This window comes from Pyrus communis, chromosome 9 (assembly GCF_041283825.1).
Source record: "Pyrus communis isolate YQ-2024b chromosome 9, ASM4128382v1, whole genome shotgun sequence".
Classification (NCBI taxonomy): domain Eukaryota; kingdom Viridiplantae; phylum Streptophyta; class Magnoliopsida; order Rosales; family Rosaceae; genus Pyrus; species Pyrus communis.
Window position 1 is genome coordinate 21,657,301 of NC_142573.1, and position 72,089 is coordinate 21,729,389.

A 72,089-nucleotide genomic window follows, 5' to 3' on the forward strand; every position below is an offset into this window, starting at 1 on the left:
CGGTCGTATTATCTCTCATGGTAATATGATAGAGGGACTTTTTCACCTAGAGACGAATAGTGGGATGCACTGTATTGAAAGCGGGAATACCTCAAAACCCAAAAGGGCTAGAGAAGAAGTTAACCAAGAAAGGATGTGGCATCTTAAACTTGGACATGTGAACCTTGAAAAGATTCGCAAGATGTCGAAAGACGGATATGTCCGCCCATTAGGTAATGACCAGATGGGTACTTGTGAATGCTGTTTGAAAGGGAAGATGACCAAATCTCCATTCACTGGGAAAGGAGAGCGTGCCACTGAAATTCTAGGGTTAATCCACACTGACGTATGTGGACCTATGTCTACTACGTCGAGAGGAGGTTTCTCCTACTATATCACATTCACCGACGATCACTCTCGGTTTGGCTATGTGTATCTTATGAAGTACAAGTCAGAATCCTTTGAAAGGTTCAAAGAATTCAAGAATGAAGTTGAGAAGCAAACTGGGAAACAGATAAAAATCCTAAGATCAGATCGAGGGGGTGAATATCTGAGTAATGAATTCCTAGATTATCTCAAAGAGTGTGGAATAAAATCACAGTGGACTCCACCAGGAACTCCACAACTTAATGGAGTTTCTGAAAGGAGAAATCGAACCTTGATGAACATGGTTCGTTCTATGATGAGTTCCGCTGATCTGCCAGTAACATTCTGGGGATACGCTCTATATACAGCAGCTTACTTGCTTAATAGAGTACCTTCCAAATCAGTTTCACAAACGCCCTATGAGATATGGCATGGTAGAAAGCCAAGTCTTAATCACATTAAGATTTGGGGTTGTGAAGCATATGTCAAGAAGCTTGAAGCTACTAAGCTTGAAGCGAGATCAGAAAGGTGCTATTTTGTGGGATATCCTAGAGAAACTATGGGATATGAGTTCTACCATCCTGACGACCAGAAAGTCTTTGTCGCCAGAACTGCTAAGTTTCTAGAGGACGAATTTGTTCTCAAAGAAACTATAAGTAAAACGATGGAAATTAATGAGATTAATGATGAACCACAAACAAGCACACGACATGTTGACAACCCTGTTCCTGAACCCCTAGCTCCACGTAGATCTGAACGGGTTAATAAGCCACCTAGGAGGTATGGCTTAGACGAAGACTTTGGGGAATTGTACCTTCTAGGTGACAATGACACAAAGGAAGACCCTAGAGACTACATTAAGGCAATGTCCGACATTGACTCAAAGAGATGGCAAGAGGCCATGAAATCCGAGATGGATTCCATGTATCAAAATCAAGTCTGGACTCTTGTAGACCCTCCAGAAGGTATAGTACCTGTTGGAAACAAATGGATCTTCAAGAGGAAAATAGGCGTTGATGGGAACGTGGAGACTTATAAGGCTAGACTAGTAGCCAAAGGTTACAGGCAACGAGAAGGGATTGACTATGAAGAAACTTTCTCTCCTGTAGCCATGATTAAGTCCATTCGGATTTTGCTTGCTATAGCTGCGTACCATGATTATGAAATCTGGCAAATGGACGTGAAGACAGCCTTTCTGAACGGCTACCTAGAGGAAGAGCTTTATATGGCTCAACCCGAAGGTTTCGTGTCCAAGTCTGAAAAGACTAAGGTATGCAAACTTCAGAGGTCCATTTATGGACTTAAGCAAGCCTCCAGGAGCTGGAACATTCGTTTTGATACTGAAATCAAATCGTTTGGTTTTACTCAAAACGAAGACGACAATTGTGTTTATCAAAAGGTCGTTGGGGAAGCAGTTGTATTCCTAGTGTTATATGTAGATGACATATTACTATTCGGGAATGACACTGCAGTACTTTCTTCTGTAAAAGTGTGGTTGTCCAAAACCTTCCACATGAAAGATTTAGGAGATGCATCTTATGTACTTGGGATAAAGCTCTATCGTGATAGATCCAGAAAATTAATTGGATTATCCCAATCTATGTACATTGATAAGGTGCTAAGTAGGTTCCAGATGGAGCAATCTAAGAAAGGTATTCTTCCTGTAGGACATGGAATTCATCTTTCTAAGTCCATGGGACCTAAGACTCCTGAAGAGATACGGCATATGAATATGATTCCTTATGCTTCCGCCATAGGAAGTCTTATGTATGCCATGATATGCACAAGGCCTGATATCGCATATGCTGTGAGCATTACTAGTCGATATCAATCTAACCCAGGATCAGAACACTGGGCAGCTGTCAAGACGGTCCTTAAGTACTTAAGAAGAACTAAGGACATGTTCCTCGTTTATGGAGGAGCGACAGAGTTGCGAGTGGAAGGCTATACAGATGCAGATTTCCAATCTGACGTCGATGATAGAAGTTCCAACTCCGGATATGTATTCACTCTGAATGGTGGGGCTGTCAGCTGGAAAAGCAAGAAACAAAGTGTAATTGCTGATTCCACGACAGAGGCTGAATATGTCGCTGCAGCTGAAGCCGGCAAAGAAGCGTTCTGGATGAAGAAGTTCATCAATGAACTTGGAGTGGTTCCAACCATTACATCACCAGTAACTTTGTACTGTGATAATAGTGGGGCGATAGCTCAAGCCAAGGAACCCAGGGCACATCAAAAGAACAAGCATTTTGATAGGCGCTTTAATATCATTAGAAGATATGCTGCCGAGGGGAAAGTTAACATCCTCAAAGTTGCTTCAGCCGATAACGTAGCAGATCCACTAACGAAGCCAATGTCTCAAATCCAACTTGACCGTCATATGGAAAAGATGGGTATTAGATACATGGGAAGATGGCTTTGAGTGCAAGTGGGAGATTGTTGGAAGTATGCCCACAAAGCCACTCATTTGATGTAATAGCTTTTTGGAATACTTATTGTGTTAAACTTTTATATGTTTAATAGAGGGCAAAGCTTATTGTTAATCACTATTTATAGTATCTTGTGTTTAAGCAATAAGGGAATCCAAGGAATGTAATTGATCTAAGAGACAAGTGATTTAAGTTAGTTAAATTAACGAGACCTTTCTCTTATGTTCATTCCTAAAACGTTCCTAGCCATAGGATTGCCAATTGGGCATTGACAATCCGCTAAGGTTAGTATGTGTTATGTCGACTCAAGCGTGAGTATGAACTAGTCTCAAGTCATTTGGTGTTGGACACTAAGGCAAACACATAGGTGCTCGAAAGAGTAATCGAGTACACTGAACAACGATCAAACGAGAGTTCGAACATACATGTCATGTGAGAACTCAATAGTTGCAATATGCAAAGTAGTCCTTTGACCTGAGGCATCATTGATGTCTAATGGTTAGATCCTTGATCTTTGATTATGTCAACGGCATTCCATTGGAGTGTCCACGGCATTGTTGGGGTCAAGCTATCTAGTCATGTAGGCATATAAATGCACAACAAGGGATCTCTAACCTTCCATAGTGGAAGGAGAATACTCTAAGATATGATTCGAGAGTCTTTGGCCAAAGCATATGAATATGACTAAGGAAGGTTGTTCCAAATCTTATTCAATTGAATCATATAGAGAAATATCACATTGGATAGTAGACATGAAACAAACTATCACTTAAACAATGTAATTAAGAGTATTGTATTAGAGAAGGACCGTATTGCATTGTAGTTGTAACTGGATAGGTTCTCCAACCACTTCTACTTAGCTTGGGTAACCATGACATGCTGCTAGGCGTCACCCATGGTTTGTGGAAGCCCTAAAGATTAGCAAACACTAATTTTAAGGGAGAATTGAAATGTGGTTTCAATTCACAATCGATCGTTAAGAGTAACATCGCCCACTACCTCGCTAATTGGAACCTAATGGATCGTACACCGAGTAAGGATATAAGTGAAGAAATTATATGAAATGGATAAGCAATTAAATGGTTTAATTGAAGAATGGTCAAGATTAATTAAATAGTTAATTAATTATACGAAACGTTCGTATTGGGCGTTTAAGTTAGTTTTGGGCTTCGGGACACAAAAACGTTTTGGTCCACAAGGCCCATTATGTTTAAGTTGTATGACAACTAAAACAAAATGGGAAATTAAGCCCAATAACAACATATGGCCATAAGGGTGAGGGGTAGCAAACTTGTATTAATTACAAGTTTGCCACTCACATGAAATGAAGTGTAAAATCAACATTATAGCTTGGTTTCACATTAAGGGGTTTTCTAATTGAATTTGGGTGAAACCTATTCTCTCATTTTCTACATAGAGGCCGGCCACCTTAGGGGAAGAAGATCTAGCAATCTTTCTTCCCTAAGTCATCCATTTCATCTTCACACAACATCTTTGGTGTGGAGACTTAGAGACACCAAACTTTTGGTGTTTTGGAGAACAAATCCTCAAATCCTCAAAGAAGAAAAAGGAGCACTAAAAGGGAGGAAATCACAAGGAAGATCCAAGGAGCAAGGAGGTGACTTGAAGGCCCTCCACTTGGGTGAATCCCTTGTGCAATCAAGGATGAGCTTCAAGGGTAAAGAATCTCTAAATTCTTATTCTCTTTAATATTGTTAAAGAGTCTTATGGTTCACCATATACTAGGCTTTGAAAATCATGGGTTTTATGAATTGTTTTTGAATGCATGCCTACTTTAAAGTGTTATTAGTATGCCTATGTATTCAAATGTTCATGCATGTTCTTAGCTAGGACAAAATTTTTCCTTCAAATTCAAGAAGAAAAAAGGACTAGGGTTTGGCAGAAACCAAGGGGGAAAAGGATTTAGAACCTGCAACAGGGAATGGGCCTTCTAGAAAGGTTATTGTGGTAGGTTTCTAGAAGGAAAGGGATGAAAGGGTGCGGCACCAATGTAGGAGAAGGATAGGGCTTCTAGAAACCTGATATTTAGGTGTTTTAATGTGAAGAGGAGTCCCCTTTGCAGCTGGAATTAAGGTGGAAGGAGATTAGGTTAGGATAAGATAAGATAAGGTTGGATAAGGTTTGGATAAGATAAGGTAATTTGGATAATGTTTCCTTCTTTATAGCTGATTCCTTATCTTCCAAGTCTTGAATTGATTCCTCCAAATGTTAAGCACATTCCTAGCCCTTCTTGAACTTCAAATTCATCCATCCACCTTACTCCATATGCAAGCTATCCATTCCAGCCCAAAATTGCTCTAAAATGCACCAAAATGCACCAAAATGCACTTTCTTACCTCTTTTGCCATTTAAACCTGCAAACACACGAAAATAGCTTAAATCACTATAATAAATAAAAACTAACTTACCAAATGCAAAGAAACAAGCTAACAAAGTCATATAAATATGATCCTATCATTCATTCTCTTTATCATCATTTAAAGTTATAATCTTTGTAAAATACTGTTTAACTGGAGATCGTTTAACTATCCATATGTACACAAAAAATAAATGATTCATTATAAAGATACTACTTATTACAAAGATCGTCAATTTGTTTGACATGAATACATAGCTAAATATTCTTCAATTGATTTTTTTTTCTTCAGATATCATTATTAAATATAATATAGAAAAGAAACAATTACGATTACGATGTTTAAATACTAGTATGATGACTAAGCACAAGTCTCATTCTTACATTTCCTTTTCCTTATTTTCGATTTCAATAATGGTTGCTATTCATCGACTCCAAAAAAATGTCATCATCAACTTTTCTTTGTCTATTTTTCTTTTCAAGCACAGATGGATATTTTATTATGAATCGGCAGGTGCGACTCGTTAAATATCGTTTCTAATTAAGAGATTCTTCAATTTGTTTTTAAATGGGTAGATGAGGATGTGACTATAATTCTAACGCACATGGTAAAGTCTATTCAACTTCATTATTTGTGCTCCAGTTATGATTTTTTGTGACATTTAAAATTAGTTTAAATTTTATCAAGATGACCCGATAGGCCGAACATGTCAACAACTTAATCATGACTTTGTAACCGAAAAAACAAGAGCTAGACTTCGGCAAAGGTCCCAATATCTATATAATATGAATTTCTTAAAATTAATTCTTACCAACAATTGATTTATTGACCTTTTTTGCATTTTATCCGACATCTTATTGACTAATTCAACTTTTTTTATCTATTAGTAATGGACGACCTTTAGTTTTATAATTCAGATGATTGAAATGCTTTTTATTTCTTTGATTTATGTTTATAAGTAACAAGACTTTTAAGACCATCTCTAACCCTTGACTTAAAACCTAAAATTTTTAGCCCATAAAATTTAGGTTTTAACCAAGAAACAACTTTTCTGTTCCAACCTTTCTGGCCTAAAATTTTAGCCCCAGATTATTAATGAATGAATTTAAGCTTATTTTTTTAAATTAACTTTAAAAAAAAATTATGTAGACTATCCTAAATTAATTTTATGAACATTTTAACCTAAAAATATTTAAATTCCGATAAACATTGAAAAATCACTAAATTGATACATGAAACACTAGAAGAATATGAAAACACATGACATAGATGTATAAACACAAGACACATGAGCAAACACATGGTTTTGGAAGATGGCAGAAAGGAAAATTGGAAGAATTGTACGAGAAAAGAGAGTTTTATGTGGATGTTTCAACAAATATATATGTATTTATAGAGTTTTTTGGTGAATTTTGAGTTAAATAATTTTTTATAATTATTTTAAATGTTGAATTTAAATTTGGGCCATTAGATCTCTGTTTTTACCGTTAGATTTGATCATATTCAATCTGAGTCGTTGGATTCAATAAATTTATAAACATAAAACAAAAATATTAACTAAATTAAATGTGGACCATTGGATAACCAACATCCCATTTGAATGTGAGCCGTTGATCAACCAAAAGAGCCGTTGGGCTTAATTTTATTGGCAAACAAGTGGGAGACACACCCATGTGGGTGAGGCTCCACCACTAATCTTGGCCTAAATCTGGCCTTTTTTTAGGTTTTAGGTCCAAATTAGAACTTGGATTTGAATGGATTTTTGCAGGGGCACGGGGGTGGGGGAATAGAAGGGGAATTATAGGTTAGGTTTTAGGCCAGGAGTTGGAGTTGGCCTAAGGAAAGGAATTTTCATTTTTTTTTGTAAAAATGGAAATTAATTTGTGGGATCTACTTTACATCAAACTTTAACAATCCGAACAATTTATTTTGTAAGTCTCGATTTATAGATCATCATCGCAAAATTTCAATATAATCCGAAATCATTTGCTTATTTAATTATCACAATGAAATTTCTTTGTTTCTTATAGAACATAATATTCGTTAATTTCTTTAAACTCAATTAGTTTAACATATTTTTAATTTGGCTAATATTTTGCAAGTATGATCTAAGAAGTGCAACTTGAAAAATAAACGGTTCAGATTGTTGAAGTTTGATGTAGTGTAAATCCCACAACTAATCTAATTTTACAAAATAATAGAAATCTCTTCCTTTAAAGAACTCTACAGAGAATATATGTCAAGACTGAAGCCTTGTATGATTCTTCATTCTATTTCTTTCGATTATAATAATGTGTCCATCTCTAATCTTTCAGAGTCAGTGTCATCATCAACCTTTCTTATTTTTACTATTTTCACCAACTTTATTTGTTTTTTGAGATTGCAAACGCCATTCTATTACTATATATAATTGAATGACAACAATTTTGACATTAAAAAGAATCCTTTTTGTTTTTTTATAAAAAGAGAGACAACTGGTGGCAAGTCACGGTTATTCATCTTTTCTGAAGGCCGGGAATCCTTGTTTGGTGTTATGAGTTGAGTAGACCAAAATATTATTACATCAACATACCAATGTTTATTTGTATCTTTTAATTCTTCTTTATTTTATTATTCAAATGTCTAAATAAAACTAGAATTTGTAAAGTTCACTTTTTTTTTTTTCAAATTGTATTGTGGCTGGAGGCTTTTTGTGGTCGGAAATTATATGACTGAAACTCCTAAATAGTTACAAAAATGTTATTTTTATTATTTATTTGTATTATTTTTTTAATATAAATATAACTCACGTGTGTTGATGGATTCAACTTCTATTTGAGAAAAAGTACAAATAATGATATAAATAGATGATAGGGTAACACTTCTTAAATAGTTATTTAGAAAGTTACGAATAAAATTCAATGAGAAATCAATATTTATAATTGAGGCATGACTTATGAAAGTATTATTTGAGAATTTGACAATTTATTTATAGACAATAATGTAAAAGGAAATCACAATTATTGTGGGGAGCGAATAATGTTGAGAAAGAGGACCCGTGGGGAGGGAAAATGATCCTCTTCGGATCCATTTTGTATGAATCATATGAATCTTTACATTTTAACCGTTTATCGTACATCTTGCGGTCAATTTTCGTCAAATACTATTTGTGTTTAATTTTAAATAAAAAAAGTCAAATAATTTCTAACTATACGATACATGATAAATAGTTAAAATGTGGAAATCTCTATAATCCTCACAAAATGAATCCGAATGAAATTCAATTCCCGTGGAGAGCAAACAAAGAGGGCATAAAATTAAATTACCGTGGCATCGGGACACGTGGCAACATATGTGTGGCGATAATGAATGCGGTGCTGAATTGAGCTCATGGTTTATAAATTGGTTAAAAAATTAATATATTATCATGAGTCAGTTTTCCACATGCAAGATGTTTCAATATTTAATTATAATATAATAGCTTCAACGCGGTTCATAAATAACAAACATATGTGCGCTTCTGAGTTAAGACTTAAATTATTGTGCAAAGAGATATTGTATATATTGTCAAACGAAGCTTGAAAGGTGCCCACGCATAGCTGAGTGCCTAAGAAAAGTTGCAGTCCTTGACCGAGTTGATTCATCGGTTGTAGTTCTATCAATTTTTTTTGTTCAGGTGGAGAACTAACAATTTATTAACCGCAAAGCTTTTCACGAGAAGTCTCAAAATGTCACAAAAATTTCAGAATTAGGGGTATACGAAATAGTGTTTTACATGGCTAAGAAATGTGTAATCAATTTTATGGGAGACCCAACAATTTTTTAGATGAAATGATAGTAATTTTATGATTATATTAAAAGTAATACAAGCATCAGTTTATGTTACAAGGGTTCGAATGGTTGAGAGGCAAACGATTTATTTAAGAAGAAAATTTAAGGAATTGTGAGTGTCAAGTGATTTAATGCACCATTAGATGGAGAAATTTGAAATGAACGAATATGATCTATTAATGGGGTGTTTACAAACTCGTAATCAGAATTGAAATGCGGAATTGGATTCTGATTACGGGAAAATATCTTCGTTTAGTAAACTTAAGGGAATAAGAAGAAAAGTGGGACCCACACGAAATAAGAAATTTAATTCCATGTTTTGAATGAATTGGACTCCTTGATCGGAGATGGTAATCCAATTCTGGAAGCATGGAGGAATCATAATGAATTTTTCTTACCCATTATGCTTACAAAATAAGGAATCCAATTCCTTATTTTGAAGGAATTTCACTCCTTGATTGGAGGTGGTAATTCAATTCCGGAAGTATAGAGGAATCATAATCAATTTTTCTTACCCATTATCCAATTCCGGGAGTATGGAGGAATCAAAATCAATTTTTCTTACCCATTATGCTCTTAGATATTTATTCCGGGAGTATGGACTAAAATGATTGATAGTAGACAAACTCAGGGACCACTTGTATCGATTTCAAATGATGACCAAAGTGAGGAGTTATGTCAATTTCAAAGATCATGACTAAAAAGTTAATAAGAGGTATGTGATAAGAAAAAATCAAAGTAATATCAGGAAACACGTGTCCAGTCAACCTTAGAGTAAGATAATACATCTTATAAGCCTGGACATGCAACCAAATGAACCTTGAATTAATGACAATCTTCTTCAAAGGCCATAGAATGTCAGGTGACTGGCTCTAAATGATCGAAATCTGACTGGTTAATGTCTGCACGAAGCAAAGAGTGCCACATCGATCCTCGACATTCATACAAGGTAAGGAATATCATCCCCAATTAACGTCCCATTTTAATGTAGAAGTTGTTGCGAGTTATATATTTGTTAAAGTGCAAATAGTAGTCTGTTGTCCTACATTGACGAAGTACATATGTAATACCAATTGTTGTCCTACATTGACGAAGTACATATGTAATACCAATTGTAACTCCTATATATACTCCACTTTAGGATTAATGAATATACAAGAAATTCCCAAATATTGTCATATATATATTTTTGGTATTTACCATGTTTAATTTAACTTAGCATCCGAGCAGTTTGCTCTTGGTGACTTGTGTGCTTTAATTGTGTGCCCACTTTTGACGTGATTTCCTTTGTTCAAAAAAAAAAAAAAGTTGAACATTGACATGCTACAAAGCCTTGAATAATGTTGTGCTATAGTGCCGTGAACAATGATCTGCTAAAGGCCCGTTGATGCAGGGCGCAGTGGACATAAACGAATTAAAATGATAGATAGAAAGAACAAAGCAGCATACTCTATAAACTTTGGTTCTAGTACCAACTTACAATGTAGAAACTAGAAATAACAAAGCAGCAGACTCTTACAAAGAGAAAGGCACATAAAAACGAGTTTACAACTCAAATATCAATATGATAATTCAAACAACTTCTCCCCTTCTTGTTTACAAATACAAGTATTTATAGGCTTACAACTTAAAGTGAAAAATATGAAAAGACAAAAAAAATAAAGGTTACAATATAACTCCTAAAAAACTAAATGATTTCATAAAATGTAATTAACCTAGGAATTCCATAAGCCACAAATTTAAAGCTAGATACATGCATTATAACTCAAAAAATGCATGTATTATATTATAAAACTTAAATGCCAACTGCCAGTAATTTTATGTAATAGCACCTTTAGTCCTTGGCCTACATCATTCTCGTGGGGTTGGAGAGAATTTGTCCTCGAATTCTGATCATCATTTGATTTGGAGCGATAAAATTGAACTCTACCGGTCCAAACAAATAGATATTGGACATTTAATATTGATTGTTGAAGTGTGAAAAGCTCCCTTAATAGCATACCTCGCAACCTTGACATTCTCTTTCATTTGATTTATAATGTCAACCAAAACTTTGGAAATTATAAAGTATAAGACATCAACCCCAATTAAATCAACATATCCAAAAGTTCCATTGAACTCATTAAATCATGAAACTCCAACTTCAAAAATTCTTTGTAATCAACATTTTTAGTAATTAGACAAGATTTCACATCAACATTTCGTTGAACCACACAAGAACTTTGATAGCAAATGTGATAAGCACCATATGGAGAGCGATCACACTCGGGAGGAAGATCAAGATTTACGAGTAAATCACCTGAATAATTTTCACACCATATTGGATATGAACTATCCAAGCAACGATCAAATATTGGAGGAAGGTCCAGATTAAAAAAATCTTCATCTAATGGCATCTGCGACATGCTGAATATAGCATCAACCTTAGATTAAGCTGATGCTCTGATACCAGCTGCTGCAGGGCGCAGCGGACATAAGCGAAATAAAACGAAAAGGCGTTATTACATAAAATTACTGGCAGCTAGGATTTAATTTTTATAATATAATACATGCAGTTTTAGAGTTATAATGCATGTATCTAGCTTTAAATTTGTGGCTTATGGAATTCCTAGGTTAATGACATTTTATGAAATCATTTAGTTTTGTTTTTCGTTTTATTTCATTTTTTGTCCCGCTGTGCCCATCAGTTGTTATCAGAGATTGAGATGTTCTTTGGATTGGCACATCGTCTTTATTGATCATCGAATCTGGTTTAGTTTCCTTTACTTTTATTTTGCGAGTTATACATCTTCAGAAGGGTCAGGGAGTCTAAATTCTAACGCAACAAACTGTGCATCAAGCAGAGTTTTGTGTGAACATATACTTGCAAAACACCACAGAGTGTTGCTGCTGCGCGAAATCAGTAGATCATCTTTGTCGCGGGCTAAGTTTCAAGTTCATTAAGAATTACTCGATCATCAAACTATATATCATTGAAAATCCCTTCCAATCTAGCTTCAAATCATCAAGTGGTTCTCCAATCCATTATTTGAGCAAAACGATATTTGCGCTAAAGGATGTCACTGCTGCCAGTAACCGAGACTGGACATGTTTTACAAATGGAAGTCAAAGAAATGGTTGCTTCGGAATTTTCAGATGACAACTTTATAAATCTTGATCTTCCTCCAAAGTTCTGTAGTTGTCCAAATGTTTCTTGTGACATTTGTGGTGATTTATGTTTTGAGGTTGAAAAACTTCTCGCCACTAGATTTGAAACAGAAGTTGAACATATGGAATTTATCGACGAAGTTGATTATAATTTTGTCTGTGATGAAGATTTAGAAGTCTATGAGAAGTTTGTTGATTGGTACTCTCCACCAATTTATGATGAGTACCATAGCAATGGATGAAGACTTCCATGTCCAGTTTCATCAAGAGGTAAAAGTTTCACATTTGTATCAAGATTATGTTTGGGAAGATTTCATTGCTCGTGACATCATGAGAAAACCTTTGGAAAAAAAAGTTACTGAGTTTGATTATGGGCTTGGATTACTCTTTGAAACCTATTCATCACTAGAAACTATTTGGAAAACGTACTTGTATGCTTTGAAGTCAAGTTACATTATGATTAGATTAAACAATACATGGTTTAGAAGGCTGCAGTGGAACTTGTATGAGTTTGTAGGAAAGAACACTTGGAAATTTCTGAAGTTTATTTTCTAATATGGATGAAGTGGAAAATGTTGATGGGCCATCCTAAAGATCGAGGAAGACTAAACAAAACTTAGGGACGAGTTTTCTTCGAGAATGGGAGAATGATGTAGGATGTGAAATAAAAATATTATAACTTAAAATAGCAGATGCATTTCGAGTGGAGCACATAAATTATTGGAAGATAAATTTATGTGCTGGAATAAAGAGGGTGGTTTAATACATATTGGCTGATAAGTTTACTTCCAGGACATTTTATAGCTGATATCATCACTTTAGTTATGTAATTTTCAGATTTATGTGACTTTAATTTAGTTTTATGTCAATTTAATCATATTGTCTTTCAATTTCTGAATGTAAGTTACAAAATGGTTATAAAAACCATCTCTTTTTGTAAGATGAAGGAGTGGAACGTTTTAGTTGGTGAATGAAATATTAAGAGAGATTTGTTTCTCAATTTGTGCCTTTCTCTTTATGGGATTGTTCTGCTTTATTCTTCTAGTTGTTTACGTTGTAGGCTAGTACTAGAGACGGGGTTTTGGGGTTTTCAGGTCTCTCCTTGCACTAGGAGATAGTGGACCCTATATATCAGTTTTCATTTCCGTTTTATTTCGTTTCTATCTGCTACGCCCTGTTGGTATCAGAGCATCAGCTCGATCCAAGGGTGACGCTATATTCAGCATGTCGCATATGCCATTAGATGAAGATCTTAATCTGGACCTTCCTCCAATATTTGATCGTTGTTTGGATAGTTCATGTCCAATATGTTGCGAAAATTATTCAGGTGATTGTCTTGTAAATCTTGATCTTCCTCTAGAGTTTGATTGCTCTCCATATGGTACTTATCACATTTGCTGTCAAAGTTCTTGTGTGGTACAATGAAATGTTGATATGGAATCTTGTCTAATTATTAAAAATGCTGATTACAAAGAATTTTTGAAGTTGGAGTTTTCATGAGTTCATTGGAAACTTTTGGATTTAGTGCCGCGCTACAGTGTCGTGAACATTGATATGCTAAAAGCCCGTGAACAATGATCTGCTAGTGTTCTGATGAATTGTCTTAATTCCGTTGCGTATCTTTTGTGCCTTTATTGTTTGTGGTTTAGCTAAATAGCTCAATATTATCATAGTGTTGTTATACATCTTGGTGGAACAAATACATTGATAATTGATACTGAGGCCACTAATTATGTGACCAGTGACCCTAGAGTGTTTGATGAGTTATGTGACTATGTTCGTGATTCATATATTACTAGCGCAAATAGAGCACCTTCCACTGTGAAGGGTGAAGACACTATCTCTCTTACTCCGACCTTATCACTGGTCCATGCTTTACTTGTTCCTGATGTTAAGTGCAATCTTTTGTCGGTAGGAAGACTACTTGATACCTTATATTGTTCTGTTCACTTCTACCCCACATATTGTTATTTTCAAGACATTCAAACTTGGAAGATAATTGGCCGTGGTAAAAGAATTGGGGATTTGTACATCTTGACTATGGAAGATACTATTGTTTTAGGTTCAAATAATCATCAAGTTCTAAGTGCTAAAGTGGATGATAGACATCAAATTTGGTTATGGCATCGACGTTTGGGACATCCATAATTCAGTTATATGAAGCATCTATTTCCTTCTTTGTTTTGCACTTGTAGTGATTCAGAGTTCAAGTGTGAAACATGTGTCATGGCTAAGAGTCATCATGCTTCCTTTCCCATAAGTGATTCTAAAGTTATTTTGCCATTTGATTTGATACATTCTGATGTGTGGGGTCCGACAAAAGTTACTTCTAATGGATTTTGTTGGTTTGTTACTTTTATCGATGATTGTACTCGATTAACTTGGGTGTTCTTGATGAAGAAATAAGAGTGATGTCTATTTGCTTCTTCAAGAATTTTGTGCAATGGTGTCTACTCAATTGTAAACCGAAGTTAAGGTCGTCAGGTTTGATAACGAAGGAGAATATGTGAATCACACTTTGACATGCTTTTTCGTGATCAGGGTATTATTCACTAGACGACTACTTTGTTTACACCCCAACAAAATGGTGTGTTCGAACGAAAGAATCATCAAATAATGGAGGTTGCTTGCTCTTTGATGTTGGATAAATATGTTCCTAATCATTTCTGGGGACATGCAATTTTGGCTGCTGTGTATTTGATAAATCATGTTCCAAGTAGGGTTCTTGGTTTTCAGACACTGCTTGATGTGCTACAAAAACATGTTTCTCCTGTTTCTGTATCCAAACTTCCTCCGAAGGTGTTTGGGCGTATATCGTATGTGCATGTCTACTTTCATCAGTGGAGTAAACTTGATACATGTGTTATCCTATGTGTATTTTTTGGGTATGCTAACAATCAGAAAGGATATAAGTGTTATCATCCTCCAACCTAGAAAACTTATATTACTATGGATATCACCTTCCACGAGGAAGTTCCGTATTTTGTAAAGCCCTCTTCCGACCCTTCACTTTAGGGGGAGAGGGGGAGTGAAGTACAGATTCAAAGGGATGACATGGATGATGTGTTACGACAGAGCTGGGGACATGACTTGTTATACTGTGTGATACTGATTAGTTGGCTATAGATAGTGATCAGTCAACTGTCATTCGTGAGACTATTTCTATTGACGACCGGTTGGATGTGCCCAACGAGTTGCCGGTTGTTGGTATGTCTAACGAGTTGCCTGATGATGGTTCATCTAGTGATGATTCTTCTAACGGTTTGGTACAAGATGGTTACATACATGAAGTAAATTTTGATGATTCTTCTACTTATCAGTTGCCTCCACGAGCTAATCCTGGAAAACCTAAAGTACAATATGAGCTTGATATGCATGCCAAAGCCAAGTATCCTATCAACAATTATGTGTCTATTCATCGTTTGTCTAAACCATATGCATCTTACATATGTTAGCTATCTAGTGTATCAGTTCCAACAAAATTGCAGGATGCTTTGTCTGACCCTAAGTGGGTTAGTGCCATGAATGTTGAGATGGAAGCTTTTGAAAAGAATTCCACTTGGGATTTGGTTCCTTTGCTGATAGGGAAGAAAGCTGTTGGATGTTGATGGGTGTTCACTATTAAGCATAAAGTAGATGGTTGTATTGACCAGTACAAAGCCATATTAGTTGCTAAGGGTTATACTCAAACCTATGGGGTGGACTATTAGGAGATTTTTGCTTCTGTTGCCAAACTTAATACTGTGCCTGTACTTTTGTCCTTAGTAGCAAATCATGATTGGCTCCTATTGCAGTTTGATGTTAAGAGTGCTTTCCTTCATGGTAATCTCAAGGAGGAAGTTTATATGGATCTCCCACCTGGTATCAGAATATCTCCTGGAAAAGGTGTTGTGTGTAGATTGCGAAAGGCTTTGTATGGTTTGGAACAATCTCCTAGAGCGTGGTTTAGGAGGTTTACAAGTTCAATAAAGAAGTTTGGGTATTTCGAGAGTCATTCAGATCATACTTTGTTTCTAAAGTGACAAAATGGTTAGCTAACTGCATTGATTATTTATGTTGATAACATGATAGTGACCGGTGATGATCAGAAGGAGATACAACACCTTCAGAAGTATCTAGCTACTAAATTTGAGATGAAAGAATTGGATGAATTGAAGTATTTTCTTGGAATTGAGGTTGCACAATCTAAGCATGGTATTTTTCTGTCTCAACGGAAGTATGTTCTTGATGCGAAACGAATGTGACACACAAATTAAACCCTATGGATGACAATTGTAATATATGAGCAAATAGGGATCGTTCTAGACCGGGGATTAACTAGGGATGCTAATCAATGTGAAATTGACTCAAAAACGTAAAATAAAGTTTAAAACACTAAGCTAGACTCAAAGAATGCGAAACTAAATGCTTAAAACACTAAAACAAACCAAAAGACTCAAACATCACCCAAAACACTCAAAACTGCCTTAAAAACACTTTCTGGGCAGTTTTGAGCACTTTGGTGAATTTGGACGAAATTAAGTAATAATTTGAATCAAAACACTTAGAAACATAAACTAAGACACTTTCTAACTAAATTGGACAATAAAGTAAAGGGGGATTTAAATTTTGACGAAACTTGAATTAACAAAACAAGTTAATAAACTAGGCAGGTTGTATAAACGGATTTGAGAAACAAGATGATGGATGGATTAGTTAGAGGTCCATTCTCCACACATGATACATTTATATATGAATCGATTCTCCAATTGTTTTTCATTAACTATGATGCTCAACACCCCAAGTTAACCGTGATGCACTAATTAACTCTCAAATTTTCCTTAAGTTATTGAATTGGATGATGCATGCGACAATTCAAATCATTCTCCAATGGTTCTCAACATGAATGCATAGAAGAGATACAATGAGAGATCATTATGCTCTATGAAAATTATAAGTGTTGACGAGGCAATTGTAACTATGAATGCATGATACTTTTGCCAAGAATTCAATTAACGCGGTTGTGACTAGCAACCTTCACTACTCATGTTTATAAACTTGTGACGATTAGGTGAAACTCGTTTATAAACTAGCATCGAGTTTATGCATGAAGACTAAGTATGCATCCCTAATCAACATACAAAAACAAGTCTTTAATAAACATGATAATTGAATTGCAATCACAAATTAACAAATCACAATTGGAAGAAATCAATTCATATTTCAAACATGTTCATGGCTTCAAACTTTCCCCTAACTAATTAGGGGTTTAGCCACTCATGATTACAACAAACTTAGAGAGTAATAACAAAGTAAACATTGAAAACAAGAATCGAAGTACACCTAAAAATTCCAACAACTCAATCTTGAATTGTATGAACGTTTAGGCCTCTTCTCCTCTAGTTGCTGCGGCACAAGGGGTTTTGGTGAGTTTTGGGGGTTATGGATGATGTAGAATGATGTGTTTAGGGTAGGGATGGATGTAGGGGAAGGCAAGGAGTGTTTTTGGGCAGAAAATATGAAGAATGGTGAAGTATGGTAGTGCTAGAGAGAGGGGAGGAATTTCTGGCGTGAATGAATGTGTATGAGAGATGGTTTTCTGAAATGGAAGAGTGTGTGGTTTGTGGCTACAATGCATGCTTATTTATAGGTGAAATGGGGGGAACATGATGACTAGGAATTAGGTGGAAAGCTGAAATGGTGATGGGAGATGCATGTGGCTGAAATGCATGTGCTTAAAGGGTGGGAATGCATGTGCTTTGACAGAAAATAAAAGGGAATGCTGGAAATCTGGAATGGGAACTCACGGCATGGTTGTTTTCTGGTGGTGAATGGGTGATGTGTGAATGTGGTTGAATGATTAAAGTGTAAATGATTAATGAATGGTTCTTTGTTGATGGTGGAAATCTGAAATGATGAAGTGGAATGTGCATGTGGCTGCAATGATGGTGTTTTGCACGGCAATGATGGAGAAAGAATGTGTGGATGCATGGTTGTGTTGGTGATGAATGTGAACTCTTTGTTCTTCATTTTCATTCCTTTGGTCTTCAATTTCGTCTATCTACTTGGCTTTAAGCATATGCAATCCATTCCAATCTCTAATTTGCTCCAAAAGGCTCCGAAAGGCATCCTTTTGCATCCTTAGCCATATGAACCTATAAACACACGAAAATGACTTTAAACACTAAATTAAGTAAGAAAACACAACATAAATGCATAAGAACTAGCTAACTAAGGCGCATAAATATGCTTCTATCAAATTCCCCCACACTTAGCTTTTGCTAGTCCTCGAGCAAAACAAAGAAACAAAACATAACCTAAACCTTCCAACGTTCACCTCAGGGATTTCCAATGGTACATGACATGTTAAAAATCATCATCCCCACAGATTTGAGTCATCTTTACAATTGAGAACATACTTAATCATAGTCACCACTTACTAGTTCACAATTAATCGATTAAAAGAATGTTTTGAATGTAGTAACATGCCTTAGAGAATTTGCTCAATCCTTACAAGATATGCACTCAATCTTCACTCAGATTTTCTAACTACACACCCTATACTAGTTATATGTGAGAAGATTGATGTAAATATGAAAACGAATGCTCACATATACGTATAACAAAGAACGCAATTTATGGAGTTAATAAGCATGTTTAGAAATGATCTCATGAATGGAATGCTACTACTTAGATGCGAGAACCAATGACCATATGCTCATACCAAATTCAAACTCCACAAATTGAAACACATAACACTCAAGAATGAAGTCAAGGGTTGTAACGGGGCTTGGGGTAGTGGTTAACAAAGAAAAGATAAGGAGAACAAGCGTTCTTCAAGTAATAGTAAGCAAAGTAGTGTACTTAAGACTTAGAATTCATTTAGATTGCAGAAATTAACTTTAAAACACAAGGGGAAGACTTAGACAACTCCTTAGGGCCGAATTCATTGTTTTGGACCCTTACTTCAACAAACAATACTTTGGAACTTTTTTTCACAACTTTTCACGCTTTTTTTTTTTTTCTTTTTCTTTTCTTTCATGCCGTGCCTATGGCACACAAATTCTCACACAAGAACACTTCCCCCACACTTGTTTTCTGCCAACATAAATCAAAAGAAATTCAATTTGAATCATGCTTTACTAAGCTTTAAGAACAAGGGTGTGGATGGTCCTAATCTAGGCTAGGTGAGGATAATGTGGGTTAACTTAAACATAAAATGACATGGGATACACGGCAATATGGCTAAGGTGGTGGTCACTACACAACTTCATCTTGAATCTGTGTTATGCAAATCAATAACATGCTTTGAATGAAATGGGCATGAGTTCTAGCATTTGGAACTAAATGATGAAACGCCTCTAAGTAGTAACCAAGCAAAGAATAATGAGATCATGCAACGACTTAGAAAACAAAAATGCACAGATTCTAACTCTCCAAATAAACGTTTAGGCTCAAGTCTCACAAGGTTGTAGCGTTAATTTGAGTTCCTTCCTTCAAACATGTTACAAAAACTGATTTTTTTCTTTATGATTGCATGTGAAGTCATAAGTTATAATCACAACCAAGCATACACAAAGAGTAAATCAAACTTTCATCCATGTTAATCACTCTCTTTAACAGCCATCTAATTACAAACCGAATCCTCATCATTGTGTTGGAAGGTACCCTAAAACAAAAACAAACACACAAAAACACTTTGAAAACAACTCTTTTTGGGTTTTTAAAACAAATTTTTCAAATTTTTATGTGATTTTCGGATTTTTACTTCAAAACACACTAAAACACACCAAAACTGCTTAAAAACACTTAAAAACAGCAAGGAACAAGTCTATAAGTAAAGGGTGATAAAATCCCATGAATTTGCATCAAAAACACTTAGTTACCCCCCCACACTTAAATCAAACATTGTCCTCAATGTTTCAAGCATAAAATCACACAAAACACAAAGAAACACACAAACAGCAAGTAAAACAACTAAATAGGCAGATTCGAAATAAACAACAAAGTGAAGGGTTTAGGAACGCAAATCTGGAATTGGAGTGATTCCTTGAGCTTCCTTTGTTGAATTGCATGGGTTGCCTCCCAAGTAGCGCTTTCTTTAACGTCTTGCAGCCGGACGAAGACACGTTCATGCTCCATTGGAGCCCACGGCATGGAGTGGGATCTCCTCCACGACATGCTCCACAAAGTTCTCATAGTATGGCTTCAATCTATGTCCGTTCACCTTGAACTCGTGGCCACTTTTTAAGCTTTGGACTTGGACTGCACCATGAGGAAAAACATTAGTAACAACAAGAGGTCCAATCCATTTAGAACGTAACTTACCAGGGAATAATCGAAGTCTTGAATCAAAAAGCAACACTTTCTGCCCCTTGGAGAACGTTTTGGTACGAAGCATCTTATCATGATAAGCCTTCGTCTTGTCCTTGTAGATGCGAGCATTCTCGTAAGCCTCGTTCCTAATCTCCTCAAGTTCATCTAATTGGAGCTTCCTATGAACTCCAGCATCGTCTATGTCCAAATTGAAGGTTTTCACAGCCCAATGTGCCTTGTGCTCTAACTCAACGGGCAAATGACATGGCTTACCATATATAAGCCGAAAAGGTGATGCCAAGGGGAGTTTTGTAAGCCGTACGATAGGCCCACAATGCATCGTCCAAGCGCAAACTCCAATCTCTTCTTGAGGGTCCCACGGTTTTCTCTAGGACTTGTTTGATCTCCCTATTTGAAACCTCCGCTTGCCCATTAGTTTGAGGGTGATAAGGTGTGGAAACCTTATGAGTAACGTTGTACTTCTTGAGCAAAGCTTCAATGGTGCGGTTACGAAAGTGAGAACCCCCATCACTAATTAAAACTCGTGGCATCCCAAACCTAGCAAAAATATTAGATTTCACAAAATCTGCAACAACCTTAGAATCGTTAGTACGGGTGGCTTTGGCTTCCACCCATTTGGAAACATAATCGACAGCTAGCAAGATATAAGTGAAACCAAAAGATGGAGGGAAGGGGCCCATGAAATCAATACCCCACACATCAAAAATTTCCACAAATGAGAGAGATTGTTGTGGCATTTGGTCCTTAGGCCCTATGTTACCTGTTCTTTGACACTTATCGCATGTTAAACAAAACATTTTAGCATCTTTAAAGAGATTAGGCCAATAAAATCCAGATTGTAACACCTTTAGGGCTGTCCTTTGGGTGCCAAAATGTCCCCCACATGCATAAGTATGGCAGAATGTAAGAATGGAATTAAATTCAGATTCGGGCACACATCTACGCACAATCTGATCTGGGCAGAATTTCCATAAATATGGATCATCCCAAACATAAAAACGTGCATCATGAACAAGTTTATCACGTTGGAACTTGTTTAGGGTACTAGGAACTTGCTTAGACACCAAGAAATTGACCAAATCGGCATACCAAGGGGTTCTTACCTCAATGGACAGAAGTTGCTCATCCGGAAACGTTTCTAAAATGGGGGTGGACTCTTCCTCACGCACCATTCTACTTAGGTGGTCAGCCACCACGTTTTCACACCATTTCTTGTCTCGGATTTCAAGATCGAACTCTTGAAGTAGGAGCATCCAACGAATGAGTCTTGGCTTAGCCTCCTTTTTGGTGAGAAGATACTTCAAGGCTGCATGGTCAGTGAAAACAATTACTTTAGTACCAAGAAGATATGATCTAAACTTATCTAAAGCAAATACAACCGCCAAGAGTTCTTTTTCGGTTGTAGAATAATTCAATTGAGCATCATTTAAAGTGCGGGAAGCATAATAAATAACATGTGACTGTTTATTTTTCCTTTGACCCAAAACAGCCCCAAGTGCATAATCCGAGGCATCACACATCAATTCAAATGGAATGGACCAATCCGGGGGAGTTATGATGGGTGCCGTGGTTAGGAGCTCTTTGAGATGCTTGAATGACTTCTCGCATGCCTCGTTGAACTCAAAAGACACATCTTTTTGGAGGAGGCGGCATAGGGGTTGTGCAATCTTGGAAAAGTCCTTGATAAATCGTCTATAGAATCCTGCATGACCAAGAAAAGAACGAACCTCTCTAACCGAAGTAGGAGAGGGTAAGTAGCGTACAAGATCTACTTTAGACTTATCAACTTCAATTCCTTTTTCAGAGATTATATGACCCAAAACAATACCTTGTTTAACCATAAAGTGACATTTTTCCCAATTTAAAACAAGATTTGTTTCAACACAACGTTTCAAGATTAAAGTGAGATTATCCAAACAATGATCAAATGAATCACCAAAAACACTAAAGTCATCCATGAATATCTCAATAATCTTCTCAACATAATCAGAAAATATGCTTACCATACACCTTTGAAACGTGGCAGGAGCATTACACAAGCCAAATGGCATGCGTCGATATGCAAACGTTCCAAAGGGACAAGTAAAAGTGGTCTTTTCTTGATCATCCGGAGCAATGACAATTTGGTTATAACCGGAATAACCATCAAGAAAACAATAAAAGGAATGACCTGCTAACCTTTCCAACATTTGATCTAGGAACGGCAATGGGAAGTGGTCCTTCCTTGTGGTGGAATTTATCTTCCTATAATCAATGCATACCCGCCAACCGGTTTGAATTCTCATAGGCACAAGCTCATTCTCGGAATTCTCCACAACCGTTACCCCAGATTTCTTAGGCACACATTGGATAGGTGAAACCCAACGACTATCGGAGATAGGATAAATAACTCCACAATCTAGAAGTTTAATTATCTCCTTTTTCACAACTTCCATCATCGGAGGGTTAAGACGGCGTTGAGCCTCTCTAGTTGTTTTGGCCCCCTCCTCAAGAAATATGTGATGCATACAAGTTGTAGGGCTTATACCTTTAATATCGGCCAATGTCCAACCTAGGGCAGATTTGTACTCCTTCAATACACGAACTAATTTCTCCTCCTCTTGTGCCGTGAGGGAGGAAGAGATGATGGCAGGTAGTGTCTCGTTTTCCCCCAAGAAAATGTACTTCAAATGACTTGGTAAAGGTTTGAGTTCAAGAATAGGTCCCTGAATTATGGATGGAAGCAATTTGTTAGTCGAAATGGGAATGGACTCACGGTTAGGAAACTTTCCCTCATGTTTAGGTAATGACTCAAGGGCAGCAACTACTTCAAGGAATTCCTCACTAGGAGGCACGGCATAGGGTAGTTCAAGTGTGCCGTGGGTTTGCATATAGCTTGCCTCCTTGGTTTTGACTTCTACACCTCTTGTAATGACCTTTTCAAGTGCATCGTCATTCAAATCTTCAAGATATCCCTGCGCCAAAGAGTCAACAATATCAATAGAGAAACATGAATGATCTTCACTAGGATACTTAATGGAATCAGAAAGATTGAAATTAACCACTTCCCCATCAAATTCCATGGACAAAGTTCCATTAAACACGTCAATCTTAGTCCGGGCCGTCTTCATGAATGGCCTTCCAAGTAGAATGGGCAGCGAGGGTGCATGATCCGATTCATCCATCTCAAGAACATAGAAATCCGCCGGAAAGATCAAATGATTAACCTGCACTAAAACATCTTCCAAAACTCCTTTTGGATAAGCATTAGATCTATCGGCCAATTGTATGATAACACCATCATTTTTCAACACTCCTAGGTTCATAGATGCATAAATGGAATATGGCATAACATTTATAGAAGCACCTAAATCAAGCATGGCAGATTCAAATCTAGTGTTACCAATGACACAAGGAATGGTAAAACTACCCGGATCTTTGCATTTGGGAGGTAGTTTGCGTTGCAAGATGGCGGACACATTCTCACCTACCTTCACCACTTCCTTGGTCGAAATCCTCTTCCTAGTGATGCAAAGCTCTTTTAAGAACTTGGCATACTTAGGGACTTGCTTGATTGCATCAAGGAGCGGAATGTTGACTTGAACTTTCCTAAAGGTTTCCAAAATGTCCTTTTCACTCTCCTCCTTCTTTGATTGCCTAAACCTGCTAGGAAAGGGCACGTTTAGTGGAATAGAACTTGACAAAGTCGAATTTGGACTTACCTTAGGCATGTTGGACGGTTTTGGCACAATAGGGGGCTGCGGCAAAGATTCTTTCACCCTTGCCGTGGCCTTTATTCCTTGTTCCTCCTCTTCTTGCAGCAACACGTCCTCTTCTTGACTTGTTTTGGACGTGCTTGGGGTGGTTTCGACCTCCTTACCACTTCTCAACATGATTGCCTTGGCAGCTTCGAATCCTCCCCTTGGATTGACAATGGTTGAGCTAGGGAGCTTGCCTTTGTCTCGGAATTGTCCTACAAATTCCGCAATCTGCCCAATTTGTTTCTCCAAGTGATCCACCCTTTTGTCTTGGTTTTGCATGGCTTTGGTTTGATCCTCTTGCCCCTGAGACAAATTGGTAAGTAATTTAAGAAGTGTTTCATTTCCCAACGACGTACCTTGATTGTTTTGGGCAGGTTGTGCTTGGTTTGGATTGGGGCCGAATGGCTTGGTGTAGAACCCCGGGGGTTGTTGTCTAAAGCCTCCTTGTTGTTGAGGTTGTTGAGGTTCCCTCCACTTGAAGTTTGGATGGTCTCTCCAACCCGGATTGTATGTGTTGGAATATGGATCATTCCTTGGTTGATTGTGGCTCGGAAATCCAATGGCATTTGCACTCTCCCATCCCCCATTCTCAATCAATTGTGGGCATTTTTCCGAAGGGTGTCCTTGGATAGAACATACACCACATACAATCGGTCCTTGTATCTTCATTCCTTCGGCCATCTGAGACACAATAGAAGTAAGATTAGCTAATTGAGTTTGAAGGTCGGATTGAGAACTTACCTCATTCACTTGTTGCCGTGGGGGGTCCCTTTGCCCAAGTCCTTCATATTGTTGTGCATTTAGAGCACGGTTTGCGATTAGGGTCTTGGCTGCCATAGGAGTTTTGTCCACCAATGCACCTCCCGCCGAAGCATCGAGCATTTGCCTTTCAATGGGAAGAAGGCCCTCATAGAAATATTGAAGGAGAAGCTCCTCCTTCATTTGATGTTGAGGACATGATGCAACAAGGGCTTTAAAACGCTCGTAGTATGCCGGAAAAGTTTCTCCTTGACTTTGTTGGATTCCGCTAATTTTCTTCCTCAAGAGAATGACTCTTGAAGTAGGGAAGAACTTCTCCAAGAACGCTCTCTTCATGCTCTCCCAAGAAGTAACGGTCCCGGGTGCCAATTCATAAAGCCAATCCTTAGCCTTTTCCACAAGAGAGAATGGAAAAGCTTTCATCATTAGAATGTTCCCATCGACATTTATGGGTGTCATGCTCGAACAAACAACCTCGAACTCCTTGAGATGCATGTTGGGATCTTCCATGGAAAGCCCATGGTATTTCGGAATGTGGTGCAACAAGCTTGACTTCAACTCGAATTCATCGGTCTTGCCTTGGGCAGCCGCGGGGTATTGAATGCATAATGGTGCGGCATTGGCCAACCCCGAGGCCGAAAGCTCTTTAATGGTCCGATTGTCTGCTGCCATAACTTCTTTTTCCACACTTTCAAACTCAGATTCGGCCTCTGAACTTGAACTAGGTTCACTAGGTTCACTAGGTTCGGGATGCCTCCTCTTTCTTCTAAAATCACGTTCAAAATCGTCGTTAAAGTCCAAGATATGTGCATGCACAGTTTGAGAACTCCGCGTCATGCACTAGTACCTAAACCAAGAAAACAAAACAAAATGAGAAAACTAGGTAAATTACACTAAAAACATATGGCAAAAACACAAGGGATTAGCAATTTTGCTAATCCCCGGCAACGGCGCCAAAATTTGATGCGAAACGAATGTGACACACAAATTAAACCCTATGGATGACAATTGTAATATATGAGCAAATAGGGATCGTTCTAGACCGGGGATTAACTAGGGATGCTAATCAATGTGAAATTGACTCAAAAACGTAAAATAAAGTTTAAAACACTAAGCTAGACTCAAAGAATGCGAAACTAAATGCTTAAAACACTAAAACAAACCAAAAGACTCAAACATCACCCAAAACACTCAAAACTGCCTTAAAAACACTTTCTGGGCAGTTTTGAGCACTTTGGTGAATTTGGACGAAATTAAGTAATAATTTGAATCAAAACACTTAGAAACATAAACTAAGACACTTTCTAACTAAATTGGACAATAAAGTAAAGGGGGATTTAAATTTTGACGAAACTTGAATTAACAAAACAAGTTAATAAACTAGGCAGGTTGTATAAACGGATTTGAGAAACAAGATGATGGATGGATTAGTTAGAGGTCCATTCTCCACACATGATACATTTATATATGAATCGATTCTCCAATTGTTTTTCATTAACTATGATGCTCAACACCCCAAGTTAACCGTGATGCACTAATTAACTCTCAAATTTTCCTTAAGTTATTGAATTGGATGATGCATGCGACAATTCAAATCATTCTCCAATGGTTCTCAACATGAATGCATAGAAGAGATACAATGAGAGATCATTATGCTCTATGAAAATTATAAGTGTTGACGAGGCAATTGTAACTATGAATGCATGATACTTTTGCCAAGAATTCAATTAACGCGGTTGTGACTAGCAACCTTCACTACTCATGTTTATAAACTTGTGACGATTAGGTGAAACTCGTTTATAAACTAGCATCGAGTTTATGCATGAAGACTAAGTATGCATCCCTAATCAACATACAAAAACAAGTCTTTAATAAACATGATAATTGAATTGCAATCACAAATTAACAAATCACAATTGGAAGAAATCAATTCATATTTCAAACATGTTCATGGCTTCAAACTTTCCCCTAACTAATTAGGGGTTTAGCCACTCATGATTACAACAAACTTAGAGAGTAATAACAAAGTAAACATTGAAAACAAGAATCGAAGTACACCTAAAAATTCCAACAACTCAATCTTGAATTGTATGAACGTTTAGGCCTCTTCTCCTCTAGTTGCTGCGGCACAAGGGGTTTTGGTGAGTTTTGGGGGTTATGGATGATGTAGAATGATGTGTTTAGGGTAAGGATGGATGTAGGGGAAGGCAAGGAGTGTTTTTGGGCAGAAAATATGAAGAATGGTGAAGTATGGTAGTGCTAGAGAGAGGGGAGGAATTTCTGGCGTGAATGAATGTGTATGAGAGATGGTTTTCTGAAATGGAAGAGTGTGTGGTTTGTGGCTGCAATGCATGCTTATTTATAGGTGAAATGGGGGGAACATGATGACTAGGAATTAGGTGGAAAGCTGAAATGGTGATGGGAGATGCATGTGGCTGAAATGCATGTGCTTTGACAGAAAATAAAAGGGAATGCTGGAAATCTGGAATGGGAACTCACGGCATGGTTGTTTTCTGGTGGTGAATGGGTGATGTGTGAATGTGGTTGAATGATTAAAGTGTAAATGATTAATGAATGGTTCTTTGTTGATGGTGGAAATCTGAAATGATGAAGTGGAATGTGCATGTGGCTGCAATGATGGTGTTTTGCACGGCAATGATGGAGAAAGAATGTGTGGATGCATGGTTGTGTTGGTGATGAATGTGAACTCTTTGTTCTTCATTTTCATTCCTTTGGTCTTCAATTTCGTCTATCTACTTGGCTTTAAGCATATGCAATCCATTCCAATCTCTAATTTGCTCCAAAAGGCTCCGAAAGGCATCATTTTGCATCCTTAGCCATATGAACCTATAAACACACGAAAATGACTTTAAACACTAAATTAAGTAAGAAAACACAACATAAATGCATAAGAACTAGCTAACTAAGGCGCATAAATATGCTTCTATCAGTTCTTGATTTGTTAGCTGAAATAGGTGTGTTAGATTGCAAACTTGTTGATACTCTGATTGAGTAGAATCATCGTCTAGGCTTATTTTGGATCAAGTTCCTACCCATAAGGAACAATATCAGAGGCTTGTGGGGAGATTAATTTATTTTGTCTCACACTTGCCCTGACATTGCTTATGCAGTTAGTGTGGTAAGTCAATTTATGCACTCACCTAGTGAAGCTCATATGGATGCAGTAATCCATATTTTGAGGTACTTGAAGATGGCTGCTGGTAGAGGCTTGGTTTTCTCCAAGAATGGTCATTTGAATGTCAAAGGGTATACAGATGCAGATTGGGTAGGTTCTATCACTGACCGGCGATCTACATCTAGATATTTTACATTTATGGGTGGTAATCTAGTTACTTGGAGAAGCAGGAAACAAAAAGTGGTGGCTAGGTCAAGTGCTGAAGTTGAGTTTTGTGGTATATCTCATGGTGTATGTGAGTTGTTGTGGTTGAAAAAATTGTTGAGAGATCTTGGATTTAAACCCAAGGGTGCTATGAAACTCTATTGTAATAACAAGGCTGCTATTCAGATTGCTTATAATCCTTTGTGCAAGATGATATAACAAAACATGTGGAGATTGATATCGACATTTCATCAAGGAAAAATTGGATACCGGAATTATTTTGTTTTTGTTTATGGGATTTGAAGATCAACTCGCTGATGTGCTTACTAAGGCTGTGTCTAATAGTGTGTTTTCCAACTCGCTTGACAAGTTGGACATGCATGACATCTTTGCTCTAACTTGAGGGGGAGTGTTGCGAGTTATATATTGGTTAAAGTGTAAATAGTAGTTTGTTGTCCGACATTGACGAAGTCTATATGTAATACCAAATGTAACTCCTATATATACTCCATTTTGAAGATTAATGAATATACAAGAAATCCCAAATATTGTCATATGTACCTATTTTTGGTATTTACCATGTTTAATTTAACTGAAGCAGTAACAAGAATTTTGAACTTATTAATTATTAGAGATGCATCCAACAATTCAAAATTTTCATTGTTCGTAATCGAGTATAGCCACTGCATGGTGTTGATTCAATGAATTATTGCTCGATCAAACTTCACAAGCAATACGAAAGAAAACGAATAACATTCTTGATCTTTGTTTGGTCAGGTTGCATCTAAAGAAAATGTTCCGTCCTAAAAGAATTTGTAGGCAAGTTCCTCAAACCGTGGAGAGAATTGAAAGACATACTCAGGAGAGAGAACCGAATGACAAATTCCTGGACATGTACATAACTCGAGCTATACTGCTATTTGACAAAATACCGTGAACGTGTACTGTCATGATAACGGCATCCTAATTTGAACGAACTTATGATTCGTGAGATGGCTAAAGTCATAACTTGCAGAAATGCAGTCATTCTATATAGTTACCATTGTAGGACCAACCAGAAGATCTATTTAGCTTTTGCTGTGGTTTTTTCCTTCTCGGATGACGGATTAGATGCGATTGGCTGGTTCTCAACAGATGCAGCTGAATTAACAGGTTTCTTAAACTGAACCAGGATCATTGTCATGTTGTCACATCCCTCTCCACCAGATGATGGTGCCAAGCACCTTTCAAACACTCTCTCACAAACCACTGACAGTTTACTTTCCTGCATTATCATACGAATATGATATGTCACTCAAATGATATATATTTGGAAATCTCTGCGAGGTTCGTCAACTTACATGTTTTAATTGTTCCCTAACATAGTCCACAAGTTGTTGACTTGACATGTAGTCCCTGGAGAGAGCTTGCATCAGCGTTTCAACAAAGTAGCAGAATGTAAAGTCTACGTGTGCATGTTATTACGTTAATGTATCAACAAGAAGTTATTTTTTTGATAGGAAAGTTTATTACAAAGGAAACTTTACCATATCCCATCACAGGCTATGACCAGAAACTCATCATCATCAAAAAGCTCAACCTACATGAAAGGGAAATTTTGAATTAAAAACAGAAATTAGTGAAACTTTCTTCCTTTAAAACTTTGGAAGTCTGACTAGCATCTAGATTATATAACTTGGATCGCAGGAATACTTTTCCTCGAAAAAAAATAACACTTTGTTTTGTTTATAAGATTGGTTGTAAGTATATACGGTTCAAGTTTCTCATCCCAATTTCACATCATTTAGTTCTGAAATGAAATGCTGCATACGCTAGTTATGTCGGGATTGGCAGTCACAATCTGCATTTCAACGGGCAACTGTTTGTTCTGCTTGAGTTCCGCATCCCCTGCAAGCAACAACATTTAAATACATGAAATTCAAATGAAAAAAAGGGTTATTTCCCAGTTTCTCCTTTCAAAGGGTAAGGAAATTTTTCGTACCAATCGCTCTCGCCAAGTTCAAACTTCCATTGACCCTTCCAACTTGGATAAATCCACCAGCCTTGATAATTCTTTCTTTCTCATTCTCCATGTCAGGTTTATGATCTTTAGACAAATTATATGCCTGCATTTAAAACTTTAATAAGAAATCACAGACAAAGTCGGCAATAAAGCAACACAATGGCAGAAACTCAATTCCTAAAAGCTTGAGTACAAAAGTTGGGGTCGGAGCAGTTTCTTTATACAAGCAACGATAGATTCATCTTTCATTAATCATCCCAAACAATACATAAGTAACATTTGGGTACAATACTTCAGTGCCCAAGAAAATGATTTGGAGGTGAATTTGCTTAAACAAGACAACAATAATAACCCCTAAATGGCTACTATATGTACGAAAAATAAACTGCATCATGAGCAGTTTGTTAAGTGAGTTTTACCCAAGTGAAAAGTGCGGCAGACGGGGATCATAACGATCCTTTTGATGATTTAATCTAACGTTGATATTAAAATGAGAAATTTTATTTAAACCCATTTAACCTCTTTTATCACCCAACTTAAATTTTAAATGTTAATTGTCTATTTTATCCTATTGTATAATTACTATTAAGTACAAAATGAAATTAATAATAAAACTCAAATTTATCAATAAACCCAAACACTATAATTAAACCCTACGATCATTCTTTGTTTATCCTACGTTCATTCTGGCTAAAACCCTAATAGCTCTCATAGAGAAAAATAATTTTTTTTTATTATTGATGGATGGTGATTTTGAAGTTTTGAATCCTCCAACCAAGGTATGACTCAATTTATGAATTTTTTGTTCGTTTGATTTCAATTTTTTAGAGTGTAGAAGTTACTTTACTGTAATTTTTTTTCAACAAATACAATGAAAGCATCCAACAATGAAAAATGTCCAGTGTGAAAGGACCCAATAACTGGTTGAATTGACAAACCAAGAGTTGCAATTAGAAAACCATGATTTGACTTCGATACGATCTACAATTGCATTAGCCTTGATTGCAATTAGAAAACTATACGATTATGCTCAACCTTGGTTGTTTCCAATAGCCTTGATGTGTCTCTAAATTAATATAGGTCTGACTTCGATACGATCTCCTTTCTTACGGTTCTGAAGCGAAAACCATGATTCCTTTGCATTATCTAGCTTAGTTGTTTCCTTGATACTAGGACTAAGAATATAAGTTATTTTCAAATTTCTACCATGTGCACAAAAAAAGTTAAATGAGCAGTGATATTAGAGTGAAAAACTTGTACTCAAAATACCAGGGGTTTGTGGATCAATTTAAGTAACTTTGAGGGCTAGAGAATGTAGCCACTAATAATATTGTGGATCTTGAAGATGATTAAAACATCGAAGTATTTCTTGACATCCATGGACCTCAATTTGTGTATTATGCACGAAACGTACTGCTCAAGACCCCTCAAGAATGATTCTTGAGAGGAAGACAAAAATAAGCTTCAAGTCTTTAACATGAACATTCTCTTAAAATTTCATGTACTAAACTAGTATTTCCGATTTCACACTTTAATTATAATGCAATTTGACTCTAAGATGGTTTACTGTCATTAATAATGTTTAGTGTTAATTAAGTTCTGTCCAAATTTGGGGTAAATTTTTTTTACATATATTTGGACTTCATTTGAATTTCACAGAAGACGGTGAATTTTTTTTTACTAAAGCTTATAAGTAGGTTGCAATGTCTATGAACATGACTAGGGTTTCCCTTGTGGCACCATTTGGGCAATGTTTTAGTTCACGAAAAAAAGATGGCACGTTGATCGGTCCAAAAGTGCCGATTATCGATCTGGTGTTGCAGATTGAGTTGGTGAAGTGGAGAATTCACGGCAGAAACTCGATGGTTCAAGTGCAACGAAGTTATGTGTCTGGTGTGTTTGGATGGAGGTTTGAACTTGAAGACTTCAATGGTAATAAGGGGTTATCAATTGGTGGATACCCTTCTACATTTTGATGTAGGTGCTTCTGTTGGTATTGACAAGAGTTTACTAACTCAATACCAAAATATGTGGGTGATAAGTTTACAAACTCTATCACACCTCTCACTTTCACTCTCAATAAAATTGGACAAAGAAATAGAGAAAGGAGGGAAGCAACAAGCTTTGGTAAAACACTTGGACTTTGATATATGAAAGAAGTAGCAAGCTTGGTGATAACAAACACTTTGAAATATTAGAAGAGTTTACAACTCTTAAAGCTTACAAGCTGAAAATGAGAATGGAAATGGGATTTGGATTGGATGATTTAAGCTTAGCAAGATGGCCTATTTATACAAAACAGAAATTGATAAACAATGCAACAACACATGCAATGAATGGGGTGTTTAACATCTTTACACCTTTTAAAACACATGCAAGAACTTTGGACAGTCTAGCACACATATGCAGCTATCTTTCCAGCTTGCAATCAACACTCTTTCGGCTAATACACAGCAGCACACTGCTGTCTTCCTGCTAGCACATCACATGGCAGCACACTTGCTGTCTTTCATCACCATTTCAGCTAGCACATGGAGGACACTTTAGTCTTTGTAGTTGCAGCATGTGTGGATACAACCTGTAAAGAAACTAACAGCTAGAAGCAACCTTTTACAGCTTGTTTTTATTTGAATTTCCAACACGCCCCCTCAAATCAAAACGCCTTCATGCCTAGCATTTCACGCAATAACCGGAATGATTCAACTGGTAGTGGCTTAGTGAAGATGTCAGCCACTTGTTCCTTTGTGTGACAATAGACAAGCTCAATTGTCTTTTGCTTCACATGGTCCCTTAGAAAATGGAACCTGGTATCAATGTGCTTGCTTCTTCCATGTTGAATAGGATTCTTTGCAAGTTTGATTGCAGACACGTTATCCACATGAATCACAGTCGATTCCACTTGTGGATGACACACTGACTTCAACAGATTTCTTAACCAAATTGCCTCACACACGGTTGAGGCTACAGCAACATACTCGGCTTCACATGATGACAAAGCAACAATTGATTGCTTCTTTGAAGTCCATGAGAAATCTGTTGATCCTAGAAAAAACACATAGCCAGTTGTGCTTTTCCTTTCATCTTGGTTACCTCCCCAATCACTATCTGAATAACCAAATAATTTTGCATCTTCACCAAAATTATAAAATAGACCATAGTTTAGAGTACCTCTTATGTACCTCAAAATTCTCTTGGCGGCCAGCCAATGAGGCTCCCTTGGTGTTTCCATGTATCGATTCACGAGTCCAACACCATAAACTATATCAGGTCTTGTGATTGTAAAGTACCTTAGGCTTCCAACCAAGCTTTTGTACACGGTTGAGTTTACAAACTCACCTTCTCCTTCCTTGGACATCTTCAATCCAGTTGCAACTGGAGTGTTGACAATATTGCACTTGTCCATATTGAATTTCTCCAATATATCTCTCATGTACTTTTGTTGAGAGATGTAGATACCGTCACTTCCTTGCTTCACTTCTATGCCAAGAAAGTATGACATTAATCCATTGTCAGTCATCTCGAATTCACTGAACATGGATTGCTTGAACTCACAGAACATTGCTTCATTGTTTCCTGTAAACAACAAGTCATCTACATAGAGACAAATAATTAAGAACTCCCATTTTGCACCATTCTTCATGTAAACTGAATGCTCGTATGGACATTTCTGAAATCCATTTTGATGAAGGTAGTTATCAATCCTTGAGTTCCAAGCTCGTGGTGCTTGCTTGAGGCCATACAAAGCCTTCTTCAAACGATACACCTTTTCTTCTTCTCCTTGTACTTGGAAGCCTTCTGGTTGTTCCACGTACACTTCTTCCTCAAGCACTCCATTAAGGAAGGCTGACTTGACATCTAATTAATAAATTTTCCATTTATGCTGAGCGGCAAGAGAGATTAGTAATCTTACCGTGTCAAGTCTTGCAACTGGAGCATAGACTTCATCATAGTCCACTCCATACTTCTGTTTGTAGCCCTTTGCTACAAGCCTTGATTTGTATCGATCCACACTCCCATCTGCAGTGCGTTTGATCTTGTAAACCCACTTGACACCAATAGCCTTCTGATTTGGTGGGAGCTTTGTTAACTCCCAAGTGTCATTCTTCTCGATGGCATGGATCTCTTCTTCCATGGCTTTCTTCCAACAATCTTCTTCCACAGCTTCATTGAATGAGAGAGGCTCATGGTCTGCATAGAAGCAGAAAAAATTGGTTTCTTCTTCTTCTTCTTGTCCATAAATCTTTGTGAGACTCCTTAACCTCACTGGAGTTGAGGAGCTGCTTTCCTCACTAGATGTAGGACCACTCCTTGCAATTCTGTGCACTGGAGTTGTTGTGATTGTTTGAGCAGGCTGTTGCTCAATAGGTGGTACAACTTCTGGTTCTTCAAAATCAGTGGAGACGATCTTCTCTTTACTGACTTCTTTGTTGTTCCACTTCCATGTCTCTTCCTCACTGAAGATGACATCTCTACTAACCACTAGTTTGCCAGTTAGTGGGTTGTAGAGCTTGTATGCCTTGGACTCTTCACTATAGCCCACAAACACACATTTTTCACCTCGATCATCGAGCTTTCTCCTCTTGGCTTCTGGAACCTGAGCATATGCAACACACCCAAAAACTCTTAGGTGTGCAACATTCGGCTTGTACCCACTCCAAGCCTCTTGCGGTGTCATCCTCTTGACACTTTTTGTTGGACATCGATTCAACAAATAAATCGAACAAGCTACAGCTTCTGCCCATAACTCTTTTGGCAAATTCTTCTCCTTAAGCATGGACCTTGTCATGTCAAGGATGGTTCGATTCTTTCTTTCGGCTATCCCATTTTGCTGTGGGGTATAGGCAGCAGTAAGTTGATGCCTAATTCCTTGCTCCTTGCAGTATGCTTGGAAAGCATTGGAGGTGTACTCTCCACCTCTATCTGATCTCACAGCCACAAGCTTGTGGTTATTTTCAGCCTCTGTGAGTGCCTTGAACTCCTTGAAAATTTTTAGGGCAGCTGACTTCTCCTTGAGAAAATAGACCCAAGTCTTTCTACTGAAATCATCAATGAAGGTAATAAAATACCTATTACCTCCATAAGACATGGGATCCAATGGACCACATATATCTGTGTGCACCAACTGCAGTGGTGCCTTTGCTCTCCATGTATCACCAACAGGGAACGATAGTCGTGCTTGCTTGCCAAGCACACAACCTTCACATACTTGGCGTGTGGCTTCAATCTGGGGTAAACCACGAACCATTCCTCCACTTGACAACAACTTTAGGCCATTGAAATGAAGATGGCCAAATCGAAGATGCCATTTCCATGACTCATCTTCCATCACACCGATGTTGCAACTCCCAATCTTTGTGTTCAACTTCAACGGGAACATTCGGTTCTTTGACATTTGAACACGTGCAATAAGTTTTCTCCTTGCATTTCTGAGAGTGAGAAACATATTCTCCATATGTATAATGTACCCTTTCTGGAGCAGTTGACCAATGCTTAGAATGTTGCTCTTCATACCTGGTATGTAGTAGGTATCGAAGATGTATTCTTCTTTACCATCCTTCTGGATGATCTTGATCTTCCCTTTGCCTTCAACTGGCAACTTTGAGGAGTCACCAAGACTTACAGATCCATAGGCCCCATCTTTTAGTTCGGCAAAAAACTCCTTCTTTCCACACATGTGATTGCTTGTACCAGAGTCCAAATACCAAACATCTTGTTGGCTACTAGAATCATGGTGTGCTAGCAAGACTGTAAGTTCTTCATCAGTATTTCCACTTGATTCTGCCATGTTGACATGCTCACCATTTTTATGTGAACATTCATTGGCATAATGTCCATATTGCTTGCAATTGTGACATTGGATATGCGCCTTTCCCCGAGTAGATCTCCACTCTTGAGACTGACCTCGATTTTGTGCATAGCCTCGACCTCTTCCTCGAGCTCGTCCTCGGCTACGGTTAGATGAACTCCCACGACGTGAGTTCCACTGCCCACGACCTCCATTTGGTTTGTCAATATTCAACTTTGACTCCAAAGCTTGCTCTAGCGTTGTGGGGTTTGCATTCTTCTAAATGCGTTGCTCGTGAACTAGGAGGGATCCTAGTAGCTTCTCTGCGCTCATCACCTCCAAATCCTTGGATTCCTCAATGGTAGTCACCACATGCTCAAACTTAGATGTGAGTGACCGGAGTATCTTCTCCACAACTCGTACTTCATCGAGTCTCTCGCCATTTCTCCTCATCTGATTTACTATCACAATGAGCCTTGAGTGATAGTCGGAGATGCTCTCCCCTTCATTCATGTGAGCAGTTTCAAAATCTGCTCGAAGTGACTGTAACCTCACTTTCTTGAATCGATCTACTCCTTTGTAGATTGTACTGAGTGTATCCCATACTTGCTTGCTCGTTGTTACTTCTGCAACCTTCTCGAACGTTGAATCTTCCAAACCCTGGTATAGAAGATACAGCGCCTTTTGGTCCTTCTTTCGTAAGTCCTTGAGAGTGTTCCTTTGATCTGCAGTATATACGGCTTCTTGCTCGGCAGTGGGTACAACATACCCACTACTGACAACTTCCCATAGCTCCTGTGATCCAAACAATGCTTTGAATTGGATGCACCATCTTTCATAATTTTCTTTCTTCAATGTGGGAACTTGGAGTTGCACTAAATTGGACGCCATAGCTACTGCACTTGCCAGAATGGTATTCTGGCTCTGATACCAATTGTTGGTATTGACAAGAGTTTACTAACTCAATACCAAAATATGTGGGTGATAAGTTTACAAACTCTATCACACCTCTCACTTTCACTCTCAATAAAATTGGACAAAGAAATAGAGAAAGGAGGGAAGCAACAAGCTTTGGTAAAACACTTGGACTTTGATATATGAAAGAAGTAGCAAGCTTGGTGATAACAAACACTTTGAAATATTAGAAGAGTTTACAACTCTTAAAGCTTACAAGCTGAAAATAAGAATGGAAATGGGATTTGGATTGGATGATTTAAGCTTAGCAAGATGGCCTATTTGTACAAAACAGAAATTGATAAATAATGCAACAACACATGCAATGAATGGGGTGTTTAACATCTTTACAACCTTTAAAACACATGCAAGAACTTTGGACAGTCTAGCACACATATGCAGCTATCTTTCCAGCTTGCAATCAACACTCTTTCGGCTAATACACAGCAGCACATTGCTGTCTTCTTGCTAGCACATCACATGGCAGCACACTTGCTGTCTTTCATCACCATTTCAGCTAGCACATGGAGGAAACTTTAGTCTTTGTAGTTGCAGCATGTGTGGATACAACCTGTAAAGAAACTAACAGCTAGAAGCAACCTTTTACAGCTTGTTTTTATTTGAATTTCCAACAGCTTCTAGGCTAGGATTTACTCAACAAAATTGTTCTGAGTTCAGATTAGACTCTGCGTTTAAACATACATTGTAACATGTAATTAAATGTTGTTCAATTTTGGTAACAACTACATGACTACATGCAATGGTCCTATACTTGACTTTCTGTACCTACCAACCGTGCTTATTGTACTAGATTTTGAATATCCAGATGAACTTTTTTTGTGCATGCCTGAAGCACGATACAAAAGGGAAAACAAGTGGGTGCAAAGATAAATCCATGTATTGAATTGAGTTTACAAGGGTATATTAGGTATTAAATTTGAGTTTAAAGAGATATTAATAGTTTAGTTAAAAATCAAATGAGTACAAAAAGTAAGTTGGGTGTAGAAATATGTTAGATGAGTTTAAATAAAATTTCCCTATTAAAATTTAGGAAGCCCTTACCAACACCATTTATTTCAAATGGTATATCCATCATTTAATTAAAAAAAAAAACCAAAATGTACAGAAAATTAAGAGAAAATAAAAACCATAAATTACCACGACACATTTAATTCAGTAACTAACGAATACATGCAGCAGATATTCGCTCCCTCTCTCTCTTCCTACTTTCAAAACCAAATCCAATGCATATTCTTTAATTTTATTTCTATTTTTATAAAAATCTTCCCACATTTAATTGGCCTTATATTTTCCATTTACAAAATCTCCTGAAAACCCTCCTCTTTATTTTTTTTTCATTTTTGAAAATCCTTAGGGTTTATGTTTTAACTCACCAAAATCCATTGCTCTACCTTCAAGAGGCTAGACTATTTCTTCTGTATCTTTCCCTGGCTTTCAATACAATCCTTCTCCTCTGCGGTAATTTTCCAATTTCTAGTCTGTTTTCTATTTTTATTTTTTTTCACCAAGATTTTGTACTTGATGATTTTTTTATGTATTTTTCTCAATGATTAATGATTGTGTTGTTTTCATCGCTGATATTCTTAAGGGTTTTGGGTAATTCATGGTTTCTTGAAATCAAAACCCTCTAAGGATTTGATCTTGTTAATGTTGCAATGTGCTTCTAATGGTTTTGTAATTTAGTGTTTTGTATAATATTATTATTATTTTTTGTTATTCATTTGGTTCTAAAACATACATAAATTCTTGCAGTGCGAAGAAATGGCTAAGCAGAACACAGCAAAAGAAGATTTCTCCCTAAAGGAGACCTCGCCGAACATCACTGGCCGGAGGTTCTCCACGGGCCCCATGACCTCCTTTGATCTTGTCGAGCACATGCAGTATCTCTATGTCAGGATTGTGAAAGCCAGAGATTTGCCACCTACCGCCGACCCTTATGTTGAACTGAATCTCGGAAACTACCGGGCAGTAACAACACCTTTCAAAAAAAATCCAAACCCCGAATGGAACCGAGTGTTCGCTTTTTCGAAAGACAGAATTCAAGCTGTTAGTATGGAGATTTTGGTGAAGGACAAGGCTGTTGTTGCACAAGGTGGTGATCATGGAACCATTGGGATGTTTGGTTTTGCTATGGCTGAGTGTCCTAGTAGGGTTCCGCCGGATAGTCCATTGGCGCCGCAATGGTACATGCTGGAGGATCAAAATAAAGCCAAGATTAGAGGAGACCTAATGCTTTCTTATTGGATTGGGACGCAAGCAGATGAGGCCTTTCCAGATGCTTGGCACGCTGATGTTGCATCGGTAAGTGGGGATGGACTTTCAAGTACTCGTTCGAAGGTTTACCTTTCACCTAGGCTTTGGTACATGAGAGTGAATGTGATTCAAGCTCAGGATCTTGTGTTAAAAGACAACAACAGAAAGCAAGCACCGGAGTTTTTTGTGAAGGCTCAGTTCGGGAATGTGGTTTTGAGAAGTGGAGTCTCGACGGATAAGAATTTCAACCCTACTTGGAATGAGGATCTAATGTTTGTTGTTGCAGAACCGTTCGATGATCCTTTGGTGGTAAGTGTGCAGGAGAAAACGAATAACAAGGAGGAATCTGCCGGGCAGATTGTGATTCCTTTGAGGGATGTGGATAAGAGGATAGACGCTACTCCGGCTACTCCCAAGTGGTATAATCTTGGGACGGTTGAAGTAGTTGAGGGTGTGCTGAAGGAGGTGAAGTTTGCGAGTAAGATCCAAATAAGGGTGAGTTTGGATGGAGGATATCATGTTCTTGACGAGCCAGCTCACAGTACTAGTGATCTTAGGCCAACTGCAAAGCTTCTTTGGAAGCCTCCGATCGGGATTTTGGAATTGGGAATCTTGAATGCAACCGGTTTGTCACCAATGAAGCCTAAGAATCGTGTTGACGCATATTGTGTAGCAAAATATGGGACAAAGTGGGTGCGAGCAAGGACGGTTGTTGATTGTTTGTCTCCCAAGTGGAACGAACAATACACATGGGAAGTCTATGATCCATGCACTGTCATTACCATTGGAGTTTTCGACAATGGGAACTTGCAGGGTGGGGATAAACTGGGCATGGATTTGAGTATTGGGAAGGTAAAGATCCGTCTATCTACCCTTGAAACTGGTAGGATTTACACGCATTCATATCCTCTTGTGGTTCTACAACCTACTGGGGTGAAAAAGATGGGTGAAATCCAACTGGCTCTGAGATTTTCATGTCCGTCTTTGCCTAACATGCTTCACACATACACACGGCCTCTGCTGCCTAAGATGCACTACATTCTCCCACTGTCTATATATCAGCTTGCTAGTTTACGACACCAAGCTGCATTGATTCTCTGGTTGAGGTTGAGCCGGGCTGAGCCACCACTTAGGAGAGAGGTTGTGGATTACATGTTAGATTCCACTGCGCATCTGTGGAGTTTTCGAAGAGGCAAGGCCAATTTTGTCAGGATCATCAAGCTGTTTGATGGATTGGTCATGATGTTCAAAGGGTTTGATAAAATACGGAAATGGACTAACACCATTACCACGGTGCTTGTTCACGTTGCCTTCACGGTCATGCTTTTTTTCCCCGGTCCGACAATTTGCTTAATGTTTTTATTGCTGTTGCTGAAAGGGGTTTGGAATTACCGGAAGAGGCCTAGACAAATTGTGCACATAGACACAGAACTGTCACAAGCATATGGCGTACATCCAGAGGATTTGGACGAAGAGTTTGATACTTTTCCAACAAAAAAGACTGGTGATGTTCTGAAACGAAGATATGATCGTCTTCGAGGAATTGCAGGGAGGATTCAGGCAGTGTTGGGGGACATAGCGACACAAGGCGAAAGGGTGCAGTCTCTGCTGAGTTGGAGGGATCCAAGAGCCACAACTTTATTTATGATCTTCTGTATTATTGGTATGATCCTATTTTATATCTGCTCGTTGAAGTTGATAGTTTGGCTTGCAGGAGTTTATGCAATGAGACATCCAAAATGTCGGGATAGATTCCCTTCGCTCCTGCAAAACTTGATCAGGAGGATGCCGGCAAGATCAGATAGCATGTTGTGAGGAGAGCCTTAATCTTTGGTATTTCAATCAGTCGAAGTTTATCTATGGACATTTGTTTTGTGTTTAGTTTCTTCTTCTTTCTCTTTCCTTTACGGAACAGTTGGCAAATGTTGATCATGTTCTCTAATAAAGATGATTTGTATGCTATAAGAAAAACTTCTAGCTATGTTCTGTAATGAAGCACTTCTTTTTTCTCTGTCGAAAACCTTGCCACGATGACTTACATAGTTCCATGCTATATGAAGCACTTCTATAATTTGATAAAGACGAAGTACCCACTGGACAAGAAATCTCAAACTCTTATACAGCAAGAAAAAAAGATTCTCAGGTTTCATGGATACCTTAAGGAGCAAACTAAAGGAAGAAGACTGTAAGGTAATTTGAGAATGAGAGTGATTGGAGCTTAAGAAGATAAGGAAAAAGAGAAAACTTTACTCTAGTATTGCATATAAATAAATCTTCCTTAACGTGATGGCACTACAGGTCTTTCATTGATCCAAACGAAAATTGTACCGATAGGGATATCCACAGACAGGGAACTGGCATAACTACGACAATATATTCCATAGGTTAAAAATTTCATTGAAACTGCAGCATACCTCACCCTTCCTGGATATTACGGAGCGAGAATCACCAGCATTGGCAACAAGAAGTTGTTTGTTCCGGATAATAGCAAAACAAGCTGAACTTCCAGAATTTGGTCCATCAAAATCAGAATGAGGCCCCTGGCATCAAACCCAAATGCTTTTCTTTGTGAAAATAGGGTTACATAGTAAAATTTTTAAAGAATAAAGCACACCAATCAAATTCCAAATATATTTGTCATGGTATTAAGGCTAATTGTCTCGAACTGTCAATGACAGGTAGTTAAAGATGATTCACTCCCTCCCGCTGCCATATAGATTGTTGTTCACCTCAGCTTAAGTTTGATAAGTGTCAATCATGTTAAACTGATGAAATTAGATTAAAATTTTCGTGAAGGACTTCAAAGCTTGCGAAAACATTGCCATGATGACTTCCATGCTATATGAAGCATTTCTATAATTTAATAAAGACGATTTGCAAATACCCAAAAATTTAGAAGGACTAGGAAGAAATCTCTAACTCTTATACAAAAAAAAAACAAAAAAAAAAGATTCTCAGATATTACTGTCTCCAGTCTCCACTAAAACATTTGTGCATCTGGTGATATGGTTTCCAAAAGAAATGGAGAACATAGTACAATTGTTAAATGCAGCTTAAGTAACTGCTGTGTAAAGTGTACCTCCTCAGAAGACCACTGATCAACATGGTCATTGAATGCACTACTCTTAGCTTCGACACTCTACGGAGAAAAAATGAACCCTTCTATAAGACCAGAAACTTTGTCTATCTTATCTCCCAGTACAGCTAATTCTCTCCAGCCTCTTTGTCCGTGCATCATCTCATCCATCCTGCCTCAGTTAAAAGCAATTTCAGATGACAAAGTATCTCGTAGAAAATCATATCTATCCAAGTTCTTCCTACCCCTCATTACAACTTTCTTCCACTGATTGTGTTCCATCATTGCATGCCCTCAATCGTGGTTGCCATCTCTATTTTTGGGACTTTTAATAGAATACATGAACACAAACATCCTATAACTAAATGATAATAAAAGAAAAAGAACGAGCATGGTATGTCAGTATGAATTATGTGCAAGGTGACTTATCATAGGCGCATTAACAGAATGGAGCAGTGACAATGACTGGCAGTTGTTGTTGAAACGTGACCGGGTTTGAAGTTACTAATCTGTTTACAACTTATTATGCATGCGCTGGAAATTGCTAAAGTGAACATTAATAATACAAGGGGTTAAGTAACCTGAGAAAAGCTTTCTGCAGAGAAATGCCTAAATCGCCAGCTAGATATGCTTCATCCTTGAGTACCTGTCGATGGAGATACTTGGCGCAGAAATTTGCCACTGCTTTACCTGCAAACCCATCACTAGTGATGATAAGGCCTCATCACATAGTACCAACCTATAAAAACTTAAAACATTAAGGAATCCCATCTCACTAATTAAACCACCTCCGTCCCTTCTTTTGTGGGGCTACGAGGTGGGAAGAAACAAGAAAGATTCGTAACTGAAAAATACAAGAAATATACAACAACATTTCCAGGGCTTTGAGGACTAGCCTTTATATGGAAACCTTGTGCAAAATTTGGACATTCTTGATAGGAATTTTACCACATGCCAAAGTAGGGATAAAATCACACAAAATACTTGCAAGAGAATAAGGTTGTTGTAGTATAAACGGCTTAAGCAAGGTCGTTTTCCGCTGGGATTATTTAAAACAATTTATGAAAAACCCTAATCCTAGTTAATTATTTAAAAGTAAAGATTGGAAAATGTTGATTTTGAATTTAAAAGTATTAAAAACGAATTTTAATAAAAGTAATTTAGAGAAAACAACTAATAACCAATTAAAAAGGAAACAAATCAAAGAGAAAAGATTTTAAGAAACAAATTTGGAAAAACACTAGGGTTCCGCTGTCACCCTAACAATCCTATGTAGTTCTTCTAATTCCTTATGAATTACACATGCATATTTTGAAGGTTAGGTTTTCCTAAAGTATGCCCTACTTGGAACCCCCAATATAGAACGTATATCTAACATGCAACCCGTCCGTGGCGTCCAGATTGAATGTGAACATGCAAGACTCATTAAGTTTATAAAAAAGTGAACGTTGAATTACAGAACTTAAAAACCCAACCTCCATGTCCATCATAAACACCAAAGAAAGATGTTGAACCGTCAAAATCTGGATAAGCAGCATGCTACAACAAAAGTCAAGTACTTTTTGAGAGCTGCTTGTTCACTAGACACTCCCTCTGAATAAAAGACTACATTCTCTTCTCTATTTAGCATGGCACGTTTGAAAAGAAACATTGTATTGCATAAAGATACGGCTCCTTGAATAGCCTTGGTTCCAGTCATCAGCTAGATGCCTAAACTTGAAGCAGTCATTAAGTTACCGACTTCCAGCTACTCAAGCAAAATCCTCTTCTCGCTCTGAATTCACTATATATTATATAGATATATGGATGTAAGTTATATACAAAATAAATAACTGAATATCACTTTCCTGTTCAGATGACGACAATTGTAAGTGAAATGTAAATCTTGCACACATACAAAGCCAAAGCAAACAAAACAACTAAACTGCACTCTCTACTCAAGTAACCCGATCTAAGCGAATGAAAATTAAGAAGAATAACGTAATAAAGCCCACTTACAGCATCTTCCATGGTTGAACGCCACCCTTGCATGGAGGATGACCCGTATCAAAGTCTGTCATTCTCACCATCTTCTGAGACCTTATCAGTTTTTGGAGCGCTGAGATATATTCCCATCTCCATCTGTAACCACATTATCAAACTCATGATCAATCATACATATCATCAAGCAACAGAGTCATTTTCAATCCACACGCACACAAACACACGCATTTCTTTGTTAATTGTTGTGACGACAAATATTACATATATCCCCTTCCTATTTGCGCACAAGAAACTGCAAGATTCAAAAGTTTCTTAATTCGGCTCGAGAATAATAAATGCATAGAAGACAACGGCATTAATTATCAATGGATCCTGTGCTTGCTATGCAATACTCATAAAAAGATCCAAAACAATTCAACACCCGTAAAACAAAAGCCTACCATCTTTAATGATTTTTTTTTTTCCAAAATGTAGCAACCATATCCAAATAATGCAGCTGAAAACGGAGGAAATTTCCCGCGTTTTCTGGGGAACCAAACAGATCAAACAATAAAAGATTACCCAAAAACAATTAAAAAAAAAGGAAAATTCAACAAATCAGATTCCAGGGTCACAAGCACAGTGACAATAATTCAGCTGAATGAAGCAGTTATTATTAATTATTTATAGACAAGAAGATTCGAAAATTTAACAGGGTATAGGGATCGAAGGGAGCACACTCACTAATTGGTTTGATTTGGGCGTATATTTGTTCGAAGCGCGAGATAGATCCGATTGAATTAAAGGAATGATTCTCACGAGAGTGAGTGGAATTTGATGATATACACATATATATTATGTATATAGTCGCTTCGCACTGAGCGGGCGGACACGCGCCATTCATAGAGGCAACAATTGCTTTTGTTGCAAGAAAAGAAAAGAAATGTTGTCCAAAAAAAGAAATGCAAATAAATAAAGAATCACACTCAGTATTTCAAACTAAAGATTTTCATTAAACCATGGAGGAACTAATCATCAATTCATCACAAGTGACCAAAACTCATAGCTGTAGAGAGTGCAATCAAAATAACTCATCTCCAGCTCGTTTGAAAATGCTTATCTAAAACACTTATGCTTAAGAGTGTTTTTATTGAAAGCTCTTCTATTAGAAGAAGACCAAAAATGTTTAATAAAATTCTATATGCAATTGAAGTCTACTTCCTAAAATCACTTCAGTTGCTTTTTTTTTATTTATTTATTTTTAATACTTAAAAACACTTTTAACTTGTTATGTCAAATGATGTCTAAACACTTTTAGTTATTTGAAATTACTTTTTGCTACTTATTAATATTGAACTAATAAATACATAGCACCAGATTCACATTCAGTAAAGGTTAATGAGTATATTCTGCTTAAAAGTGTTTTCCTTATTAATTCTTGTTTAGTTGTTCAATAAATTGAACTTGTGGTTTATATGTTATTGATAGATAATTAATATGCTGAAAAATGTTTTCTTATTCAGTTCAACTCTAAATCAATGTATACTGAAGCATGAAATTGACAAGATTGTATATACTTCATATGCTCAAAATTGTTGAAGTTATATACTTTTGCCCTTGCGTTTTATGTTTATGTTATGCAAACCTAACATAATCAATTTATATCCAAAGATGATTATGGACTTATGTTATAGTTGCTGTCACATCCCGGCCGGGCCCACTCTGCATCTCGGGCTCGACTCCACCTAGCACGATATTATCCGCTTTGGGCCCCTACCACGCCCTCACGGTTTTGTTTCTGGGAACTCACACGAGAACTTCTCGGTGGGTCACCCATCATGGGATTACTCTCGCGTGAACTCGCTTAACTTCGGAGTTTCGATGGAACTCGAAGCTAGTGAGCTCCCAAAAGGCCTCATGCTAGGTAGAGATGGGAATATATATAAGGCTTACAGGATCTACTCTCTTAGGCAATGTGAGATGTTACAATTGCAATTAGAAAACATTTAGTTAACGTTTTCTATTTCTGTCAAATGCTTGAAGAACAAAATTTACTGACTGTTTTATGTATTTTTAATCACAAGAACGACTTCTCTGTAGTTATCTGGCATAAAGATGGTGTCTTAAAATTTATTATATGTGTTTTGAGCTTACAAATTCTATAATTATAGATCCCAACTCATGCTTTACTAGTGAGAGTATCTAAAAGGTTTTTGTTTCGTTGTATAGGCATTTATAGAATTTTGACTCTTTTAATCAGTGGAAGTAAAAGCTTGCCTTTTTTTTTTGAAAAAAATAATTGAACTAGGCTGATAGTTTGTATTCTATTCGTTCTCTTATTCTTATATCAGATTGTTTAAATTGACATAAATTCATGCAAAGAACTCATGCTAGGGTTTATTTTGTTTAGTGAAAGTGATATTTGTCATAGGAACATATTTATGCGACTTTGTTATCTTATTTCTTTGCATTTACTTAGTTAATTTCCATTTATTGTAGTAATTTAAGCTATTTTCGTATTATTGAAGGTCCAGTTGGTAAAGATGATAATAAATGGCAAAATGGAGCAATTTGGAGCAGTTTTGGACTTGGATTGGATAGCATGCATGGCTAGCATATGGGGTGGACCTTTTTGGTGTTTAAATGGTGTTAGACATGTGCTAAAATATGGAGAAATTAAAGTTGGGGCTTGGAAGGTAAGGAATTACACAAGAAAGAGGAATCCTAGTTGGAGATGAACATCATCTTATCCTATCCTATCTTATCTCCAGCTATAAGAAGGAATCCTAATCACATTCCAACACTTTCTACCTGAATCGTAGAGTCCTAAAATAACTCAAAACACCTAATCCCTTTTCTCCTTGGATTTAGCCTTTTTCCCCTATATTTATGAATTCCTACAGCGATTTAGGGTGTGCCGCGCCTACCATTCATGCATTGAAGTTGCTGGAGTTTTTAGAGTTCTTTCTCTCTTTGTTTTAAGTTTCAATGTTTATTTTAGATTGCTTTTTAGTTATGATGAATGTGACATCCCACATCGCCCAGGGGAGTGATCCTTATATGTATATTCTCATTCCTACCTAGCATGAGGCCTTTTGGGAGCTCACTGGCTTCGGGTTCCATGGGAACTCCGAAGTTAAGCGAGAAGAGGGCTAGAGCAATCCCATGATGGGTGACCCACTGGGAAGTTGCTCGTGAGTTCCCAAAAACAAAACCGTGAGGGAATGGTAAGCCCAAAGCGGACAATATCGTGCTACGGTGGTGGAGCGGGCCTGGGAAGTGATCCGCCTCGGGCCGAGATGTGACAATTTGGTATCAGAGCCTAACCCTGGCCGTGGTGTGCTGAAATTGTCACATCCCGGCCCGGGACTGATCACTTCTTGGGCCCGCTCCACCACCGTAGCACGATATTGTCCGCTTTGGGCTTACCATTCCCTCACGGTTTTGTTTTTGGGAACTCACGAGCAACTTCCCAGTGGGTCACCCATCATGGGATTGCTCTAGCCTTTTTCTCGCTTAACTTCGAAGTTCCCATGGAACTCGAAATCAGTGAGCTCCCAAAAGGCCTCGTGCTAGGTAGGAATGAGAATATACATATAAGGATCACTCCACTGGGCGATGTGGGATGTCACAATCCGCCCCGGGCCAGGATGTGACAATGAACATGTGTAACTAAGTTTCTTTTTAGCTAGAGGTGAATTCGAAGCCATGATCATATGTTTTATATAAATTGATTACATCCAGTTATTGTTTCATAAAACATGAATGTGATTAACTTATCTGCTTTATAGAGAACTTATTCTTGTATGTTTATTAAGGGTGCACACTTAGTTTGCATGCAGGGATTCGATGCTAGAATATAAGGGAATTTCACCTAATGGTTATGAACTTATATTTGCAAGTAGTAAAAGTCACTAGTCATGATTGAGTTAAGTAAATTCTTGGCAGGAGTATCATGCTTTTCATAGTTACAAATGCTTTGTCAATGCTTATGATTTTCATAGAACTTAATGATCTTTGAGATGTATCTCTATCATGCTTTTCATAATTAGGGAGCTTGAGAAGAATAATTTGGTTGTGTCGTTGAGTCCAATTCAATGAACTTAGGAAAATCTGAGAGTTAATTAGTGTTGTTCACAACTAATTTGGGGCATTGTCATTCATGGTTTATAGAAAGAATAACTGGAAATCGATTTGTATGCATATGATTCATGTGTGGAGAAGAATCCCTTAGCTATCCTTTCATCCATATTTCTTTCACAACTTAATTTACTTGCTGCCATTTAATTTTGTTTTAGTTAAATTCATCCAAAATCTCTCTCCCCCCCCCCCCCCCAATTGTTTTGTTGTTAGTTTAACTTAGTTTTTAGTTTTATAATTTTAATTGGTGTTGGTTAGCAGCCTTTCTAACCCCCGGAATAGAATGATCCCTACTTACTCGTACTACGATTGCATAATTTATAAGGTTTAATTTGTGTGTTAGTTTCTACCACATCAAATTTTGGCGCCATTGCCGGGGATTAGCAAAATTGCTAATCTTCCTCTTTATTTCTGTTCGTGTCTTTTCTTTTGTGTTTGATTTTGTTTTGTTTTCTTTTGATTTTGGTACTCATTTATAGCTTGAAGTTCTTAACCTGTTTGTGAGACTATATTAGAATTTGACGACGATTTTGAATGTACGTTAAGAATGAAAAGGAAGCAACCAAAATTCAATCCACCTAGTTCTAGTTCTGAATCCGAATTTGAAGCTGAAACTGAAACATAATTAGAAGAGGAACAAGACATGGCTGTTGACAATTGAACTATCAAGGAACTTTCAGCCTCGGTATTGAACAATGCTGCTCCCCTTTGCATCCAATACCCTAGGGTAGTTCAAGGCAAAACCGATAAGTTTGAATTAAAGTCTCATATTCCCAAATACCATGGGCTGTCCATGGAAGATCTAAATAAGCATCTTAAGGAATTTGAAGTGGTGTGCTCGAGCGTGACACCAATGAATGTGGATGGGGGAATATTCTGAAGATGAAAGCCTTTCCATTCTCTCTTTTGGAAAAGGCTAAGGATTGGCTCTTTGAATTAGCACGTGGAACTGTCACCTCTTGGGAAAGCATGAAGAAAGAATTCTTAGAGAAATTCTTCCCAACTTCAAGAGTCATTCTTTTGAGGAAGAGAATTAGTGGAATTCAACAAGGCCACAGAGAATCCTTTCCAGCTTATTATGAGCGTTTCAAGACTTTGGTTGCATCTTGTCCACAACATCAAATGAAGGAGGAGGTTTTAATTCAATATTTCTATGAAGGACTACTTCGACTTGAGAGACAAATGCTTGATACTTCAGCTGGAGGTGCTTTAGTTGACAAAACCCCAGTTGCTGCGAAGATTTTAATAGCGAATTGTGCCTTGAATGCACAACAATATGAATGAGTAGGAGAAAGAGAACATGCACGCCCAATCCAAGTCAATGAGGTAAGTGCTATTTCAGAACTTCAATCTCAAATGGCTAATCTCTTTACTCTTATATCACATGTTGTTGAAGGATCCAAAGTGCAAAGTGTAGTTGCATGTGGCGTGTGCTCTATGCAAGGACATCCTAATGATCAATGTCCTTAATTAATAAAGAATGAGGGATGGGACAGTGCCAATGCCATAGATTATCAAGGCCAAAATCAACCAAGGAGTGACCCATTCTTTAGCACCTACAATATGGGCTAGAGATCATCTAAATATGAAGTGGAGGGAACCTCAACAAACTCAACAACAAGGTAGATATAGACAGCCACCTTTAGGGCTCTATCAAAGGCCATTTGCACCACCACAGCCACCCCCACAACCTTCACAACCAAATTTAGGTTCATTAATGGATTATAATAAAATTCTTCAAACACTAACTTCTTTGGCTCAGGATTTACAAAACGAAGCTAAAAAGATGGGCGATGTGAAGAATCAAATTGGATAGATAGCAGAATTCATGGGACAATTTAGAGAACAAGGCAAACTTACTAGTTCAACCATTGTCAATCCAAATGGAGGTTTTGAAATTGCTAAAGCTATCACTTTGAGAAGTGGTAAAGAGATTGGAACTAATCCAAAAATGTCTAAACAAAGCCAAAAAGAGGACGAACAACTGCTGCTCTAAGAAGAGGAGGAAGACAAGGCAACAACAAGGAAGGAACAAACCTTGCCGCAGGCTTCTAAAGCCCCTATGCTACCAAATTAGGTAAGGTTTCAATTCTTTCTAACCCCATTGCACCAAATGTACCTTTTCCTCTCAGGTTTATGCAATCTAAGAAAGAAGAAAGTGAAAAAGACATCTTAGAAACCTTCAGAAAGGTACAAGTTAATATCCTTCTTCTTGATGCAATAAAGTAAGTTCCAAAATATGCTAAATTTTTGAAAGAGCTTTGTACAACAAGAAAACGGATCTCAGACAAGGAAATGGTAGGGGTAACTGAAAATGTCTTTTTAGTTTTGCAAAGAAAGCTACCACCTAAATGCAAAGATCCCAGTAGTTTCACGATCCCTTATGTTATTAGTAATACTAAGTTTGAACATGCAATGTTAGACTAAGGTGCTTCAATTAATGTCATACCCTACTCCATTTATGCATCTATGAATCTGGGAGAGCTTAAAATGATGGTGTTATTATTCAATTAGCTAATCGATCTAATGCATACCCAAAATGAGTTTTGGAAGATGTTTTGGTGCAGGTTAACCACTTGATCTTTCCAGCAGATTTTTATGTGCTAGAGATGGAGGGTTCAGCCCACTCTACGCCATTGCCAATATTACTTGGAAGACCTTTTCATGAAAATAGCCCGAAACAAGATAGATGTGTTCAAGGGAACGTTAACAATGGAATTTGATGGCGATGTCATTGACTTTAATATTTCTGAAGCTATGAGGTATCCTCTTGATGATCATTCTTGTTTTTCTATTAATGTAGTTGATTCTTTGGCACATGAATATCTTGAATTCTTAAATAACGATGCACTTGAGACAACCATTGCCGAAGGAATTCGACTCAAAACCAATATGGCCGAGCTTAATCTTTTAGAAATTTTCGATATTAAGGCTGCCCTTGAGTCTTTGCCATAACATATCAGTAAGCCTCCTAATCCAATTCCAATTTTCATTTCTACTAACAAGTTGTTACCTTCAGTGATTCATGCACCTTCTCTTAAGCTTAAACCATTACTGAATCATTTGAAGTATGTTTTCTTAGGAGACAAAGAGACTTTGCTAGTCATAGTCTCTTCAACACTCACGACATTAGAGGAGGAGAAACTGGTTAGACTTTGAAAGAGTACAAAACAACCATTGGATGGAATTTGGCCGACATTAGGGGAATAAGTCCTACAACCTGCATGCATCACATATTCTAGAGGAGGAGGCTAAATCAACTCGAGAGGCTCAACATTGACTCAACCTCCAATGATGGAAGTTGTGAAAAAGAAGATCATTAAGATTCTTGATTGTGGAGTCATTTATCCAATTTTGGATAGTCGTTGGGTTTCACCGATTCAAGTAGTACCAAAGAAAACTAGAGTAACTGTGGTAAAGAATGTAGAGAATGAACTTGTGCCTAATCATATCCAAATAGGTTAGAGTGTTTGTATTAACTATAGGAAGCTCAATGCCACCACAAGGAAATACCATTTTCCTTTACCATTAATTGATTAAATGCTTGAAAGGTTAGTTGGTCATTCTTTTTATTGCTTTCTTGATGGTTATTCGGGATATAATCAGATTGTTATAGCTCCAGATGATTAAGAAAATACTACTTTTACTTGTCCATTTGGTACATTTCCTTATCGTCGAATGCCATTTGGTTTCTGTAATGCACCAGCCACCTTTCAAAGAAGAATGGTAAGTATCTTTTCAGATTTTGTTGAGAAGATTATTGAAGTTTTCATGGATGATTTTAGTGTCTTTGGTGATTCTTTTGATGATTGTCTAACTAATCTCACTTTGATATTGAAACGTTGCGTGAAACTAACCTTGTGTTAAATTGAGAAAAGTGTCACTTCATGGTAAAACAAGGCATCGTTTTAGGTCATATAATTTCAAAAAAGGGAATCGAAGTTGATAAATCTAAAATAGATCTCGTATGCTACTTACCCTTTCCCACTTTGGTGAGAGAGGTTCTTTCTTTTCTTGGACATGCAAGATTCTATAGATGGTTTATCAAAGATTTCTCAAAGATTTCAACACCCTTGTGTCAACTTCTACAAAAGGATGTGCCATTTGTGTTTGATGAGGAATGTGAGAAGGCATTCAATCACCTCAAAGAGATGTTAAGTTCAGCCCCTATCATTGTTGATAGGATTAAAAGCACACCACAAAATAGCACACAAATGTCCTATTGATTAACACTAAAATTTGTCAATTGTAGCATATGAAAATAAGGGTCTTTCCGGCAGAAGATTGTTTTATCTAACTACTTAAAATGTCACAAAAACTGGGCTGTTGTCCCTACTGATCAGCCACCGAAAAATAATTATTAGACCGACTTACACTTATCTAAAGTCTACGAAATTTTATATGAAGCTCCTAGACACATAGAGCTACACTCACACAAATTTTTGGGATTTTGGAGTTGATTTGCTATTTAAATTAAATCAAACAAAAACAAGACAAAAACAGATTTTAAGTAGTTCACAAATTAAGAAAAACGAGTTAAGGGAATTGCTATCCACCACCAAATAATCATGCAAAAATGTTATGTTTCATTCAAATTCCTTTCATTTTCGGATGAAGATGCTCAAGTTGGCTCAATGTTAGAACTCAACCTATTACTCTTTCTTCTGTAGTATGTTAAGAGAATGGCGTTTTCAACTTAACTTAGTCCCTAACATGCAATCTAGAATGATGTGTTCATAGATTTAACAAGTAGAAATCATTAAGAACGAAAAGAGTTTGAGTCATCACAAGGCATCGTAAGTACTAGTGTTGTCTTACTTATCCTAGAAATTAATTCACATGTTAATCGCAATTAACAAGTACTACTCTAGAACATATGTAGGTCCTCATTCAACAAGGGCAGGCACACACATATTCATAGCATTAGAATCCTATATATGCTTACTAAGTATGTATCCGTAGAAAACACATAAAGAATTCATCAATGAGACAAGTAGTGAACCAATTTTCATCCATTCATAAAAGTAATTCAAACGAAATGTCATAACAAACTTGCAATCATATTCGGGGCTTCCTTCCCCAATGCAGCAACCTTCTTTTTTCCTTGCTTTTCTTCCTTTTTTTCTATCTTTTTTTTTTCCACCTATTTTCCCCCTCTTTTCCGCTGCAACCTGTAGCCCTTTTCTTCTTTTCTTCTGCCACAGTTTTTTCTCCATAACTCACCCCACTAATAGCCATTTAGTGATGACAATAAGTGAAAGGAAATGCTAAAACAATTGTAACTCTTTGGGCAGCCTTTATGCCCATTACTCCCACTTAATTTTCCATTTCCTCTGATATTTGAATAGCTATCAGCTGGCTTGTTCTTGGCTGCATCAGTTTTGGCTGTTCGTTTTATTGGATTTATTGCTTTCAATGCTTTCTTGTCAGTTACAAACTACTCAGCCTCTTGGGAACCTTTCAGTGTTAAAATGGCTATAACTTCTTCTAGGAAAATGATATTAACAATCCGTGAAATTCTCCAGAAAATAGACATCCGTAGCTTTCCAAGCATATAAGGCTCATTCTCTAATTCATTCTGAGCTGTCCACAACTTGCTTCCAAAGTCAGCTGACCAACACAGGCAGTTTTGACGAATTTGTTACTTAAAATTCCACTTGCGCTATTTTTCTTTTCTTTACTTGACAAATCCTACAAAACACAAAAACAAAGTAAATAGCTCAAAAATATAAGGAACTAACTAAGAAAAGACAAGTGAATTTGATGTAAAATTTATATAAATATGAGCTTATCAAATACCCCCATACTTAGCTTTTGCTAGTCCTCGAGCAAAACAAAGAAAACATGAAAAAATAGCAACATGAAAAACATTAGCTTCCCCCTATGTGGCCCTCATAGAATTTCATTCAAGAAAACAAATCATCAAGAACCTTAGCTAGCACCAAACAAGCTAATCCAAACTCATCTTCCTTATTCAAATGTTAACAGCGACCTTTTAATCATCCTTGAAGTGTAGTGTGTGTAATAGCCATGCTAATGCCATTTCAAGTTTTGTTTTAAAGCAGCACATGCAAACCAGTGACCTTCTCACGGGACATACACTCAATCACACATATGTTTAGTTTAACGTGTTTCGCTCAAAGAATCAAATGTGAAAGATCTACCATAAGCTTGCATAAAGATCTCATCTCCACAATCATAATTGCAAAACTAAAATTAAGAGGACTTTTATTGGATATAATGAGGCTTAGGGAGAGGGTTATAGAAATGAAAGGATAGGTAAACACAAGTTCCAAGCTACATTGCAAGCAATTCTCTTGTTGAGATTTATAAGAACTCAAACTCTCCAACCATTCTACTAATACCTCCAATCACACCCCTAAACTTTTTATTTGCTTTGTATACAATTTTTTTTTTTTTCTTCTTCTTCTTCTTCTTTTTTTTTTTTTTTTATATTTATTTATTTATTTATTTATTTTTTATTTTTTTTATTTTTAGAACCAATTTTCACACATAACTAAATACAAACATGAAATACCCCCACACTTATTCTTTTGCCAAACTCCTTCAAAGTACTTCACAAACTTTTCTCATAAGACAATCTCACATTGCTCACTAGCTAGCTGGGAAAGGGTAAGGAAAAATGTTTAAGGTATAAGGGTAGACATATTTGGTGATAAGAAATAAAAGGCTCAACATATACGGCTCAAATTGGCAATCTAATGATATCATTTTTCTTTAGGAAACATGCTTATTTGGGCCATGGTGATAAACCTAATGCCTCTATCATTTTCAAGTTCATGCAATCAATGACAAACATTTTGAAAGATCGTTACGCAAGTTCTAGAGATGTAAGTCACATAAGTTCATCACACATGAAAGAATAGGAGTGTATGAAAAATGCACACACTTTCAATAGGCTCAAAAACTCACATAGGTTGTATATGGTCACTATGTTCACATACGAAGCTTTAAATCATGCTTTAGCTTCACATCAACAAGGCTATGTGCTTTTGGTTTTTCAAAGATGATTAAACATGTACAAAACTAACAAGAGAATAAGGAATTTCCCACAATACATGCTTACTAAGTTCTTGATCACCGCGGTTCAAATTCAATCCAATTATATCATTGGGTCGGGAAACTAACAAAAATCTAATTCAAAACAATAAAGAAAATAACACAATTTTTTTGGATTTTCAAATCTTCAGAATTTTTTTTAGAGATGTTTTTGGTTTTTTTAGAGTTAACAAAACAATATGAATGATTTATTATTAAAAGGTACGAAATGAGGAATGGGTCCTACACAGAGGAGACTTGAAGATACCTAAGCGGAAGTGCCTTGACCCTGGGATTGTGTGCCTCGAATCTAAATCCTAAAGGAGGTGCAAAACCAAAGAGTGAGTGGACCAAAGTTTATAATAATAGTACCAATAATAAGAAAAACATGTTCGTTATGAACATACTAACCACCTGTTTTGAAAACACATATACATAATAGGTTTTCTGAAACTCTAGCATGGAATGCAAAATGTTCGTAAAACATGTGCGTGTAAACCAATGCTTAGTAAAGGTAGTATAGCCACCCGAAGGCAAATCCGTAAATCTCATCAATGATGTACTCAACTAGGTATGTTCATAAAGAAAATGGTTTTCTTATTATAAGCACTATTATTATAAACTTTGGTCCACTCACTATTTGGTTTTGGACCCCCATCAGGATTTAGATTCGAGGCACACAATCCTGGCATTAGGGCACTTCCGCTGAGGTATCTTCGAGTCTCCTTTGTGTAGGAACCATTCCTCGGTTCATACCTTTTCATAATAAATCTTTCATATTATTCTTGATTAGTTGTATACTTTGAACACGGTTCTGCGTTAGTATATTTCTTTTTTATCACACATTTTAATTTGCATGCATGTTAAAATGGCTTTGTTACCCTCAGGTGTTGGCCAGCATGTGCCTATCCTGGTATTTGGGGAAATCGGGATCGGGGCGTGTTAGTTTGGTATCAGAGAATGGTTCTTTCAGAGCATACTTAGGATCTTCTCCTATTCTAGTAGCGTGTTGACCTTGATATCATTTGGATGTCACAGCTTCTATTTATTGATGTCCCCGGCACGGTTATGCAATCCTTTTTCTGCCTGAGTAGTCATATCCTATTTGAAGTATAAGAAATATGTGTCGAGATTGTGACTTAAGTTTGACGTAATTGATTGATAGACGACTTTCAACATCAGACCAATACTCTGCGACATGCATTCCTTAGGAATAGCAAGCAGAGTTGGATTTACATAGAAATGACGTGAAACAGAGAAATCTTAAAGGGATGAAGACTAGTTGGGACTAGTTGAAGATTGGAAATGATGATGGTCCTTTGCAACATGCTTTTCTTAGGAATGGCGAGCAGAGGCATACTTGTTTGGAGATCGCTTATGACATCTGAAGTTCTTGTTAGAAAAAAAAAAAATTTAAGAAAGCACTAGTTATAGGTGAAGTTAGTAGGTATCTGTGGGGTGGATCGAATCAACTTCCTCAGACTTGTTGTTTCCACTGAGGGAATCTGTGTGGACCCTAAAAACATTTCTCAGCGATTGTTCACCGATAATATCAATGTCGACTCAAACCATGAGTTCAGTTTATTAAACATCAACAACCAGTTTTATACCAAATTCTGCAAATGTCGACCTTGAGTAGATTACATACCTTACTTGGGAGACGTGAAAGTAACAGAAGATATTCTTACCAAATTCAAGGTTGTGACAGCTGGAAACCGAAAACACTCTCGAGTATCGTGAATTACAAAATACCATTGGTCTTGTTGATTTCTATTTACAGTTGCCAACGATTCTTTGACCATAACCTAAACCCTCATCTTCGGCTAGGAAACAAGTCATTCTTATTCGAGATGTTGTCCTAACCAACCATTGTTCTTACACCCTTCGATGACACCAATAAATGTACCTCACCTCTGGGCTATGAACAAAGCACAACTCAAGTCCTAATTTCATAGTAATTTTTGTATGCTTTATGGCTGCATCTAACCTCCTCATTAGACTGCCTACGTACCCTAAATAGTCAAGCCATTCGTAGTTCACTGCTTAAAAATGTTGAGGAAAACAAACAAAAACAGCATTAAATAAGCCATCAAACACATACCATCATCATATGTTACATTTCCTTATAAACTACAGCAAATCACCAAACTACCAACAAACAACATAAATTCAAAAACTAAAATCAAATTAATCCATAATTAATCATAATTTAGCATGAAATCCCATGAATCACTTATCTTTTGTACATTTCACCGAATGTGCCACCACATAGCTCTTTCTTAAACATCCCATCTTGAAAACTAAATGACTAAACCACGATGCTAGATAAATTAATAAATGATGGTACAAATATAATGGAAAAGGGACAATTAGAAAGAGCACTGACTACATTATGCAATCTTATCCGAAGATTTCATATGTTATATATATTTATATATAGAGAGAGAGGCCATATATACTTCGAATGGAATGCTTTTGGTTAATTATATTTGAGCACAGTGCCATACCCTAAAGCCGATCATCTCAATCTCGGAGGAAACTGCCACTGCTACTTCTTTCTTAAACCATTTAATCAAGTGTATGTCATGAACAGATTATCACTTTGATCCAAAAGGAACTATAAATGGGTATCGAATAAATTAAACCAATAGTCATTTCAACTTTTATATCGAAGCAGTCTATTCAGCTTTTGTATATATATAACAAATAAAAACAAGCATATGCATAATACTAGTATTGAAAAACAGGGCTAAAGATTGTATGGCCAGTTTCTGTGAATGAGTTGAAGTGGCAACCGTTATTCGAAGGAAGTGGTCAGAGTGATGGTTCCTCTAATATAGATTTTGAATCTTATATCTCTCGATCAGGAGAGCGATCATCGTGGGTAGTCACGAAGGAAATGTTGTACGACAAGTGTTCATCCCTACACATCTTCTAATTATTTGTTGGGTTCACTAAGCAAGTGGGCAAGTCGGCCCGTCTACGACAGTAGTTAGTAATTAGTTATGGTTTGGACTTGACCCAAGAGACACACACACACCCATTCTCAGAATACGTGACATGACGAATGCTTGAGCAAGGCCCAATCCCATTTTCGATTTTGATTTTCAGTGCAAATGTTTTAAATTACATTACTATATTTATATATGTGTTTTGTCACTACAAATTCTGGGTGAGTTATTTCCACTTTCAGTTTTAAATTTAATACAAGTATTCTAATTTTATGTTATCTATCTAATTCGACATTATTTTATTTTATGTCTATATATATTTTTGAACTTATGCCATTACATAATTATAAGTATTTTCAACTTTGTATGTTATACGAGTATTATACTATACTAGACTATTAAGGAAGGAAGAAGGTATGAGCTTGGAGGCATGAAAGAGTAACCATTGCAATCCGTTCGCGACGGAATGGCATTCTCTTTTATGGAGCCGCTCTAACTTGATTTCTTCCGTGTATATATATATATATACACACACACATATACGTATTTTCTCTCTATGTTTGAGTATTTACGTATAGCAAATTATTTCAAATTTCGGGGACAAATTTTTTCTTAAAGGGGGTAGATTGTGACAACCTGTTCCCAAATATTACAGGTTTTATAATTTTAAAGTGTGAATTTACAAAAATGCCCTTCGAGGTTAAAACATTAATTTTTGTTGGCTGCCTTTTCGTGTCAGGTAAGATTTGTTTTCGTGGTGTATCCTTATAGTACTCGTCATTACGAACGCGTGGACGCAAGCAAAATGGAATTTGGAGCTAAAATAAAGATTTTACGGAATTTGAAACTTAAGGGCATTTTGGTAATTTTTAAATCAAGATATTTTCACTTTGGACCACCCCGATTTGACACATGGCAGTTTTCCCCACTTTTTGGGGTGTTCTTCTTCCCCATGTCTTTCCTCCTAATCTTCTGGAACTCTCTTTGTCTTATTTCTCTCCCATGAGCTTCTCTCTCTCCTTTCACTCTCTCGAAACCTCTATCTCATCACCCTCTCTTCATGGCTCTCCTCCCTTAGTTCTCATCTTTTCTCTCTCAGCTACCTTGTTCTCTCATTCTCTATAAACACATACACACACACAAGCACCACAATGACAACTAGACCAATCACCTTTGTGGCTCTTACTCCGGCGATCTCACAACCCTCGAGATCCCTCCATCACGAACCCAGAGCTGACAGAGGTCCCTCATTTCTTCTGTTTCTCTACATAGTGGCACCACCGCTGTTGCCGAAATTATTGCAGCGAATTCTCCACGATCCCGACCTAGGTAAGCCTTGGGGACACCTTCATTCTATTCATTTTGACGTTGTTATGCGATTGATGAGCCTACATGCACGAATGGGTGAGTTTGATGCAGAAATGGCACGAGGGAATTTCCCCATTTTTTCGGCAAGGAATCCATTGGCTTTGAGGCCTTTTCTGACCAACGCCGGCCACGGTCGAGGAAAATAATGGTACATTTCAAATCCTTGTTCCTTGGGCTTCATTTTGTTGTATAGAATGATTAGTTTTAGTTAAGACTTGGGGATGATCAAAGCTTGAGAAGCTTTGGTTTTCTTCTTCGTGGAGTTTGGCTGACCCACGATCTGAAATCGGGTCGACTCGACTCGTAGACCAATTGAATCCAACCAAACCCAATCCAAAACTAGGCCCAAACCTTTGGCTTAGGTAACCTAAGCCCAAACCAGTATCAAGCCCAACCCATTCACCCTAAATCAAATCCAAACCCAATAACCCGATTTGAAATCTGGCCTAACCCAGTGACCTAAGCCTAGATCTGACTAGACCTGGACCTAGTTCTAGTTTCTTGGGTCGGCGCGTGACCTGCGAGTGGGTGTGCATCATGGTCAGCACGTGGAGCACATGTGCCTCTGACGGAGGTACTATGCTTCGCCGTTGTCCACGACGGTGACCCATAGTGGCGCCGAAGACTTTTCCGGCGAACTTTCTGACAACTCATCTCGGCATGTGGCTTTGTTTCTTCTCTAGCATAACCCAAAGTCGTACAGCTTCACCTTCGGGTGATGGATCCACTGCATATACATATATAAGTTATATCATCTTCTCTGGCGTTACCCAGAGTGGTACAGCTTCACCTTCAGGTGATGGACCATGGTTTCTTCATTGGTGTAACCCAGCGTCTTACAGCTTCACCTTTGGTGATGGTTATGCCTTCACGCCACTATGATACCCCTAGTTGAGTACATCATTAATGAGATTTATAGATTTGTCTTCGGGTGGCTATACTACCTTTACTAAGCACCGGTTTACACGCACACGTTTTATGAATGTTTTGCATTGCATGCTAGAGTTTCAGAAAACCTATTATGTAGTATTATATGTGTTTTCAAAACAGGGGGTTAGTATGTTCATAAAGAAAATGGTTTTCTTATTATTAGTACTATTATTATAAACTTTGGTCCACTCACTCTTTGGTTTTGCGCCCCCCCTTCAGGATTTAGATTCGAGGCACACAATCCTGACGTCAGGGCACTTCCGCTTAGGTATCTTTGAGTCTCCTCTATGTAGGACCCATTCCTTGGTTCGTACCTTTTCATAATAAATCTTTCATATTATTCTTGATTAGTTGTATGCTCTGAACACGGTTCTGCATTAGTATATTTCTTTCTGATCACACATTTTAATTTGCATGCATGTTAAAATGGCTTCGCCACCCTCGGGTGTTGGCCAGCATGTGCCTATCCTGATATTTGGGGATATCGGGATTGGGATGTGTCAACGAAATTCAAATTTCTATATCATCAAATAATCAGTGAGTTCCAAACACACAGTTGATTTCTCTTTCATACAAGCTTTGCCTCTTTTCCTGAAACTACTTACAGTAAAAACTTTTACAACGTACCAGAGAACAACTCCGATTATGTAGCTGGGCCTTGTCAAGCTGATCACGATGCCGACTAGTGACAATGACAATAAGATAATGTACATGTGAATTTGTTTCCCTGTGAATGAGGAATGTTTTGTCAACTTGAGAACTCCATCTTTCCAGGAAATGATGATGTGCTTGAACGGCTCCTTGAGCTTTCACTTCCAGATGGTTGACTTATCACATCCTTAAACACAAGTGAAGGAATGAATAAACAAATAAACTTGAAGAAAACATAGAAATAGAAAAGCACAAACACAAGCGTTATGGCATGTATGCAGTTCAGGTTTTATGTTATGCAACTCACTTGTATCAAAGGATTCGAGCGTTGTCTCGGTGAGAATACTCCAGTAGCACAAGCCATGACACAATTCAAGCTCTCATCGGCAAGTGCTCTCAATCTGTTAAGTTCAGGCAGCACAACCTTGCCAAGATCTGGCCTGTCCTTTCGCCTCATTTCAGCACACTGTAAACAGAGCTTGGCAAACTTCAAGGCTTCCTCAACTGGCCAATCAGGAACAGCAGGGTCAAGCATCTCAGCAAAAGTCCCTGTCTCAATAGCCCGTTCAATGTGATGAGTCAACCCCATTGGTGGCTTGGCTGTTATAAGTTGTAGAAACATGACACCAAGTGAGTAGATATCAGATTTTGTCCCAAGCAAGCCAGTTTGCTGATACTCTGGGTCGATGTAGCAAAATGTTCCGGCTGTTGATGTCATGTGATACTGAGTGACGGCGTTGGCTACAGATGGAGGGACAAGCCTAGCTAAACCTACATCACTGATCTTGCTCACATAGTTATGGTCTAGCAAGATGTTGCCGGGTTTTAGGTCACGATGTACAAGGGGTTCTGGCTTGGTCTGATGAAGGAACAAAAGCCCTGTCCCAATTTCTGCAGCAATTCGGAACCTTATTTGCCAAGGAATAACTGGGGTGTTACCTCTGCGGAAGAGACGATCTTCCAAGCTCCCATTACCCATGTACTCATATACCAAGCAACCGTAATCTGGGCAAGCTCCAAGGAGTAAAACCATGTTTGGATGTCGTATACAGCTTAATACCTCAACCTGAACAACTTAGGTCAGTCAGATAAATATCCACACTAATACATGATCAACAAATTGAATCCCCATTTAGATTAATGAGTATCAATAATCCTAGAATTCATAATTAAATAATGAGACCTAAGAGGATCACTGCATCAGAAACTACTCGCATGAGTGAAGTTCATATTATATTCTATCTCATTTTACTTTCGTAATATTTTTCTAACATTATCTATGTTTTCTTTTAGTTCTGCCACAGGAAAACCACTCGATCAGTTTTATTTTCGAACAATATGGTCCCATTCTGGAAACAAATATGAAGTTCACTCTTTAATTAATTCATGATCAGATTCAACATAGTAATTACTTAATGGTTAATTTATTGTTTATGATATGAAGAGAGTGTTGTATACTTGAATATATATAGTAGTTAAAAATTGATCATGTTCCATGTCACAAACCTCCTGCTTGAACTGCGACTGTCCTTGAGCTGCATCTGGACGTAGAATTTTTATTGCCACTGTTGTGTGGTCTAGTTCACCTCTGTATACTGGCCCATAGCCTCCTTCACCAATCTTTCGATCTTGTGAGAAATCATTCGTTGCCTTTTCAATCTCCTGAATTGTGTATTTCCTGTACCTAAGATCATATGACCTTGCTTGAAGTGCCTTGTTCTTCTCTTCAGATTCTTTAAAAGCTTTCATTTCTGCAACCCTTCTTTTTTGTGCTTCCAATTCAGCAATCCTTTGAGCTGCTTCAGCTGCCTCAATGGCTGCCTTACATTTTGCTTTCTCCTTCTCCACAAGTGCCAATGCAACTTCCTCAGCATGTCGTGCCGCTTCTAGCCTTTGTTCATCTTCCATTTTCCACTGGTTAATTTCTTTTTCCTGTGATGATTTTTTGGTTAGAACATATGTTAAACAAATTCTATGCTCGATTAAGGTATCGTAAAGTATAGACCTTGTGTTTTGCTATCAGAGCTTCCTTGCACGCTGTACTGTACATTTCCATTGTTTGTTTCAGCTCTAGCTTGAGCCTCCTCATCTCAGCTTCCACATCGTCCTGTTATTGTCGATGCAAATGAGAATGGTATTAGATTTTGACGAAAGGTTTATATAGTAGGAGGCCTTGCAGATTCCAATGTTTACAATATATGCTGGGAATTATCTGAAGTACCATATTTTGTGATGATGATGATGATTTTCCACTGTCAACTGAACATGATGACATTTCACATTGCAGAGAGCCCATATCTAAAAACTTGTGTCTTGAGTAAGATGATGAAGGGCTTCTGTTGTCCCCGTCCGAGCCGATTGAAAGTCGAGAGTTTATTCCTGATTCTACACCAAAGTCGCAGCGAGGTGACGTACGATCAATGCTTGGCCTTCCACTACTTACAAATGATATATCAGTTTCTGGTGAAAGCTCATATGATTTGTCCATTGAGGGTCTTCCTCTTGCGAACGGTGACCTGTAAATCATTTTTGTTGGGTTAGCCCCTCTCATTGATCATGTATTCCCTTTTTCATAGTTGTTCACACAAACATATAGGCTTTTAGAACTCCGACCGAAAAAGGCATAGCATATGTATATCTACAGCGTACCGTAAAAGAAGTCATCCACGTACGCATTGTATTCAGAGAATAAAAGCATCCAAATCCAAAACCAATTAGTTGCCAATGATGGATAAACTCTCAACATATATACATATATGCATTTCTAGAACATAGATATGCCTATTCACTCAAATGCGATAGGACTAGGAGATTAGGGCTTACTTGATTTGAATGTCACAATCTGGCTGGTTACGAGTAGAACAGTACTGCACCCTATCCGATGCTGCATTAATAAAAAAAACTTCAGTCAATTAGCAACTAATGAAAAACACGATATATGATTATCGTGAGGTGGAAATAAACCTGAAGATCTGGCTTCAGAAACAGTGCTTGGCTGGTGTTGAACTTGACTAGATTGGGCAAAATTTTGGGGTGTGGAAGTAGCATATCGCATGTACGACACCCTTCCTTTGCCAATCACATAAACAGAGCAAAAATCCGGTGCCCTTTTTGACACTGTGCTTGGAACGTCTGTGAGCTTAAATCTTTTGTGGAACAGAACGTATAAAAAAAAAAAAAAATCAGTTTATGCAATTAGGGTTCCAATATTAGAACTGATATTGCCCAAAAAGAATATTAGAATTGATTAAGGTGTATATGTTATATACAAAAGAAAAATCTCAAACAGATGTATAAGAAAATGATGAGGAAATAGTTAATGATCACCTGAAAATTCCGCTTTTGGACGGTGTGCCAAGTACCAAAATCTCGATAGTGTTAACCATAACATAATCGATGATTGCGTTTGGAATATCATTGTCCTTGATTACCACTTCATTGCATTTTATCTGTTTCAAACATTACAAGGAAGTTGTTACTGACATTCTTGGTATCTCGTCTCTCAGTCTTGGATGAGATACTAATTCCAAATTCTTTCTCGCCTACTGACCTATTCTCATTCCAGGTTAGTTAACATGTCGGGTGCATGATTATGACGTAGGAGATAGAAATAGAAACTAATGAAGAAGCATAAATATAGTAGGAAAGGACTCACATTCTTTTTGGAGCAGAAGGAACGGAAAGAAAGAAAGAGCCCTTGGGTTTGTTGGGGGTCGGAGCCTTCAGGGGAGGATGTTTGATCAACATGGAGCAATGTGAGAGGCCGGCCTCTGGCGAGAAGATGATCAACTGCCCATTTGATTGCATGTTCACTTCCTTTGTCCTTGTCTATGGCCACCGCCACCGACTCCTCTCTCTTTTCTCCTTGCCCTCTAACAATCCTCGACATTACCTTTAGTTATTTTTATTTCTCTCTTAATTTATTTCTATAAAAAATTAATTCATTCAAAGCTCTCCAATTAACAATTCACCAGCTGCTGACCTAGGTTTAAGAAACTCAGAAATTAAGCAATTAAGCTTCTTATTAAATTTAGAGATCAGTTTCTAGTATACTTAATTCGTGCTGGCATCAGTTGGCATTGCCTTGGAAGAAAAACATAAATGCTCAAACCAATTAACTACATCTTCTAACATCCTTAATACGAATTTGTATCTTCTATTTAAAGTTGATTTTCTTGAATTTGTAGAACGAAGTCTCGTTGGTTAAATTTATTTTTACCGACTATCATGGCGACTTATGAATGATAAACATATATCAACTGTCGTATAATGTGTTCAACTAACATGATGATCAGCAACTATAATCTCTTCTCATCCTTTAGGGATTGTTTTGAGTCGTTGTAACTATTGTCTTGTCTTGCCAAATTTTGTGACTTGCATAATAAGAAAATCTATAAGTTGGTAAGTTAAAAAATAGCTACTTTATTCGTTGTCATTGCATTTGCATGGTTCTAGAAGGGCTTTTTTATTTTTTTATTTTTTTTATTTTTTTCTTTCATTCGGTAGCAAGTTCTAGAGTTCTTGATAGAAAATATATATTAACAAATTTTTCTTCAAAGAAAATACTTTCTTTTGTAATTAGATGTGGTATTTTTTTGGTTTTTATCACAAATGGTCTTTGAAATTGACTCAATTATCAAGATAGTTCCTGAAATTGAAAATCGATCAATAATGTAGTCCCTGAAAATGAGTGTCACAAATCAATGTGATCCTTCCGTCACAATTCTTTCAAAAATTCTGTTACTTACTAATGTGACAATCTTAACTTAGTAGTTTTTTAAGTATTGAAGAAGGGAGATCTTTTAGGTAGAAAAGGACCTTAACCAAGAAACTAATGGTTGGAACTAAATTTGTGCAGATCCACGAATGGAGGTGAAATCCAGTTGAAATTGCCCATGATCCCTAGAGAGGGGAGAATGGGGTTGACTGTGAAGTGAGGTTGAATCCAAATTAGACAGCCTAGATATCTCGGGGAACGGGAATCAAACCATGGGTGTAGTTCTAAGAAATAATGGTGTGATGAGCAACACATCATGAACCATCATTGGCGAATAGCCTATGGAGGGGCGTTAAGGAGATGGGTTCTCCATAGACGTGTCTACACATAGAAAATGGTGTGTACAAGAAAAGATATAGTAGTCTGATAGAGAAGATAAAGAGTCATCCCTTGATAAATACCAAGGTTCTAAAAGTCACTAGGTGCTAGTCGGGCGACGGGCTGTGGCCTAGTGCCTAGGTGGCTAGGTAGGAGCCTAGGCGGACTAGGCGGATTTGAATAAATTTTTATAAATTAAAAAAATTTACTTTATAATATATACATAACATTGAGTAATATGTGATTTTTGGAAAAGAATAATATTATATAAAGTGAGGAATTGAAGTATATATAACATGGTTTTGTTTTAAAAGGAAAACAGAGATACCCAAATAGTATGTATAATATAATAGTGTCAAGGTAAAAAATGTGAAGTTTTCAAAATGGGTAATGCTAAGGAGATTAAATTTGTAGACAAAGTTTTGAAAACTAAAGGACATGTAGGTTGATGATTGGTTTATTACTTAAACGTTGATAAACGTGCTTATTCCTATTGGTGACACATCATTTAGTTTGCAAATTTAGTCTCCAAATTTAGTCTCCCTAGCATTACCCTTTCAAAATATTTAAAAAAATTATTTCTTATTTAGAGTTTTCAAGTAAAACAATTTAAGTTATAAAGATAAAATAATAATTCAAAACATAGTATTTGTTGTAGGCATAATTTACTTGAACAATTATGGAGGCCATAGAGAAAGGGGTGCGGCAATAGTAGAGAGAAAGAGAGAGATGTGTAATTGTGAGGTGTGTTCTATTCCATCCTATTATGCCTTTATTTATAGTAGTAGGGAAGGTTAATTCCTTACCCTAACTCTAATAGGATAATATCTAGTCTATGAGATATGGTAGAATCCCATAAGGATATCCTAGATATGTTAGGATTTACACAGTCACATTCCCAATCTAATAGGACTTCAACACTCCCCCTTGAGTGTGTAAATACTCAAAAAAATGGCGCATTAGGTCTTCAGCGATGAAGTAAGTACAATTGATGAAGTTGTCGGCACAATGAGCGAATGCGAGTCTCAAAGCAACGGAAGAATGCATAAAAGGAAAAACTCACAAAACCTCGCTATGGTAAAACCTAAGGTGGGAGAAAAACCCATATGGTAAGGAGAAAAGTGAGAAGTTGCATTAAGTCAAAATTATATGTCTTATGGACACAAGTAGAAGAACTCACAATGGTATGATCAGCCCAGGATGGGTGCCTCGTCAAAACCTAGTTAGGTAGCAAAAACCTAGTGGGAAAAATGGTCCTAATCGTAGGGAAAAAGAGTACATTAAGATCAAGTGAGTATACTTCTAGATACTCCCTCTGAGTTTGACAAAACTTCCAAATGAGAATTATAAGCATTGCATATGAATAGTTAAGCATACCAATTCCTCGGACAAGCTTTTGGAAGGTTGACTTCGGCAGTGACGTCGTGTAGAGGTCGGCAAGGTTGTCTGGAATCGGCTTGCATGACTTCAATCTCCTGATGCTTTGCTGATATAGATATAGACACAATATGTCTTGGTGTTGACTTTGTTGATGTATCATGTCTTGGTTAGGTTGATATAAGTAGCATAATGTTTATAGATCGTCGTCGAGACTCAACGATGGATGAAAACAGCAAGTACTTCGAATATGCTCAACAAGAACTTGTAACGATGTCTCACATGTGGTGTAGTGAAGTGAGGTCAGTCTTGGAATGATTCGAAGATTTCACAACTAAGGTCATATCGTGGACCTCTAAGATATTGTGATACCCCTAACGAGAAAGACATAACCATTCGGGGATTTTACCTTGTGCGGGTTTGATAAGTAACCAGTGTCAGCATAACAAACAAGGCAAGCATCATTTTGAGGATTAGGGGGGGGTCGGATCCGTTTGAGATGAGTTGAGATTTGCCCAAATTCGTAGTACCTTCAAGGTACATCTTTAATACCAATTCAGTGTTTGCGTGTAAGAGCGGTGCTGCATCTTTACTAATAGATCAACAACAAAGGAGATGTTATGTCTAATACAATGAGCTAAGTATAACGAAGTATAAAGTTGAACTTAGATATGGAATTTCAAATTCCATAACCTCTTCAAGGTTCTTATTTGCATATAACGTCAGAACAATACTTAAACTTCAGGGTGTAGTTCGACCGGTAGACCAAAGTACCTTTAGAACAATACTTGAACTTCAGGTTAAGGCATAATCAAGTTTTCCCAATACCCTTCATCTCAAATTCCGTTTTCAGGTGTGAGGCAATTTTCTCAAGCTCTTCTAGAGTCTTAGTGAGATTCGTGTCAATGACATAAACTATAACTCTAGCAATTTGGAATAGGACTTCACAGTTGAGCACACAAGGGCATTCATTCATATCCTTGACTGATCAAATAATCACATAGACGGGTATACCACATTCGTCAAATTGTTTCAATCCGTAAATGAATGCCTTAAACATTAAGAGGGTGTTCCGTGGTTTGGAACTATTTGATCCAATGCATATAATTCTTCGGGAACTTATATGTAAATCTTCATATCTATATCCCCATGGAGAAAACACTAACCATGTCACATCTTGGCCCGAACCCCCACCACATCCTGGGCTCAACTCCACCGTAGCATGATATTGTCCGCTTTGGGCCCCGACCACGCCCTCACGGTTTTGTTTTTGGGAACTCACACGAGAACTTCCCACCCATCATAGGATTTCTCTCGCGTGAACTCGCTTAACTTCGGAGTTCCGATGGAACCCGAAGCTAGTAAGCTCCCAAAAAACCTCGTGCTAGGTAGATATGAGAATATACATATAAGGCTTACAGGATCCACTCCCCTGGGTGATGTGGGATGTTACAATCCACCCCCTTTAGGGGTCCGACGTCCTCGTCGGCACATTTCCAGTCAGGGATTGGCTCTGATACCAAATTGTCACATCTCAGCCCGGGCCCCCACCACATCCCCGACTCGACTCCACTGTAGCATGATATTGTTTGCTTTGGGCCCCGACCACGCCTTCACGGTTTTGTTTCTGGGAACTCACACGAGAACTTCCCAGTGGGTCACCCATCATAGGACTGCTCTCGTGCGAACTTGCTTAACTTCAGAGTTCCGATGGAACCCGAAGCTAGTGAGCTCCTAAAAGGCTTCGTGCTAGGTAGAGATGAGAATATACATATAAGGCTTACAGGATCCACTCCCCTGGGCGATGTGGGATGTTACAAACCACATTTCATAATGCTGTTATCAATCACATGGCGTTTGAGAGAAACCTTGCGCCATAAGGTATGCATCATATCGCACTATTTCATTAATCTCATTATGCTTCATTTCCCACTTATAACATAATAAGGTTACCTTGGGCAGTGTAGGAACAATAGGTCCAAAACACACGTTGGTAAGGAATTTGACATGGATTGTAATTTTGGTTGTCCAATCAATTCTACATTGTCACTTAACCAATGGAACACGGTTCGATGTTTTCGTTTTTCATTTATGTCGATAGTTACCATATAAGTGAAAACATCATCAATGGTAATCTCATTTCAATTCCATTAACTTATCCAAACTAGTATATTGGACTAAGAACTTCAAGTCTTAGGAGTAATCCGGATTAATATCATAAGATGAAAATGATTTGAGATAACGATCGAGTATAGATTCATTTTGTGTCGTGTGTTCTTCTTCTAAGGAAGTGAATCCTATGAACTGAGTGATCTGTCGTGCTCTAGGCTAGGACAGATTGATTGGCTATCTGCTAGTGTACCAGACCGTCCAACAAGGGCGCCTAATTCGTCCAATAGGGGCAGCACACCCTCCAAGGATGTTGACTCAATATCCGTTAAGTACACCTATCCTTGTAGGCATGTTTGTAGCTGGTATATGATTTCGTCACTTTAGCTAGATCAAAGGAATGCGTCTAGAGCAACATTCTAAAAGCTAGAATACATGCGACGTCCACACAAATTTGCATCATTTTATAGGAACGTTGACGTTCATATCTCCCCCTAACAGTGGGAAGATTGTCTCATTTAAGTGACAATCCCCAAATGAGTGGTAAAGAGATCGCATGTAAGGGCTATAAAAAAGGTAGTGTGAAGGAGAATCATAATCGACAAAGATTCACATCTTTCTTTTGAGGACCCATTTTGGTACATTGCGGCTGCGCAACTTAGCACATAGAATGCACACCCAAATGTGTAAATACAAAGCGTTAGGTTCGTACCAAGTAACCAACTGTAACATTGAATAGGTTGGGTGGCAATGGGCCCTATGATGAGCCAACATAGCTTCGTACAAGATTGCATAGCTTTAGGTAGAAGCCAAAAACTTGGTACGTTCACCAAGGTCTGAGCGATCATTTAAATTGAGCTTTATGATTGCTAGGCGAGGCTATTTGGGGTGAACATGGGAATTCGATGTTCAATCATAAACCCAAAAGACATACAATATTTTATCAAAAACTGTTGATATAAACTCTCCGGCATTATCCAGTCTCCCAGACTTATAGGATAAGTAGGGTGATGAACCCTTAAAATCGGCCAGGAGGTTTAGCAGCAATGTGTGTGGACAAACATGTGACCAATTTGTCGATTCATCAACCAAAACCATAAGTGTTTGTATGGTCCGCATTTTGGTTGGATTAGTCCACATATATTCCCTTGAAACCACTGTGAAAAAAGGGTAGTTTCGTATGTTTGTGAGGGATGATTTAGAAAATCAATTTCCCTAATGAGTAGGCTTGGCAAAGTGTGCTTGTAGGCATAAGTTCTTACTTTGGGTAAGGAGATGCGTTGTAGCATCATTGTTCGACCTAAGTGTCCCAAAAGGTCATGCCAAAACAAGTAAACTGCTCGAATCACACGGCTCCAGGCCAGTCGCATGTGGTGTGTTCCCAGTTAAGAGATAGTCATTGGCCCCAAAGCCAAGCTTCAGGCTCATTTTTGGAGGTGGTGCAAAGATATTTCACTTTATTTTCTTCAGTGGTTTCATTCATGATCATTGTCATCTTGAATATCCTTAAGACTTAACGACATTCTTCCGAAACGAGGAGAATATAAGGTCTCTGACATGGTAGCTTCTCCCACCAGGAATGAAGCATTCCTGTAAAACCAGTGACTAAGAGATCAACGATCTATGTTTGTGTAAGACTGTGATTAGTAATGTAGCTATTAGCAACCATGGACATGTGTTGGAGTTTGTTGAGAAGTTCTTGTTCTGACAATCCATCTATATTCCATTCATAGAGTTTGTCAGCAGAGACTGAAAATTGATTTTGAATGTTTCTTTCTTCAAACTGAAGATCTGGGGGTGTTGGTCTGGGATACCAGTTTTTTGTAAGAGTTGTAGGGTTGACTGGATTAGTACGAATTCGCTTAAGATCAAAAGTTGGTTGAAGATCAATATTTTGAAAAGCATGCTCAATTTTTTGAATAGGGGTATCAATTTCTGTTTCCTGAGAAGAATCTGAAGTAAATGTTTCTTCTTCGACAGAAATATCATGATTTTGTAAAACATTAACAACTTTCTCTTTTTTGAGCTCATTGAGCATCTGGTTTATTTTTTGCATAGTAGTCATTGACTTTAAAGCAGTAGAACTTGAAGA

The 72,089-nt window shown here is 37.5% G+C and overlaps 2 protein-coding genes and 1 pseudogene across 3 annotated transcripts; 1 reads left to right on the top strand and 2 right to left on the bottom strand.

Moving 5' to 3' along the window:
* Positions 1-28,996: 28,996 nt before the first annotated feature.
* On the bottom strand, positions 28,997-44,500 carry LOC137738668 (putative protein phosphatase 2C 60; annotated as a pseudogene). Its single transcript, XR_015966257.1, has 10 exons — positions 44,354-44,500; positions 43,831-43,894; positions 42,937-43,045; positions 42,359-42,527; positions 41,694-41,819; positions 30,246-30,369; positions 30,075-30,151; positions 29,791-29,843; positions 29,605-29,659; positions 28,997-29,528 (listed from the first exon to the last, which is right to left on the bottom strand). The product of XR_015966257.1 is annotated as a putative protein phosphatase 2C 60 (transcript).
* On the top strand, positions 38,788-41,182 carry LOC137738782 (FT-interacting protein 3-like). The gene has a single exon (XM_068478256.2). It carries the CDS (start codon positions 38,788-38,790, stop codon positions 41,092-41,094), a length of 2,307 nt encoding a protein of 768 aa, XP_068334357.2. The 3' UTR covers positions 41,095-41,182.
* Positions 44,501-61,426: 16,926 nt separating the features above from the next.
* LOC137740673 (U-box domain-containing protein 35-like) lies at positions 61,427-72,028 on the bottom strand. Its single transcript, XM_088700698.1, has 10 exons — positions 72,006-72,028; positions 65,072-65,297; positions 64,744-64,865; positions 64,381-64,562; positions 64,240-64,300; positions 63,638-63,932; positions 63,422-63,523; positions 62,923-63,348; positions 61,724-62,482; positions 61,427-61,603 (listed from the first exon to the last, which is right to left on the bottom strand). Exons 1-10 carry the CDS (start codon positions 72,026-72,028, stop codon positions 61,514-61,516), a joined length of 2,286 nt encoding a protein of 761 aa, XP_088556824.1. The 3' UTR covers positions 61,427-61,513.
* Positions 72,029-72,089: the final 61 nt, after the last annotated feature.

Excerpts from the sequence above, each read along its gene's own strand:
- LOC137738782 (XM_068478256.2), top strand. The coding sequence starts at position 38,788 with ATGGCTAAGCAGAACACAGCAAAAGAAGATTTCTCCCTAAAGGAGACC.
- LOC137740673 (XM_088700698.1), bottom strand. The coding sequence starts at position 72,028 with ATGAGCTCAAAAAAGAGAAAGTT. Across the intron at positions 64,866-65,071 it reads CCTTCTGCTCCAAAAAGAAT|ATAAAATGCAATGAAGTGGT; the intron begins GTGAGTCCTTTC and ends TGTTTGAAACAG. Across the intron at positions 63,349-63,421 it reads CTCTGATAGCAAAACACAAG|GAAAAAGAAATTAACCAGTG; the intron begins GTCTATACTTTA and ends AAATCATCACAG.